This window comes from Quercus suber, unplaced genomic scaffold, assembly GCF_002906115.3.
Source record: "Quercus suber isolate HL8 unplaced genomic scaffold, Cork oak 2.0 scaffold_2, whole genome shotgun sequence".
Classification (NCBI taxonomy): domain Eukaryota; kingdom Viridiplantae; phylum Streptophyta; class Magnoliopsida; order Fagales; family Fagaceae; genus Quercus; species Quercus suber.
The window spans coordinates 1,047,941-1,120,029 of NW_027069469.1; the positions used below are offsets into that span (position 1 = coordinate 1,047,941).

The 72,089-nt window shown below is 36.1% G+C and overlaps 2 protein-coding genes, 2 long non-coding RNA genes and 2 pseudogenes across 7 annotated transcripts; 2 read left to right on the top strand and 4 right to left on the bottom strand.

Annotated features, from left to right (window-relative positions):
- Positions 1-11,899: 11,899 nt before the first annotated feature.
- LOC111993361 (cytochrome P450 85A1-like) lies at positions 11,900-30,911 on the bottom strand (annotated as a pseudogene).
- Positions 30,912-33,369: 2,458 nt separating this feature from the next.
- LOC111993352 (uncharacterized) lies at positions 33,370-41,290 on the bottom strand. The gene is made up of 10 exons (XM_024025194.2): positions 40,867-41,290; positions 39,129-39,363; positions 38,866-38,952; positions 38,593-38,762; positions 37,864-38,003; positions 36,663-36,837; positions 35,956-36,559; positions 34,974-35,086; positions 34,514-34,757; positions 33,370-33,749 (listed from the first exon to the last, which is right to left on the bottom strand). The coding sequence occupies exons 1-10, from the start codon at positions 41,079-41,081 to the stop codon at positions 33,522-33,524; spliced, it is 2,211 nt and encodes a 736-aa protein (XP_023880962.2). The 5' UTR covers positions 41,082-41,290; the 3' UTR covers positions 33,370-33,521.
- A 3,646-nt stretch (positions 41,291-44,936) lies between these two features.
- Positions 44,937-47,539, top strand: LOC111993380 (lipoyl synthase 1, chloroplastic-like; annotated as a pseudogene).
- LOC111993381 (uncharacterized) lies at positions 44,959-50,332 on the bottom strand. Of its 4 annotated transcripts, none has more exons than XR_002880968.2 (3): positions 50,045-50,332; positions 49,565-49,628; positions 44,959-45,482 (listed from the first exon to the last, which is right to left on the bottom strand). It is a non-coding gene; the product is annotated as an uncharacterized LOC111993381 (long non-coding RNA). The 4 variants fall into 4 exon arrangements; XR_010632021.1 differs by lacking the exon at positions 44,959-45,482 and adding an exon at positions 48,894-49,215; XR_010632019.1 differs by lacking the exon at positions 44,959-45,482 and adding an exon at positions 48,894-49,235.
- Positions 50,333-52,847: 2,515 nt separating this feature from the next.
- Positions 52,848-55,912, bottom strand: LOC111993362 (beta-hexosaminidase 2). Its single transcript, XM_024025202.2, has 2 exons — positions 55,067-55,912; positions 52,848-53,985 (listed from the first exon to the last, which is right to left on the bottom strand). Exons 1-2 carry the CDS (start codon positions 55,851-55,853, stop codon positions 53,033-53,035), a joined length of 1,740 nt encoding a protein of 579 aa, XP_023880970.1. The 5' UTR covers positions 55,854-55,912; the 3' UTR covers positions 52,848-53,032.
- Positions 55,913-56,349: 437 nt separating this feature from the next.
- LOC111993354 (uncharacterized) lies at positions 56,350-61,964 on the top strand. Its single transcript, XR_010632058.1, has 3 exons — positions 56,350-56,592; positions 59,785-59,822; positions 61,392-61,964. It is a non-coding gene; the product is annotated as an uncharacterized LOC111993354 (long non-coding RNA).
- The last annotated feature ends 10,125 nt before the right edge of the window (positions 61,965-72,089 follow it).

Genomic DNA, 72,089 nt, shown 5'->3' on the forward strand with positions numbered 1-72,089 from the left:
TGAGAAAAGATAGAGGGGGGGAAACAATCAGAAAAGTCCCAAACACAGTTCAAATATATCAAATATGTTGAACAACAAGAACGTATGCATGGGAATGCATGGACATGTGTCATGTAAAGAGAAAAACATCATGGGCTTAGCCCAATCCAATCCTAGCAGCACACAAACATAAGGCACACATCTAAATGCATGTAAATATCATTATAATGCAAATGAAATGCAATGTATGACATTTTGAAATCATTTAAGTGCAAACCCAACCCAAAATTTGAAGAAAAACTCAACAATTTTGAAAAACCCCAAATTTTTATGAAAAATCCCAAAAACTAGGTTTTCAAACATGAAATGCATGAAAATGAAGGGGAAAAGTGATCTTACCTCGAGATTGAAGCAAGGAATGAGCAAGATCCAAGAGGCATAGAAGATTGAGTGAGAAAAAGGAGTTGGGAAGTTGAAAAGCCTCGGACAGATCGAGTGAGATCGAGAGAATGAGAGAAAAAATGCGATTTGCACTTAAATAGAACCCTCATTTAATCTCGACAGCAGAGGTGTCGAGAGGTATCGAGAAGCTGTCGAGGAAGGTATCGAGGAATTATGCCTTCGACAGATGCAGGTAACAAGAAGTATCGAGGAGCAAGGCCAAAATCAGATACATGAAACTCGATCGATCGACAAGGTATCGAGGAGCTGTCGAGAGGACAGAAGAAATCTCGATCGATCCACAAGGTGTCGAGACAGGTGTCGAGAAAGAAAACTCAAAACACCACAAGTGAATCTCGATCGATCCAACAGGTGTCGAGAATCTATCGAGGGGACAGAAGAAATCTCGATCGATCCATCAGGTGTCGAGTAGGTGTCGAGATTGCGATAAGAAATAGCTTGAGAAGCTCGACAGATAACCAGGTATCGAGGAGGTGTCGAGGTAGGTGTCGAGCCAGCATAACAAGGCAGTTTTTTGAGAAGGGAAAAACACAGACAGAATGCAATCCAACACACATCTCTACCAAAGATTCACTCAACTTTTAAACCTTTCAAAACATCTCTCAACAAGAAATTAAGCACAAAGATCATGCAAAACACACACACATACTAAACAAGTCTAACCAATTTTATATTTCAAAAACAAGTTATGACAGTTTAGTGAGCATACATTAGCACATGTAAAACACTTGTGATGGCCAAATCACATTGTACCCGCACATGTATCAAAAGTAGCAAAGAATATTGCGTGTTATGTGTGAAAAACATCGCAAGATTGCATATGTGTATAGATGTTATGATGATCTGAGATATGAGTAAATAACTTTTAACTCACACACAATCATAACTGTTTGATGGGGACTATCACCTTCAAGGTACATCCTATGACTCCCACATCTCCTAGAAAACACGCTTGCAATCATGTTTAAAGCATTTTTAATCTTTTTGCTTTTTATTTTCTTTGCATATTTTCTTTTATTTTTGCATATCATACATGGGTATATAAAAGAGAGAAAAGAAATATCCAAGATGTTAAGCATAGACATTGCACTTTTGCTATGCCGAAGCATACGGATGTCTTTGACACTGCACTTTTGCTATGCCGAAGCATACAGGTGTCATTACAATGATTGGCGGGCAACAGTGGTGAGATGGTCATTTATGCCTTTCTCTTAGGATTTTCTAGTCCTACCCGTCAAAAAGAGTGATATGAGTGTTAAGTTTTAAGAGATAACCTAATCTTACTCATCACAAACAAGAGCCACAAAGCTCACTTGCTTAGTTGTGCATAGAGATGCTCATCTAAGGTACAAGAGATACAAAGTTTAGAAAACTTTGTTTCATTGGCCATCCAAGGTACACAAGTACCAAAGTACACAAAACACACACTGTTTTTGTATTTTTCTGATTTTTCAATTTTCTTTTTTTAAAAAAAAAAAAATAAACAAAACTGAAAGTAAACACACAAAACATGTTAAACAAAATAATAAAAAACTAGATGCAAATGCATGAGGAAGAGGGACAAGAGACGGAGATCAATCCATGGAGATGACACCAATGTTTTGACGAAGGAATTCAAAACGTTTGCTGTCAAGAGGTTTGGTGAACAAATCAGCCTTTTGATCATCAGTGTGGATAAACTCAAGAGTGAGAGTACCATCTTCGACAAGCTCCCTAATGAAGTGATGTCGAATCTCTATGTGTTTGGTTCGAGAATGTTGAACCGGATTCTTTGAGATATTGATGGCACTGGTATTGTCACAGTAAATAGTGAGATGCTCTTGACAAATACCATAATCATGGAGGAGTTTTTGCATCCAGAGGAGTTGGGTGCAACAGCTACCAGCAGCGATGTACTCAGCTTCTGCAGTGGATAAGGAGATGGAGTTCTGCTTTTTGCTCATCCAAGAGACAAGATTGTTACCCACATAAAAGCAACCCCCCGAGGTACTCTTTCTATCATCAGCATTTCCAGCCCAATCGGCATCAGAGTACCCAGCTAAGACACCATTAGTGTCCTTGCTATACCACACACCGAACTCAGCAGTGGTTTTGACATACTTTATAATTCTTTTTAAAGCAGTCATGTGAGATTCTTTGGGGTTAGCCTGATATCTAGCACACACACCAACACTATAACTAATGTCAGGTCTACTAGCAGTAAGGTAAAGGAGACTACCTATCATGCTTCTATAGAGAGAAGGATCAACACTCTTGCCTAACAAGTCTACGGAGAGTTTAACATTAGGGCTCATAGGGGTTCTAACAGGACTAGCAGAATCCAAACCAAACTTTTTCACAAGATTCTTAGCATATTTAGATTGAGAAAGAAATATACCTGAGTCTTGTTGGCGAATCTGCAATCCTAGGAAGTGAGTCAGCTCTCCAATCATGCTCATCTCGAACTCGGCTTGCATGAGTTTTGAGAAGCCATGAGCCAGTTCATCCTTAGTCGACCCAAAGATGATATCATCAACATAGACTTGAGCAACTATCAACTCCGCATCTTCCCTTTTTATGAAGAGGGTTTGATCAGCCTTCCCTCTTGTGAACCCATGTGATACAAGATATTGTGTGAGTCTATCATACCAGGCTCTAGGAGCTTGCTTCAACCCATAAAGTGCCCTTTTAAGGTACAGCACATGATCCGGAAAGTGTGGATCAATGAATCCTTTTGGTTGAGCCACATAGACATCCTCTTTGAGTAACCCATTCAAAAAGGCAGTCTTTACATCCATCTGATAGAGTTTGAAGTTCAGTTGACATGCTAGAGCAAGAAGAATTCTGATTGACTCCATTCGGGCAACTGGGGCAAATGTCTCATCATAGTCTACTCCTTCCATTTGTGAGTATCCTTGAGCCACAAGTCGAGCTTTGTTGCGAATCACATTTCCTTCTTCATCAGTCTTGTTGCGGAATATCCACTTTGTACCGATGATGTGTTCTCCTTCCGGTCTAGGTACTAGAGTCCAAACATCATTCCTTTGAAACTGGAGTAATTCATCATGCATTGCTTCAACCCAACTTTCATCTTGTAATGCTTCCTCAACTTTCTTAGGTTCAACCTGTGACAAGTAGCAGGAATAAGACACAAAGTTAGCAACACATTTGTCAACTGTACGTTTCCTTAATGTGAGTTCATTCATGTCTCCCACAATGACTTCTGGAGGATGATTTAATTTGATTCTAGATGAAGGTCCCTTCTTTTCTTGAGATTCAGACTCTGGTGAAATGGGTAAGCCTGCAGGGTCTTCCACAATACTGGGAGTACTGGGAGTACTTGGAGAAGCAGGTTCTTGTTCAGTAATGTCTTGAACTTCCCTAGGCTCAGAAGGAAGAATTTCCTTGGGAAGTCCCTCAGTGCCCTTCTCAGTCATTGACTCTGAAGACTCATCAATGACGACATTTACTGTCTCCATTACCTTCATAGTTCTTTTGTTGTACACTCGATAAGCCTTGCTTGTAGAAGAGTAACCAAGAAATATGCCTTCATCACTCCGGGAGTCAAACTTTCCCACATTCTCTCTATCCTTGAGAATGAAGCAGGTACTTCCAAAAATTCTGAAGTACTTCACATTAGGCTTCCTTCCTTTCCACAACTCATAGGGAGTCTTTTTGGTACCGGGTCTGAAATATACCCTATTTACTGTATGACATGCAGTGTTTACAGCTTCTCCCCACAAGTTTCTAGCCACATCTTTGTTATGCAGCATGGCTCTAGCCATCTCTTGAATAACCCTGTTCTTCCTTTCTACCACACCATTCTGCTGAGGGGTAATAGGAGCAGAGAATTCTTGAGATATACCCGATCTTGTGCAGAAGGACTCCATGTATGAGTTCTCGAATTCCTTCCCATGGTCACTCCGAATTCGATCAATCTTCAGGCTCTTTTCATTTTGTAGTCTTGTGCATAAAGCTTCAATGTGCTCAGGAGCATCAGACTTGGATCGTAGTAGAATGACCCAAGTGTATCTGGTGAAGTCGTCTACCACAACCATGATGTATCTCTTACCCCCAAGAGACTCAGTTCTGGTTGGACCCATAAGATCTAAGTGCAACAGCTCCAATGGTCTGGATGTAGCTGTCGTCTGAGTGCCTGGATGCTTAGCTTTTGTCTGTTTTCCAAGCTGACATGGTCCACACACCACATTGCTGATTCTACTAAGCTTTGGTATTCCCAAGACTGACTCATGCTTAGATACAATAGATAGATGCTTGTAACTAGCATGTCCCATTCGTTGATGCCACAGATCTTCATTAGGCAAACGAATGCTGTTACACACAATATCAGCATCAGGAACCAATCCATAGCAGTTGTCCAAAGTGCGAACCCCACTAATGAGTTTCTTTCCAGACTCATCCATGACAAGACACTTTCCTTTTGAGAATAGCACCATGAAGTCTTGATCACATATCTGACTAATGCTCAACAGGTTCACCCTTAGACCTTCTACATAAAGGACATTTGCAATGTCTGGCAGTCCTGGCAGAGATATAATCCCTTTCCCTTTAATTTGTGACTTGCTTCCATCACCAAAGGTAACATTGCCACCTTTCTTAGACTCAAAGATCTTGAAGAGAGATCTGTCTCCAGTCATGTGTCGTGAGCAGCCACTGTCAAGATACCATAGACATGTGTCCATTACCTTGAATGCAGACTTTATCATGAAACATACTTCATGCTTAGATGATAAATCAGAGGGAATGGTTCTTTCTCTCAACTGCCTTTTATGAGCTAGGCCTATGACTTTCACTCTTCTCATACGAACTCCTTTGCACATTTTCATTCTGAGACAGTCTAGTTTCTTCTTAGCAAAACTGAGATCTTTTCCAAAAGTCATCATAAGAGAATTCAAATTACTTTTAGACTTGTATTTTCTGAGACACTCAAGCAAATAGTGATTAGAAAAACAAGATGTATCTGAGAACACAGATCTCATCAAGCAGGTTACAGCCAATGACAACAGGGGTCAATGGATCAACACAGCAAAGATTAAACCCTAATCAGAGTGTGCCTGCTCTGATACCACTTGTTTGGTCACAATCTGAATGACCTCTTGTGATTAACCCTAATTAATTAATTAATTAGCCAAGTTATTAATTAATCAATTTAACATGCAAATACGTGGAAGCACAAACAAATCACCAAATACTAATTATGCAACGGAAAAATAAATGACACGGTGATTTGTTTACGAATGGGGAAAACCCTAACGGCAAAAACCCCACCGGGTGATTTTCAGGTCACCACTCCCGAAACTCCACTATTATCAAATCAAGCAGTTACAAGAAAGGAATCCCACGTGATGAATAGCAGGAAGATACTTGGTCACAAAACCCTACGGTGCAAATACACAGCAACTTCTTTATGGAAGATGAACTAGGTCAAGAACCTTGTCTGTTGAGCACAATTTGCATAAACAGAGATTGCTCAATGATAATACAACTTGTGTCTACCAAAACGGCTCTTAAAATAATCCTTTTATATGTTTAGGGTTAGAAGAAAAGAAAGCCCAAAAACATATTCACGGATCCCAAGAAAATCATATTGGAATTCTGATTTTTTAATTCTCGATAGATAGCAGGTGTCGAGGTAGCTATCGAGAGGTGTCGAGATTTAAAAATCCTGCACTTCAACTTGCTTTTTCTTGGACAAACTTGATGACTTCAACACTTGAGCTTGAAACATTGTTTCTTGAAGTATTAAAAACACCTAGAACTACCCAATTACAAGCAGAGTGCGTTTTGTCAAAGGATTAGCCAATATACATAACTAAGTGACATATGTTCTTAAACAAGTTAAAACATATATGTCCTAACGTTCTCCACATTTATGCGGTCAGAATAGTTGCGGCAATGCATTTAATGTGGTGGTAGCAGCTTTTCCTCTAGATATTTATCCATTCTTATCATCGCCATACATGCCTGAAGCTTATCCTTATCCTTGGAACCGTTAGGAAGATTATTCGAACTTCCCAGGTATCTGCTTGACCGAGACTTTTTATATTCGAGGAGAACAAACTCTTCGGACTATTGACGCTCTCTTCGGACTATATCCTTCATTCAATTCTAGGTGCATTTCTCCCGCCTGGGTTCCTTCTCAATCATTTTCTCCTCTTCGGACACACCCAGTTTTCCAATAGGGCCCTAGGCCCAATACATAATTCTGGGCTTTTACCCCTACAATAGCCCCTCAAAATTTTATTTTTTCCCTCTCATCCGAGGAGAAAAAATAGGATTTTGACTTGTCACAGAAAATAATGGCTAAGAATATGAAAAGTACCTGAATTTACACGTGCAAGTATAGATTTAGGCGCTCCATCATTATTTGCTGACGTTTCGGCATTCACGAAGCGCTATTAATTGCTCCAGGCGGCACTATGTCTTTGGTATCCAACGATGAGCCATCGATCCAACGGACAGTATTTTCCCTCAGAATTTGGGTGGGGTAATTCCCACTCATTTTCTGAACCCCCCCTATATAAAGTCTTGAAGGAAAACGTTTTTCCTTTACTTCACAGTTTCTCAGATTTTCCAGCGAACTCAGACATTCAAACTTCCAAAGCTTTCCAGATCATCAGCATTATTTCCTCACGAATTCGCAAAACTCCTATCAAAGATTTAAAGATCTTCCCCCAACCTAGTTCATGCAAGTTCTAATTCCTTCAAGTCTGTCCTCTTCTCTTCGGCCACCTTTCTCGGCCACCAGATTCTCATCTTTCCTCTATTCTTAGTGTTTCTTTCTTTTTACTCATCTGAAATGGGTAAATTTCAGTACCTGGTCGATAGTCCTGCCTTAATAGAGGCATTTAAGGAAACATACGGCATACCACAGAGAGTAAACCTGAGGTATTGTCCCCCAAAAAAGATATTAACTGACCGAAGAGAACGAGAAGTCGCAATCCCTATGATAGCATTCATAGAAGGAGGAATGACTCTCCCTATGGGTCCAGTTACCCAAAATTATCTACGTAACTATAGACTTTCTCCTGATCAATGCGCACCTAATATGTTTAGGATCCTAGGGGTAATTGACGCTTTGAATCATCATTTAGGACTAGGGCTCACCTGGCTTGACATAGTACACATGTATGAATGTCATAGACAAAAAGGAGCGGGATATTATCTTAAATCCCGATCCAACATCGTTAGGCTCATTTCCTGCCTACCCAAGTCTAATAAGGGGATGAAAGACGACTATTTGATCGTCTCGAGCGCATGGCATGACGGTCTTCATTGCTCAATCCAACCAAGAGAGCCAGGTGGGATATCACAGATTTAGGTTTCCTAACAATAGACTTAGGCTACTCGTCACTTAACATTATTTTTCTTTTCTCCATATCAGCATCTTTGAGTTTCTGATTATTGTTAATTTCGTTGTGGTGTTAACAAATAAAAGGCAAGTTGCTCCTCAGCTCAGCCTGACTAATACTGCCACACTCAACTATCAACTGAAATCAGAGATTTTCGTAAGTGAGGATGGACAACTACAGGCTATCCATCTTATTATTGGTTATACCCCAAAATCGAGCGATTTTCAACCGATCGGCAACGCTATAACACAAGGAGACAATTGGATTCACTGAATAGACGTCTCTCGACGCCATTTTCTAGTATCGTTCGATCTTGCCCCCGTGCCACATCTAAATCCGCAGGGTGCGCCATTGCTCGTCCAACCCGTTCAACAGGTTCCTTTCAAACCAGTAGCAAAAGGCGAAGGTGTTGCTTTCTCGACTTCTTCACTTGAAGAGCAAATTGATAAATTTAAATTCGAAGGAGAGGCTTTGGGAGAGGTTCAACTGATACAAGTTTTGAACGCCAAGGAGAAAATTGATAGGCAGTCTAGTGTCCGCCCTCTTGTTTTGATAACTGCTCTTCCAGAAGACTCTTCGGAAGAAGAAGAAGACATGGCGAGTTTAAGGGATTTGATGAAGGCTAGGAAGCCAACACCTGGGGCTAAAGGGACTGGTCCTTCTTAACCAGTCATCAACCCTCCTCCACCACCTTCCCAGATCCCTTCAAATCTCGGCTTACAACCATTACCAGATCTGAAGAAGAAACGACCTTTGATAAATACTGAAAAAGAGGTGATGCCTCCAAAAGGGCCTAAGAAGCAGAAGGTGGTTAAGGGCCATCATAGTAAAAGAGCCTCGTCTACTGAAAGCTGAGAAGACAATCTCGCTGCTGAGGTGCGTCAAGGGAAACGCACATGGTGCCCCAAATTGGAATTGGACGGTGTTCTCATCCCCTGGGAAACCTCCCTTAGAAATTATTAAGAAGGGAAGGCAGGTCTCATTGCTGAGGCCTTGGAGCAGCCACTTCTCCTTCCAAAGGACATGGAATCTTACAGGCGCTTCAGCCAATACGAGCCCTTCCTATCCCTTAAGAGGGATTTAGCCATGGTAAGTGAACTGATCCGCTTAATTATGATGCTGATCTTTTTTATTTGTCCTTTTTCTTGCTCTATATTGAAATTTTTTGTTATGTAGATTACTCAGCAAGTTTATGTGGCCGAGGAGTGGAACAAGAAGTCCTATATTGAAGCCTAAGCAAAGGCCCATTCTCGATTTGAGGCAGAAAAATCACTAGGTAGTCTAAAGGAGGATTATTCTCTGCTGTCCGAGCAGTTGAAAGAAATAACTAGACAAAGGGACATTCTTAATATAGGCCTTAAAAACACTGAGAAGCAGGTTGAAGACCAACGCAAACAACTACACATGGCCGAAATCAATCTAGCAACAGAGAGAGAGTTGGTCAAAAATCTTCATGTTGAGCTTCTAAAAGCCAAGGAAGCTGCCCACTTGGCCGAGAAAAATGCCCAATTGGCCAAGGAGGCAGTGGAGGCTAAAAGAAAGGAGCATATACGCTTGGGGTGGAGGAGACCCAACTCAAACTCACTGAGGAGTTTGCCACGCTTAGCAGATATTACTGCGATATAACTTAGGGCAAAGCCCTTGATGCCGCTGGGGTCTCTGCAGAGTCAAACTTGAGGCAACTTGGGAGTATATACTACGACCCTGAAATTTGAGAACTCCCAGATCCTAACTCTTCTCCCCCTAAACAACTCCCAGAGGCTTTGGAGTAGTCTTTGATCGGTCAAGTCCCTCCTATCATTCCTGAAGCCCCCTAGGAATCTGGTCAACCTGGAGACCAGGGTAAACAGGCCGAGAGTCCCCAAAACAAAGATAAAGATTTAAAGAAGAAGAAAAACTCCTCTTGAACCTAAAGGTCAAACCACGGATGCTGCTGCCCAGCCTAGCCCAGCCAGACTACTGACCCTTTGGCTCTTCGGACGAAGACTTAGAAGTCTAAGAATTTCAATTTCGTACTTGTATTAGTTAGTTAGTTAGTTAGTTAGTTAGTTTTTTATTTTTTATTTTATTTTCTTTTATGTAAGGCATTGTAATGTACTTTCTTTTTAATCAATGAAATTGTTCTTTTATTTTCTGTCTTCATTGTACATGTTGCAAAATTTACTATTATTGCAAATGACTGACTTGTAGTTAATCTAACATAGCCAAACTTAACAATGATATCATATTAATGATGCAAACAATTTACTCCAATACTGGAAGAAACTGATTGTGTAAGAATTATTAACAAGCACTAAAAGCAATGAATGATATGAAGAACTCGCAGTTTTTCTCGAATATTTACGAAGAATACTACTGAGCACAAACTTTGTATTAAGTGCATGGCCGAAGAGATTTATCATAAGCTAGCATTTATTCAAATAATTTTAAATACTTAGGAGAATCGTAAGAGAGTATTAATTAACCTGAATCATCTAGTCTGAGGACTTCAGGCATGATTGGATTTAAGTTTAAACACTTAGGAGAAATGTAATGGAGTGTTAACTAACCCAAATCATTCGATCCGAGAACTTCAAGCATGATTGGATTTAAATTTAAACACTTAAGAGAACTGTAATGGAGTGTTAACTAACCCAAATCATCTGGTCCGAGGACTTCAGGTATGATTAGATTTAAGTTTAAACACTTAGGAGAACTATAATGGAGTGTTAACTAACCCAAATCATCTGGTCCGAATACTTTAGGCATGATTGGATTTAAGTTTAAACACTTAGGAGAAATGTAATGGAGTGTTAACTAATCCAAATCATTTGGTCTCAGGACTTCAAGCATGATTGGATTTAAGTTTAAACACTTAAGAGGATTTTTCTGCATTCTTTATGATTCTTCCATGGTTTGTAATGTGGGTTTGGTTTTTATTTGATGAGAATGTTGTGGGTCTTATTTCTTTGATAGTTTGGCTTCATATGATGTTGCATTATGATTATTTTGTCTAGTTTGTTATTGGGTATTCTGTGGACTTTTTTTGCATTGTCTTACTAATAATAATCTTTTTGTTGTTGTAGTACATCTTATTAGGGATATAGGTTTGTAGTCTAGTTTGTTATTGATGTATTTTTTTTAAAAAACTTGTGCAGATATGGGATTGGTGGCAAAAAGATAGCTTTTGTGGGACTACTTCAACTCAAATAATTTTCTGTAAAGTTTGGAAGCTAAGACATCATTTGTATATAAATGGTTGTAATTACTTTGTGAACATCTTTATTGCATTTTTAGATTGTATGGATGTTTGTTTTTATGGATTTGGTTAGAAATGAATGGATGTTTGTTTTTATGGAATTGGTTAAAAATGAATAGTTTAATGTAATGGCAAGTAAATGTAAAGAGTCTTAATAAAAATAAAATAAAATTGGTGGCGATAGTTTTCGTTGCCATATCTGACTATAAGCAGAAATTGGTGACGAAATAATTCGTCACCTGATCTATTGAAATATATAATTAAAAAAAAAAAAAAAAACAATCGGTGATGCAAAACTTTGTCACCTAATCTTTTGAAATTAGGAAAAAAAAATACATTTGGTAACGAAATATTCTGTCACTGAAAATAAGGTTTAGTGACGAAAATATTAGGTGACGAAAAACTTTTGTCACCTATCATTTTTTATTGGTGACGAAAAAATTTCATCACCTATCATTTTTTTTATTGGTGACGAAACATTTTCGTCACCAATACATTCAGTGACGGAGCTTAGGTGACGAATGCTATTTCGTCACCATTTCATCACCATATGTATTCGGTGACGAAATAAGGACATATTGTGACAAAAGGTTTCGTCACCATAGCCCACTTTTATTGTAGTGATGGTACGTGCATGGAGTCCAGTCGGTCTAGTAATTTTGATCCTCTCTAATTTGCATTAAGAAAATAGAAAAATGGCCTAAAATTTGAAGCTTTGAGGTCAAAAATAGCAAAACATAGAAAAAAATACTTTGATTCTCATTAGTACCATGCATAATGAAGAAAAAACTTTTTCCATACATTTTTTGGATAAACTGCTCATCTTTATGTTCCTTCTAATATTTCATATGTCCTTACTCTATAAACATTAGTGCTTTGATACCCTAACATGCAGCCCATTTGGTACTTCAACTCTGGGAAATTTTATGATTTCTACTTCCTCAACTTCCTCCCATCTGTAACCAGGATAATTACTTTAGTAAAAGTTTCACATTTTTCCAAAGAAAAAATAATGCCATTAGGTTTATGGTATATAAATTAGTGTCCTAATTATGCAACAAACCTGTATTTAGTAACATAATAGTGAAGGAATGTAGAAACTTTAACCATGCCCAGTTCCTTTCCAGGACACAGCCCGCCTCCAGCTCCAAATAAGAAGCAATAGCTGTGAGACTCCAAGCACTTATCCTGTATTCCATTTCATTAATAATTACTTTTTAAGGATATAGAAATGAAAAATAGAAAAGGCTTCTAGTTTTATAAAATATTTGGCTTAAGTAACCGTGGGGCCCGCGGGCCTGATAGCCTCAGCCCATCGTGTAGTAGGCCCAAGGCCCGCGCCGAGGAAGGATGACCTCCAAGGCTAAATTAGGGAGAGACTCTTTTCTGGATCCACGCCGAGAACCTCTTCGTCCTCGGCATATTAAGGATAATTTTGGGAAGGGACAAGCCCAGAGCAAGCTGTCACCTCCACACTTAATGCATTCACCTAACCCCTCTGGCCACAATAATGGGGATGCAACCCCTTAGCAGGGCGACGTTGATCAGTGTGAACCACTTGAGTGTTGATAAGGCCTCTGATATGACGGACGGTCAGAAGAAAGGCGAATAGATGATCAACAGATGGAAGAACGAGATAGGACAATGAAGACTATATAAAGAGGAGCGATTAAAGTAAAGGGGGGAGAAAAAAAGAAAGAAGAAAAAGGGCTCCTCGGCCATGGGCCGAGGAGCATCCCCCAGTTGTAAATAGTTCTAAGCATTTTCTAATAAAAGAAGAGAGTTCATGCTCACGGAACGCTGGACAGTGCCTAAACCTTCGATCCACTCTCTAAAAATTTATTGTTTGGGCTTGTTGAGTTGAAAACCCGTTCATACTCTGGGTCTAATCCAAATTGAGTCCCCATAATTGGCGTCGTCTGTGAGAAGGATTAGTGCGCTGGCCGCCGGCGCACCAGGCGATTGTTCTAAGTGGTCATTTTACAGTAGGTTGGCGAAGTTAAAAAAAAAAAAAAAAATTTTGCAAGAAAATAGAAGATTTGATAGCGAAAAGAGAAATCTTGATATTATTTCATAAAAAGAAAAGTTACAGATTACAATCAGAGGCTCAGGCAGGCTTCCTTTACAACTATTCCTACCAGCTAGTTCTACAATCAGAGGCCCAAGTGGACCCGCCCTAAAACTATCTAGAGGGAAGTGTCAACCCATGTTTTTATTGGCATCAAGAGAATGGGAGAACTTGACAATAAAAGCAGGGAAGGGGGAGGGCCAGCTTGTTTCAAGGCCACCAACAACTCCTTTCTCGAGGTGGCGGAGCTTGAACAAAGCGAGGAGCAGATGCAGGGGCTCCAGGCCGCCTTCCCCCGTGATGTTCCCTTGATTCTCTCCAATCCTCACGAGCGTTGACCGCTGGAGACGGCAACACTCGAGCACCGCCCATGACATGAATTCGCACGTCTCCTTCGTCGAGGGTGCGCTCTGAGGAGAGACATTAGGTACTTCAATGACATCCCTCCAGGCCACCTTGTATGGCACCATCGGGGTTACGCCTAGATTCTGCCGCGTCAAAAGCCCAGTGGGGGTTGCGGCCACAACGGCTCTTGGCACGAATGTCCTCACACCCGCCCAAAGCTGCCCCATATCTGCCGGCTCCGATCACAATTCCAACGGGGTTATTAAAGGGGCTTGGGGAAATTGAAAGGGTGTGTTCTGTCTGTCTGTGTTGGGAGGTTCATGGAGTATGGATAAACCATCCCCCCGGAAAGCCTTATATAGAGGATGAGGGTTGGTGAGAATTAATTCACGCAGAATTCGAAAAAGGAGTTATCAGCAGGGCTAATAATGAAGCTACCAAATTCCAAGGGGGCCGTAGACCGTTGGACTCGTGTTAATTCACGAGGACATTAATGAAGGCGCGTCTCGCGCACCGAAGCGTTAAGCGCGGAACACGAACGGCCAAAGGACGCTTCATAAATGAAAAAGATGGGGGCTCGAGCTGGAGGTGAGATCAACGCCACGTGTAAAGATCATAATCCGACCCAAGGAGGAATCGTCTCCAGTAAAGCGGTCCGAGGACAAACCCCTACTTGCAGAAAAATAGAAGTGGTAGACAGAACCAAGGCATTGCATGGTCCTCGGACCCAAGCCTATGGTAAAACTATTCACACCATTATACTTGGGTACTAGACAGAACCAAGTTATTGCATGGTCCTCGGACTCAAACCTATGGGGAAACTAGATATTTACAGAAAAATAGAAGTGGTAGACAGAACCAAGGCATTGCATGGTCCTCGGACCCAAGCCTATGGCAAAACTATTCACACCATTATACCTGGGTACTAGATAGAACCAAGGTATTGCATGATCCTCGGACTCAAACCTATGGGGAAACTAGATATTTACAGAAATATAGAAGTGGTAGACAGAACCAAGGTATTGTATAGTCCTCGGACCCAAGCCTATGGCAAAACTATTCACACCATTATACCTGGGTACTAGACAGAACCAAGGTATTGCATGGTCCTCGGACTCAAACCTATGAGGAAACTAGATATTTACAGAAAAATAGAAGTGGTAGACATAACCAAGGCATTGCATGGTCCTCGGACCCAAGCCTATAGCAAAACTATTCACACCATTATATTTGGGTACTAGACAGAACCAAGGTATTGCATGGTCCTCGGACTCAAACCTATGGGGAAACTAGATACTTACAGAAAAATAGAAGTGGTAGACAGAACCAAGGCAATGCATGGTCTTCGGACCCAAGCCTATGGTAAAACTATTCACACCATTATACCTGAGTACTAGACAGAACCAAGGTATTGCATGGTCCTCGGACTCAAACCTATAGGAAAACTAGATATTTACGGAAAAATAGAAGTGGTAGACAGAACTAAGGCATTGCATGGTCCTCGGACCCAAACCTATGGTAAAACTATTCACACCATTATACTTGGGTATTAGACAGAACCAAGGTATTGCATGGTCCTCGGACTCAAACCTATGGGAAAACTAGATATTTACAGAAAAATAGAAGTGGTAGACAGAACCAAGGCATTGCATGGTCCTCGAACCCAAGCCTATGGCAAAACTATTCACACCATTATACCTGGGTACTAGACAGAACCAAGGTATTGCATGGTCCTCGGACTCAAACCTATGGGGAAACTAGATATTTACAAAAAAATAGAAGTGGTAAACAGAACCAAGGCATTGCATGGTCCTAGGACCCAAGCCTATGGCAAAACTATTCACACCATTATACCTGGGTACTAGACAGAACCAATGTATTGCATGGTCCTCGGACTCAAACCTATGGGGAAACTAGATATTTACAGAAAAATAGAATTGGTAGATAGAACCAAGGCATTGCATGGTCCTCGGACCCAAGCCTATGGCAAAACTATTCACACCATTATACCTAGGTACTAGACAGAACCAAGGTATTGCATGGTTCTCGGACTCAAACCTATGGGGAAACTAGATACTTACAGAAAAATAGAAGTGGTAGACAAAACCAAGGCATTGCATGGTCCTTGGACCTAAGCCTATGGTAAAACTATTCACACCATTATACCTAGGTACTAGACAGAACCAAGGTATTGCATGGTCCTTGGACTCAAACCTGTGGAGAAACTAGATATTTACAGAAAAATAGAAGTGGTAGACAGAACCAAGGCATTGCATGGTCCTCGGACCCAAGCCTATGGCAAAACTATTCACACCATTATACCTGGGTACTAAACAGAACCAAGGTATTGCATGGTCCTCGGACTCAAACCTATAGGGAAACTAGATATTTATAGAAAAATAAAAGTGGTAGACAGAACCAAGGCATTGCATGGTCCTCGGACCCAAGCCTATGGCAAAACTATTCACACCATTATACCTGGGTACTAGACAGAACCAAGGTATTACATGGTCCTCGGACTCTAACCTTTGGGGAAACTAGATACTTACAGAAAAATAGAAGTGGTAGACAGAACCAAGGCATTGTATGGTCCTCGGACCCAAGCCTATGGTAAAACTATTCACACCATTATACCTGGGTATTAGACAGAACCAAGGTATTGCATGGTCGTCGGACTCAAACCTATGGGGAAACTAGATATTTACAGAAAAATAGAAGTGGTAGACAGAACCAAGGCATTGCATGGTCCTCGGACCCAAGCCTATGGCAAAACTATTCACACCATTATACCTGGGTACTAGACAGAACCAATGTATTACATGGTCCAAGGACTCGAACCTATGGAGAAAATAACTATCTGTAGAAAAACCAGAGTGTTACTTAGAGTCAAGCTATAATACGATCCTTAGATTTATATTTGAAGGATAACAGGTGATCTCATGAGACTAACTCCAGAATAGGATACAAGTATTGAGTAGAATATTAGAGTAAAGCAAGTAAAAGAAAATATCCATAGTTGGAAGCAAAGTATTGAGTATTCAGTTCAAACAGAAAATATACAGTTTCCTTACAACGCCACCAATGCAAGAAACAAAATGAAATAAAAAAGAAAATAAATAGAATTATCCTATGTCATACACCAGTCTCCCCAACTTAGTAGGCAAATTAATTCGATAAGCAGATCAAAAGGCTTTGGCCAAGGCCTAAGGGCTTTGTCTCGGAGGATCCGCAGGAGGCCTTGCCACGTCTTGTGGCATTTCCTGACCCTCGGTTCTAACTCCCCCCAACGTTCTCTGGGGTTCAACCTCCTCGGGGGGTTGGCCAGCTGAAGACGTAGCCTCGACGGTCTTATTGTGGCTCTCACTAGCTGGTAATGCGGACTCCTCCTCGGGAGCAGTAGGGGCAGTCTCGCGAATTGCAATAGGGTAATATACCCTATCCTCCCTCCTAAGGTTAGATGAGGCATCAACCCCTGCTTGGTTGAGGGGTTCATGCCAGGTCGCAGAACAATAATGCCTGCACACTGCAGGAACTTGAGCCCGAAGGGTGGCTTCCGTCGTAGCCACCCCATCTGCGAAAGCCTCCTCCTCCGCCTGTTCTACAGAGTGCTCAGCATCTATTTTTTCAAATACCGCTTCATCTTTGGCTCTCACAGCCTCGTCCCGGGCATACTCGGCAATACCTTTCTCATGGATTGCCTCGGCCAACTTTTTCTTCAGGTAGGCAATGTCCCCTTTGGCAGTCTGTAGTTGGCCCTCAACGTCTTGCAAGTGATTGGTTTGATCCTCAGCTCGCTTCCTAGCCGCGGCTAAGTCGGAGGCAACAATGTCCCTGACCTTTGTCATCTCCTCCAGATTTTCGGTCGCCTTTTTTAGGTCGGCCTCAGATTTCTTGAGAGTACTGGCAGCTTTCAAGAACTTGTCACGCTCTTGCGCTAAGGCGCTGCTTTTGCCATCAACCTCCTCGTCTAACCTGAAAATAGCCTGGATAGCCTGCCAATAAAAACAAGTAACTCCGTAAAGAGAAGGGAAGGTACAAAGCAACAAAGTTCAAATAAAGTAAATAGGTACCAAGAGACCCACCATGCCTAGATATTTCTTAAGGTTAAGGACAACCTCTGTCCCACTCATATTTCTTAGCTCGGCCATGTCAGTGGGAAGGAGAAGAGACTTCTCCAGGGCATCAGCTACGAGAGCCCCCTCAAGGAGATTCCCGTATCGATGCATCATCCATCAGGGGCTGATCATGAAGCATAGCAGCAGGTAGCCAAGCTTGGGCCTCGGACTGCTGGATGATCTTCCTACCTTTCCGTTGACCACCGAGCTTGAGTTGCTTCGGAGGCCTGCGAAATCCACCCTCCTCGGGCAGGGAATGGGATTTGCTCCTATCCATTGGCTCCTTACCCTTGGAAATTCTCTTCCTTTTTGGGTCATGAGACTCGGTCTGAGGGTCTGATACTATAGGGACAGAGGATGACCTGGTTTGCACAGTTAAAATCTGGGGCAGATATGTTGAGGGTATGGGCTGCGACTCTTCCGGCGCACCCTTCTTGGAGCCGCCTTCAAGCAGGTCAAGAAGATTGGTTTGGGGCTGCCTTTTTAAACCCATCTCGGCCTGAGTACCAACTCTTAGGGACCGGAGGTCGTCTTCAGACAGATGAGGGTCTCCTAGATCACCAGGGGGATCCTCAGACTGATCAGCTAGGTTGAACACATTATATTCGTCCTCAGAAGAGCTCAGTTCAACCACCTCCCCTGCCTTCTTAGATTGTCCTTCCTTGGCCACCGTTACTTGGTGGGATGAGGAGGGACCTGCTAGCGGAATACCTTCAGGTATGTGAGATCCCTCGAAAAATGCAAAACCGTCCTCCACCACGGTAATCTGCGTAAGCCGAGGGTCACGAGCTCTAATTACGTATCTCGGGACTGGGAATGATTTCTTAGCTGGGTCGCATCCGAGAATTTTGTGAGCAGCTCTAACTTGGTTATCAGTTTCGTTCAGGAAAAGTTCTGACCTAAGAACGGTTTCCAAATCCGCTTTGTTGACCAGGTGGAAATGACGTGCGAAGGCGCGCGGATCTGCGAAAAGAAAAGCGAAACTCCTGTGGTTAATCAATCAAAGCAAATATACAGCTATAAAAAAAAAAAAAAAAAAAAAATACTGAAACCTGGATCGTCTCCTACTTCGAATACCCTACCTGGCTCCCCCTCAACTGTTGGGCAGTGAAAACCGTTGTGCCACTCCCCCGACACTATGAGGAAATCTTGAGTCAACCCCTTATTAGAATCAGGAAGACACTGGATGAGTCGGACCCTATCGTCCCTCGTCTTCATATAGTACGTCTTACCCCTTAGGTGATGAAGGTTGTAGCACCAGTTCACATCGTGGTGAGTCAGTCTCAGCCTCATTTTCTCATTCAAGATATCTACACACCCTAATATCCTAAATACATTCACGGCGCACTGGGTAGGAGCTAGACGAAAATGCTTAAGGTAACCGAGAGTCACTGGCCTCATAGGGATTCTCATCCCTCCCTCTACGAAAGCAACTATCAGAATCACGACTTCACCCTCTCTCCTCTTAATGTACTACTCCCCTTCTTCACAGTACCTTAAACTCACATTGTTGGGTATCCCATAGTCAACAATGAATTTGTTCATCATCTCGTTGGACTCAACCAACTTCTTAAACTTACCCATCCCCCAAGAACGACTAAAGGTTCCAGAAGAAGAAAAGGAGTAGAATCAAGGAAAATTTGGGGTCACCGGAAGAAGAAGACTTATAGAAATATGACGATCCTCTTCAGGTAGTGTGCAAGTTGAACCAGATTCAAATTATACGCATCAATGGTCGTAAGCGCGAAAATGAGGAAACCAGGCGGTTCAAACAAGTACTTATACTCCCCCTTAGGCTCCCCAAATGTAACCGTCTACCCATAAAAGCAAGATATCCCCACCGAACAATTACCATCACACTGTTGAAAGTGGGAAACGTGGTGCCACCAAAATTTAATGTGGGCACACATTGAGTCTTGAAACGCCAAAACGTACATCGGGCAGTCGAAAAGTCGCCAACATTAGCGCGGACCGAAGTGGGGCGGTTCATCTAGAGGGCCCGTAGATATCAAAACCCTCCTCCCCGTCCGGGGGAACGTGAAGCAGGGTTTTGAGGGGCTATTGTGGGGCCCGTGGGCCTGATAGCCTCAGCCCATCGTGTAGTAGACCCAAGGCCCGCGCCGAGGAAGGATGACCATCCAAGGCTAAATTAGGGAGAGACTCTTTTCTGGATCCACGCCGAGGACCTCTTCGTCCTCGGCATCCTAAGGATAATTTTAGGAAGGGATAAGCCCAGAGCAAGCTGTCACCTCCACACTTAATGCATTCACCTAACCCCTCTGGCCACATTAATGGGGATGCAACCCCTTAGCAGGGCGACGTTGATCAGTGTGAACCACTTGAGTGTTGATAAGGCCTCTGATATGACAGACGGTCAGAAGAAAGGCGAATGGATGATCAACAGATGGAAGAACGAGATAGGACAATGAAGACTATATAAAGAGGAGCGATTAAAGTAAAGGGGGGGGAAAAGAAAGAAGAAAAAGGGCTCCGCGGCCATGGGCCGAGGAGCATCCCCCAGTTGTAAATAGTTCTAAGCATTTTCTAATAAAAGAAGAGAGTTCATGCTCACGGAACGCCGGACAGTGCCTAAACCTTCGATCCACTCTCTAAAAATTTATTGTTTGGGCTTGTTGGGTTGAAAACCCGTTCATACTCTGGGTCCAATCCAAATTGAGTCCCCACAGTAACTAACCAGCCATCTCCAAGGATTGAATGTAGCTAGAAGGCTCTGGATAGAGGACTGGATCATAGTTGAGCTCCCTTGTGAAAACATATATTCTCCATCCTTTTGGAATGAGGAATCTTGAAAAGGGAAAACCCAATAGAAATGTAACAAATTGACTAAACAACACTTCCCATTATGATTTGAGTGGTACTAAGCACACAACATTCTTCACAATTATCAATATGGTATGTTGTGATTATATTTAAGCAACATTACTTTTACATGTATCAAACAACAACACCATATTTTTATGATGCACTAATCATTGCAGATTATGTCACCATTATAAAAACAACCATAAGGTTGTTGAACATACCATTCAGTTCCACATCTTGTGTTATCTTCCCCAGTAATCCATTAACAATAGTGGCCAAACTTGAGGTTTCAAGGATCACCTCTATCAAGAGAATAAGAAATTTCTTTTTTGGTTAAACATTTAAATATAATAGGCTTTTAAAGGGAGATTTTTTTTTTCCTATTTGAATAAGAAGAGAAGCATGTAACACTATTTGAAAACCAATTTGGAGGAATTTCCAACCTATTATGTGACGATTGATAATACTATTAATGTGTGTTAAATTAAATGACTCTCGTTAAATAAGGTATGTGACTAAAATTAAATATGGATACTCATTTTAATCGTCACATAGTGAGTTGAAGAAATTTTCTTCCAAACTTATTTGGAGGAAAACTTTGATTAAATTCCAATTCTACTTACCGCATGGGTGAAACTCATAGACTTGTAGTCATTTCAGTCAATTGGTTCGTCCGGTTTTTTTCTTTCTCGTATTGCTAACTGTTATTCCTGATTGAGTTAAGCCAAAAAGGAATTATGAACATTATCATGATGAAAAAAAGTTATAAAACATAGAAGCTTAGTAAAACTCTCACTTTAAGTTCTTGAAGGGCTTTGGGGTGATCATGTAGATACTTGATGGCCATCATGGTAGTAACGGAGACAGTTTCATAACCTGAATACAATATTGTAAATATTTGATTAAACACCTGCTCCTCGGTTAGACGATATCTTGACTTCTCATTTCCTATAAGCTCGGCAAACATGTCATTGTGAGTTTTCCTTGAAGCTTTTCTCTCTTCCACAATTTGTCTAAAAATTTTATGGATATTCTTCCTTGTCTGTAAAGGAATAATCTCAACTTTTCATAGGTCAAAATGTTCCAATATGTACATGAAATATAAATATTATGTGACATGATGCAATTAATTCTTCAATTACATACCTGTAAACCCTGATAGTAACTTCTGCCTGGAATGTTGATAGGCAATGAAAGTGCCGCTGTTGCTACCTTATCAAAAGCCTCATAAATTAAATCACATTCAGCGATTATAATCTGTCTGAAGGCTACATAAAAGGCCATCTGCATAGAAAAACATGACAAGTATGAATTGTGCCATCATTTTAATTTTTTGGAAAAAAAAAATATATATATATATATATATTTTTTTTAAACCCTATACATTTGGGGTGTACCAAGTTATATCATATATTCACATAGTTTCAAATGTAACAAATTAAATACAATGCGTGGAAAGATATATAACAAATTAAACCTCAATCTATATATTAAACTCCAAACACACTCAATCCTGTTAAATGAGTTGGGGTTTAAATTGTTATTTTTTAAAATTTCAGGATTTAATTTATTACCTTTCAAACTATAGGATTTAATTTATTACACTCCTAAGATTGTGATTATATACCTCATTGGCTTTTTCCTGAAAGTCAATGGTTTTGCCATCCCAGTTATTCAAAATAATTCTCATGAACTTATCAATATCTGGAAAAAGTTGATCTTTAATTGCTGCAGTACCAACAAGAGATAGCAATGACCCCCTAATGAATTTGGGAGCAGAACCATGCACAGCAGCAATATTGGTCTTCCCCATTACATCTAGCATGGACTGTGGGTAGCCAGGAACAAGTCCCTTTCCTTCATTCATAAGGATATATCTGTTGAGCTCTTGATCCATAGAGATAACGGTAGGACAACCCAGTATGTGGGACTTGAATACACTTCCATACCTGTCAACACAAAAATAAGGATGTGACAAAATGTATTTTTTTCATTTTCCTCACATCTTTATCAACATAAATCTAATTACCTTTTATTTTTATTTTTTCCGTTAAAGATTAATGGACTAATCATGTGAAATATGGGATGTGTACATGATTTCTACCACATCATTAATAATTTGGAATTATTATTATTATTGTTGTTGTTTTTATTATTAGTAGTACTACAGGCTTTTGAATTATCTACATTTTTTTTTTATAAATTGAACAAAAAAGATCAAGTTTTGTGTTGGTTTTCCTATAATCAATAATTTTAAAAAATACATCCAAACGCATATAAAATAAGTAAATAAATAAATAACAAAGAAAATACTAAAACAATCTTTTAAATAAAGCCAAACACCCAAACTCAAAATTTTCAAATTTTTTATTTTGGATCTCAAACAATAAATAGTCAAAGTGACATGCCTAACACAAAAATTATCTTATGAAATGGCTTCATGAAGCCAATCTTTCATTGCATGTGAGACCCACACATTTGTGAGAAGATGAAAGTTGCTCCATAAGATGTCTCCTCTCCAAACAAACCATCATAAGTCATTTTTGTGTATATATATATATATATGTTCATTGAGATTTGAGACAATTAGATAAATAAGAAATTAATAGAGAGAGAGAGAGATAGAGGTCAACTTTCAATTTTGGGGACTAAGTATTAATTTTTTAGATTCAAACTTGGAAATCTTATATGTTTATATGTACTTTTTTATTTTTTTATTTTTTTTTAAATTCAAAGGGGACCATGCCCCCCTTAGTTTCAACTTAATTTTGTCCTTGACCATGAATTAAGGTCCATTTCTTTTGAAACAGTGTGGACCTTAATCTACTATGTGCATTACCGTGGGATTTTCCATGTGGTGTGTTAGGTTCTAAAGATTTAGGAACCTTAATCTACTATGTGCATTACCGTGGGATTTTCCATGTGGTGTGTTAGGTTCTAAAGATTTAGGAATTTATGTATTTAGAACTCTAATGTGTAATGTTGGCAAACAATGATCAAAACAATATGTTTAAGTCTTGTTTAGGCTTACTCAAAGTTGGGTCTTTCATGTAAAGTTGGAATCGAGAAGCTGCAGATGCATTGGTGTATTTCGGCCTAGCTCGATCGATCAAAAGAAAGACTCGATCGATCGAAACTCGGGCAGAATGTTTTTCTGCAGAATATTCCAGCTCAGCCCTAACTCATTAAACGTTTTGGGTTTTCTGTTTTTACCCTAGGTATATAAAGAAAAACCCTAGCCACGTTTTTAGAGTTGCTCATGTTGTATTGTTGCTCATACTTTTCTGTTTTGTGTAAATCTCTTGTGAGATCTAGAGGAGTTTTCCTTTACACAAAGTTTAGGGTTTTCTAGGTAGAGATTACTTCAAAACCTTGATTATCAACTCGGTTGCTATCATTGGAGCTTAAAGAATAATAAGCGTGGGTGCTTGTACCTGATTGGAGAATCCAAGAAAGAAGGAGTCCGTAGATTCGGAGCTTACACGTGGTCGTATCAGTAAGTTCTACTAGTGGGTAGCATTAGAAAGTCAAGCGGGGAGCTTGTAAGTCCTTTTGTATGAATTTCGATTCTTTCATAGTGGATTTAGGTTTACCTTGAGGATAGCTAGGTCAAATCCTCTCCAGGTTTTTTACCGGTTTGGTTTTCCTGGATGATCATATCTTGTGTTATTTTTTATTCCGCTGCTTTATACTTTTGATATGATTGTATGTTTGTGATAACCTAGAACTGCATAATTTGACTAAGTAATAATTTGGCTAATTAACTAGGTTAATCTGGTTGGTTTAAGGGATTTAAAACCGTTCAAGTGGTATCAAAGTGGGTAGTTCTCTTGTTGGAGATTTTTTGATCTCTGAGCTGATCCTTGACCCCTGTTGTCATGGAGCATGGACACTCTTTCGTTGTTCCTCCTCACTTTGATGGGAATAACTATGCTTATTGGAAAGTAAGGATGAGAGCATTCTTGAAATCCATTGATAAGAGAGTTTGGAATTCCGTTGAGTACGGATGGAAGAAGCCCACTACTCCTATGAGTGAGTGGCAAACTTCTCAAAAAAAAGCAAGTGGTTTCAATAGCAAGGCTATAAATGCCATTTTTAATGCTGTTTCCATGGAGGAATTTAAGAGAATTTCTAATGTTGAGGTTGCTCATACTGCTTGGAAAATCCTCCAGACTGTGCATGAAGGCACAAAGGTAGTTAAGATTAACAAGCTGCAACAATTAACTTCTAGATTTGAAAGCATTAGAATGTCTGATGATGAATCTTTTGATGAATTCTATGCTAAATTGAATGATATTGTTAATTTTGCTTTTAATTTGAGTGAAATCTATGATCAACCTAAAATTGTTAAGAAGATTTTTAGATCTTTAACTGAAGATTTTTGACCCAAAATAACTGTCATTACTGAAAGCAAGGATGTGGACTCTATTTCTGTTGATGAGCTTGTAGGATCTCTTCAGTCCTATGAGTCTGACCTACCAAAAACTTCCAAATCCAAATCAATGGCTCTTAAGTCTGTTAATGATGTTGAAGTTGGTGGATTTGATGATGAGCTCTCTACTATAGAGATTGCGTACCTTGCCAAGAACTTTAGAAACTTTCTTAGGAATAACAACAGAAAGGCAAGAGGTACAAACACTGCTGAACCTAAAAACTTTAGGAAAAATGATCTCACTAAGGTTAATAACTTTGAAAAACCTAGAGATAAAGTTGGTCAATCTTCAAACAATTCTTTGGGTGCTCAGTGTTTTGGCTATCAAGGGTATAGTCATGTTAAATCTGAATGTCCTACATTCTTGAGGTCTAAGGGTAAAGCTATGGCTGTAACTCTTAATGATAATGAGGTTTCTAATGATGAGTCTAAATGTAACGAGGATGGAAACTTCATTACTTTCAGCACTACTGTTGTAGTCAATGAAAGTATATCTGTTGAAGAGAACCCTTCTGATGGGAAATTCTCTGAGGATGCAGATCTTCAAGAGGTCTAAAATAAACTTTGCAAAGTTACTGTAAAGGATGCTATGAATGTTGAACTTGGTCTGAAGAAAATTGATTCTCTTGAGCTTGAAAAGAAAAATTTGCTTATTAAATTATTTAATGCTAATGATCTTTTGAATCATATGAAATCTGAGAACATGCTTTTACTTGATAAAGTTAAAACTTTGGAACATGATTTATCTGTTACTAGATCTGCTAGTTTTAAACTTGATCAAATGCTGAATGTTCAAAAGTATCCTTCTGACAAATCTGATTTAGGTTATGTTGAAAGCATCTCTGTGTCTGCACCTACTTCCACGAACTTTGTTCCTTCACCTTCTTCTGAACCTTCCATGAGTGAGGTTGTGAGTAAAATTGTTAAACCCCCTGTGAGTGAGGTTGTCCAACCTATAGAAGTTTCACCCCCTAGGAAGATTAGGGTTGATCTAGGAGAGTCCAAACCTAAAGATTCTACCATTTCTAAGGACAAGGTGCATAGAAAACCTGCTTGGGTTTGTCATTTTTGTGGAAAGTCTGGACATATTCGTCCCAATTGTTACAAGCTACAAGCAGCTAAGAGAGCAAACAAACCAAAAGTGTCTGTGCCTCAAGCACAAGATCCTATGGCACTCATTGGTGAATTGGTAAAGGCTTTGAACCTTTATTCCAATCCTGGAGTTGGAAATCACTCGAATATGAATAAGAACTTCAATGCTTGTAGTGCATCTAAAAAGTTTTGGATGCAAAAGACTCGATCTAATTGAGTCTTTCTGACATGGTCCTTGTGCTTCATTGCTCATTTCTTTGTAACCATTACTCTTTGGTTTTTGTGTTTTTTTGTGTTTTTATTCTAGGACTTGCATTGCATTACATTCATGCATTTCATTCTATGATTTATTTGTTTTCTCTTTTTAAAAAAAAAAAAGGAAAGCAAAATATGTTTGGCACTATTTTTCTTGGACTTTGAAAACAAGGTTGGTCAATTTATTTACACATAACATGTCTTATATATCTTGTTTAGCTTTGATGAACTTATTTATTGCACTTGACTAGTTGAAACTTTATAGTGCATGTTGTGTGGGAAAGATGTTTATGGTGTTTATCACTTTGTCTTGATCTTGAAGTCACATGTTATTTGACTGTCGAACTTGACCCTTTTGAGAAAGGCATAAATAACTATCTCACCACTGTTCACTAGCCAATTATGAACACCTTAGTGTATATCATAAGATTTTGTATTCGAGAAAGTGTAGCACATGCACAAAAAGAACATAAGGTGTAGCCTCGATTAATTGGTTAATGCTTAAAATTGGTGTGTATTATTAGGCTTGATGTCATTTCACATAATTAAAATTGGCGTGTACTATTAGGCTTGATACCAATCCACACAAAAAATAATGAGGCAAAATTCAAGAAACGTACATGATTGCAAACTTATGTTCTAGGAGATGTGGGAGTTATATGATGTAACTCTTTAGGTGATAGTCTCTTTTAAAATTCTGTGTGATGAATTTTGTAGACTCTGTGATTGATTTCTATTCATATATCACCTCACATGTATCTCAAGTTTTTGTTAGTTTGCACACACTACACAAGTTACTCTTTGCTAAACAATGTACATGTAATTGTGTGTGTTTTTGGCCTAACCAACCAAGTTTGAAAATACCTTGAGTATTATGCAAAACATTTTGTTTGCTTGAGAACTTAAAGGGAGAATGGCTAAAACTTTCTTTGGAGAAACTGGGATTAAAAATTTGGGTTTTTGAAAACGCGTTCCATTACATCTCATACTTATGCATTTTGTTTAATGCTTTGAGGAGTTATTTTCAAAAACTGGTTTGAGTTTTTCAAAACTGTAATTTTTCTCAAAATACTGTGAGCCACTGTCTATTTCGATCGATCCAAGCTGTTTTTCGATCGATCGAAAATATTTAAAATTCTTTTAAAAATCTCGGATTGATTCGATCGATCGAATGTAATTTTTGATCAATCGAAAGTCGCGAATTATTTTTTTTAAAACACTCTTCTTAACTGATTCAAACACTTTTTCAAAAAGTTTTTTTCAAACTTTTCTTCTCTTTCTGACTAGGTAAGGCTCTACAGTCAATTTTTTGTCGTTTTCCTCCAAATTTTTTGTAAAGATTCTCTTTCCTCAAGCCGGTAAGTCTCTTTTGCCTTTCCTTTTTGAGTTTATTTACATTTTTCATGCATTTACACTCAAATTTTCGGACCTTTTTCTTTTTGGGATTTTTGTTGATTCAAGCCCAAATTTGTGCAATTGATCAATGGGTTTTTATGGGGACATGATATAAACATGATCTTGCTAGTTTAATTTGATCAATTTTGGGGTTTGTGAAAAATTGAAATTTCTAGGGTTTGTATTAATTCCGATTTGGGGATTCTGTTCAATTAGGTTGAAATTGATAAAATTGGCTTGTTGTTTTAATGTAATTAAGCATTATAATCTGTGTGTTGTGTTATGTAATACTCAATTCATCAATCTGTTTCAAAATTTTCAAGTGGTTTTTCAAATTTTTAGGGTTTTTGTTAGAAACTCTATGATCAAGCCAATTTTGTGCAAATTGAACTTAATTTGAACTTTGCTTACTGTATTAGTACATGCATCACGACATTGTGGTTGTTCATGCATCATATAGATTTTTGTTCTATCTCTTTTTGTGCTAACTTGCAGTCTGCCCTTGGTTTTTGTATTTTTTTTTTTTATTGGTTTTCTCTTTGTATCTCTGTCCTTTCCTTAGCACTATGCCTAGGAAGACTAGGGCTCGTAGGTCTGCCCCCTCACCTATTCCTTCCCTTCCTTCCTTTGACCATGAGAGGTTTCCAAGTGAGAAAAACCAAGAAACTTATGAGAAGCTGAACCTTAAGAGAAAGATTTGGTCTGAGCATTCTGTCATCTTAGCTGAGCTTGATCCTGCCATTAGGGCAAACTTTAAGCGTCGGGACTGGTTACCACTGTTGGATGATTCTGATCCTCCTCCTCCAGCTACCCTAACTAGAGAGTTCTTCTCGAACATCTCTATCTGCGTCTATAATTCCAACACTTTGGTAAAAAGATGGATACAAGGCATAGAGTACTCCATTACTCTTTCGGTAGTGGCTGATGCTCTTGGGGTACCCTTGGTCCAGCACCCAATCTATCCTTATGATGAGTCTCCTGTTTTGAGTGATGTCATGTCTTACATCACTGGGTCCTCTATCCAGTGGGGTTCTGATCCTAGGATCACCTCTGCTGAACTTTCTGAGTTGGACTATATCTTCTTTAGGATAGCGTGTCACTCTATCTGGCCCATTTTTCATCTTCACACCATTCCTCTCGAGCGGTGTGTATTTTTGTACGCTCTTGTCACTAATGCTCCTATCAGTTTTCCTCATTTGTTTCTTCGTTCTTTGAACGAAGTTTATAAGAGTTCATCTTTTTCACATGCTCTTGTTCATCCTATTTTCATTCATAGGATTTTACTTTATCTTGATCTTAATGGTTTCCCTTCCTCTGAACCTGTTCATGTGATTGCTCCTATAGGTGCGTCTTTTTCTTAGGCAGAGGGCTGCTCACCTTCGAGCTGGCTCTAAACACCCTAGGTCTGAGCTTTCTGGTTTCGCACCTCCTCCCTCTTCTTCTACAGGTCCTGCTAGTGAGGCTGTTCCTGATCCTGATGCTGCTGCTGCTATTGATGTTCCTCCTCCTCCATCGGATGACTTTGATATCTATCATACTTTGGAGACTGTCATGACCATTCAGGCGGCTCATGGTCAGATTTTGGTGGACTTGCTTGGCGAGATCCGTGCGTTGCGAGCTGATCTGTCTCATCTTCGTTCACCCTCACCACCTCCTTTTGATGATGGATTGTGATTGCCCTTTGGCATTCCATCACAAAAAGGGGGAGTAGACTTTGTAGAGGAGTTTTGTAGTTAGGGGGAGAGTTTTTTTTTTTTTTTTTTTGCTTTGAGGAGCTAGTGGAGATATTAGATTGTACCTAGGTGCTTCACTTTGTATATCATTTTTTGGGGATATTCATGTTAGGGGAAGTTACATTGTTTTTTGATATACATGATATATACACGATTCTTGTGTCTTTGGATTCACTGTTTATTGTTTTATATTTATGAGATTATTCATTGATATATGTTTCTGTGTGAATCATACAAGAATGTTATACCTGTTTATTTACTATTTTCTGCCACACATGCGTTCATGCATTTGTTGAGTGTTTCAGGAATATACAGGTTGATTCAATTGAGCTGCTGTCTACACTTGCAACTGATGGATAGTAGTTAGAATTGAATTTTAGTTTTTATGAGCATTATTTATGTAAAGAGATTTCTCTTGTAAACTTTGAGCTTTAGTTTGTGTTTTGTCACGAATTACTAAAGGGGGAGTTTGTTAGGTTCTAAAGATTTAGGAATTTATGTATTTAGAACTCTAATGTGTAATGTTGGCAAACCATGATCAAAACAATATGTTTAAGTCTTGTTTAGGCTTGCTCAAAGTTGAGTCTTTCATGTAAAGTTGGAATCGAGAGGCTGCAAATGCATTGATGCATTTCGGCCTGGCTCGATCGATCAAATCTCGGGCAGAATGTTTTTCTGTAGAATATTCCAGCTTAGCCCTAACTCATTAAACGTTTTGGGTTTTTTATTTTTACCCTAGGTATATAAAGAAAAACTCTAGTCACATTTTAGAGTTGCTCCTGTTGTATTGTTACTCATACTTTTCTGTTTTGTGTAAATTTCTTGTGAGATCTAAAGGAGTTTTCCTTTACACAAAACTTAGGGTTTTCTAGGTAGAGATTACTTCAAAACCTTGATGATCAACTCGATTGCTGTCATTGGAGCTTAAAGAATAATAAGCGTGGGTGCTTGTAGCTAATTGGAGAATCCAAGAAAGAATGAGTCCGTGGATTCGGAGTTTACACGTGGTCGTGTCAGTAAGTTCTATAGGTGGGTAGTATTAGAAAGTCAAGCGGGGAGCTTGTAAGTCCTTTTGTATGAACTTCGATTCTTTCATAGTGGATTCAAATTTACCTCGAGGATAGTTAGGTCAAATCCTCCCCAGATTTTTTACCGGTTTGGTTTTCCTGGGTGATCATATCTTGTGTTATTTTTTATTCCGCTGCTTTATACTTTTAATATGATTGTATGTTTATGATAACCTAGAATTGCATAATTTGACTAAGTAATAACTTGGCTAATTAACTAGGTTAATCTGGTTGGTTTAAGGGGTCTAAAACCGTTCATGGTGTAATATTCCACTCGTAATTAATAATAATAATAATAATAATAAGAAATCCATAATAAAAAGCTCACTTTGCACTATGTTTCTTCATGAAATCCGGTCCATATTTGAGAAAATCTACAGTCTCACCAAAAAGTGGCCACCCCATTGTTCCTGGTGGCAAGTGTTTCCTTCTATATTTTTTATGTCACTCCATTTCAACAGAGCAAAGCTGATACGGAAGGCCAAAATTAGCCCCCAAAACACCAAGACTGTCATTTGATGGTATGGTATCAACAATAATCAGGATTTACTTCATCAATGGTGTGTATATTTTGGTCTCTAAACATCCAATACAATCTGAGAGAGAAAAAGAAAATATAGAAGGTTAAATAGGCCAAGCCATGCATGCACCTTTTTTTCGTGTATGAGCTATAGTACTCGACATTCATGCATCCAACTCTAAGAAAACTTTTCTAAATAAAAAAATTAAAACTAATTATGTACCCAAATTAACCTCTAAGCCTTATCTTTCTCAAAAATGTTATATACAATAATTGCATATTTTTTCCCCTTTTATTTATATATATATATATACAACTGAGAGAAAATCCAATTAGGTTTTAAATTAGACTCCAATTGTTGTCTAATTTTGCACCACATGTTCTATTTAAGTTTTTTTTTTTTTTTAATTTTTGTTCTAGGTGAGTTAATGATGTGCAAAAAACAAACAGTCTAATAAAATAAATCATAAAAAACTCAATTAAAAAAAAAAAAGTAAACTCATGTGTATATCTAAAAGAAATTAAAATAAAATAAAAATAGAAGAGAGAGAGTATAATTTTTTTTGTTTTTTGAGAGAGAGTATAATTTGAATCCATATATGTGTGTAATTGTAAAAAATTTTAATTGTATTGTGTATATGCATGGACGGTACACTAATATTTGGTAGTAGAAAGAGATAATATTTCGAATCAAGTCTTTAAATATTGCTTCTTCGTGACTAGTAGGACCAGTATTTTTGGTACCATTGTCAAAACCAATACGTAGGAACCCTACGTATTTTATTGGTTAAAATTCCAAGTGGTATAAATAATGATTAGCATTTTTCAAAATTAATAATGCTATTAAATTTTCTAACATTTGATTTCGAAAGGACATTATATAAGCCTATTATACTTATATATATATATAATGAGGAGTTATAGTTTTACAACAATAACAAAATTTAGCCCCAAAATTTTGAGACCGGCTATAAATTCTTAATAAATTAATTAGGGTCATTAGTTAGAATTGGTCACACACACACATATATTCTATTAGCCAAAGATCTTGTAGATGAATTTGCACCTCTCCATACACAAAGTGCTTGGAGAACTGGGGAGAAATGATTCAAGTTACGGAATTTGCAGCATATTGTAATAATCTCTAAAAATATATATATATATTCCATTATATTCTATATAAAGTCATACTCTTTATTACTTCTTTAATAGACATAATCTTATTTATTATTTCTACTAATGAGGAGTTATAATATAAATATAATAGTAATGCTTCTCAAAAAAATATATATATAATAGTAATAGTTATAAATACATAAATATATAATATATAATAGTTACCAAAACAAATTGAAAATTTTGCTAACACCATTGGTAGAATTGTTCTTCTTCCTCTATCATCTTTGGAGTTTTAGACCTTAGTAGAAGCAACACATGCCACCAACCACATTGGTAAAAGGAAAGTTGGTACCATGCATTAGTAGAATTGAATGTATAGCATGGGCAACATCAAAACTTCCTTATATGGTAGAACAAACTGAATATTTTGTGGATAACTCCAACACTTTATCCTCTCCTTCACTGTAATCCAATTCTTTACGTGAATATTAATAACATAATGCAAATTTGGGTCTTCCAGCAAATAACTTGCATGCTGACATTTGTTTTTTCCTCTGAATTTGGACATGCTGACATAGGTACAATTAAGTATGGTGGATGTCTAAAAATATAAGATTATCCAATAGCCGAGAGTTAGTTTATCTATGTAGTTTATCTAACATCTCCTAATATTTCTTATTTAGAGTTCAAATCTCCTCAACTCATCGTAACTATGGAATTATTGAAAAAAAAAAAAGAAAAAAAAAAAACGACTATCCAATGGCCATGGGATTATTTATGTTATGATGAGCGTTTTTACTGGAAAGCATAAACTATGCTCAGATAAGGAAGATGTTTTTTGATTATTTAACAAATGAAAATTATATAACTTTTCTTTCTATTACCAAAAACAAAACAAGAGGATATAATTCTCTCTCTCGCTCTCTCTCTCTCTCTCTCTCTCTTATTAGTGCAGCGAATGCTAGATTAACGTAGGTTATTCGGTTCTTGCCTAACTCGTTGGCCAGTTTGGAGTTATGGCCTTTACAATTTCATAGTGATACCAAATTATAAACAGAACTACTTTTATTCAGGTAATCAATCACATTTATTTTCTGAAGTGGTACACATTTATTTGAAATGATTAGGGGTAGCATGTTAAACAGAACTACTTTTATTCAGGTAATCAATCACATCTCACTAAAACTCAAACCAATTTATACTAGCAATTCTTATCAAATCTCTTGATTTTTAATCCTCAAATTCAAATTTTACTTTTTACATCATATTGCTAATTCAGATCGTCAGCCTTTGATGGAGTTGAAGGTACTCCCCAAAATGGTAAGGAAAGTGCAGCAGTTATTGCAGATAAGGGGAGAGAGAGAGAGAGAGAGAGAGAGAGAAGAGAGAGTTTCCTATTCACATATAGAAATTGGTACAGGAAGAATTCATCAAACGTGTATCCTAGTTATTTACATTACATGAGTACATAGTGGCAAGGACTGTCATTTGAAAGTGGCGTCGACTTTGCCATTCACAAGCAATTTTCATTTCCTTTTCTTCTTCTCATCAACTTTAATGAGCTGAACCGGAGCCGCTGGTATTCTAATCCACCATTCTTTAACCCGCCTTATCCACTTGTCACTGCTTTCTTTCCTGTATGGCATTTTCCTCGTGAAAGCCTCTAGAAATACTAGTAGAACCAAGTATCTCATTGGCACAAATGCAAATGCTGCAGCAATGAAAATCAGCAGTAGAGCAACCTTTTCTGTGGCCTGAAAACAGACAAAACAATATTTCATCATAAACTGGCAGCAGCTAAAAAATAAATTTTCTATTAAAATTTATATTCAATCAATACAGCTTAAGTGTATTCATTTGTTTACATGACCTGTAAAAATACGAAATTTTCATCTAAACTGCAAAATGTGTGATTAGGAGGCAAATCTAGAAAGGGTACACCAAAATTTTAGTGCTTTCCAACTAGCTTCATTTTCAGCCTTCACCCATTACGTCAAGTAAAGAGAGCATATTTTGCAGTTGGAATTAATTGACTGGATAAATATTTAAGTGCAACATCAAGATCGTGTTTCATACCGGATAAACTTACAATCTCTTTCCAATGGATAATCAAGATTTGACTTTCTACCTAATGACAAGCCTGTAGTGTGACAAGCTTATGACTTGCAGAGCACTCTTAAAGTAGAAGTTTCTAGAGCAACTTCTAGTGTCAAAAGGCATGCGTGCTGTACAACATATGTTAGAAACTGCAAGTGATTCCAGTAACACTCATAACAAGAGAACTCTTGTATAATCATCACTTATGCACATGCCCAAGATGTATGTATGTATGTATGTATGATTCAGTGAAGGAAGAAAAGCAGAATGAATGAATACAAAGTAGGTTAAATCAGATGCAAAACCTTCCTCTTTATCCACAGGTAAATTCCATGCCCAATAAAAGCATTTGCTGAATGCTCAGTATTCAATTTCACTTTTTTTTCTCATAGGAAACAAAGCTTGGCCAGGGAATATATACCTGTGGAAGTATGGCAAATAAGAGAGCTCTTATCTTCAGGAGAATAATATTCCCTGCTTGAATTAATGCTTCAACTTGAGTGATGGCATCTTGCAATGTCAGCAGCTGCTCTACAGCATTTCGTGCAGGGGGAGCCGTTACTCTAAAGGCTTCTAACGGCCTCCCTTTGTTAAAATGCCTGCACCAGAGCATGAGAATTGCAACGAACACAAAAAAGGCTGGCAATATATACCTGATCCACCCCCTGCATTTGTATTTAAACATTTTGTCACATTGCTTTGTTTGTCAAAGTTATTGCTTAAGCTTTTAAATGTCAAACCAGGAAGCCAAGATAATAAATTTACACCATATTAGAAAATTGACAGCACTTTTGGTGCAATGACAGTGTGCTCAGCCCACAAAAGAAAAGATATCAACAAGGAAAGCCAAGTATGAAAAGCTCCAGTCAAGGTCAAGTTACCTTATAATAATGTAGCCAATCATCACCAGAAAAACCATTGATTTATAAGGGTCTTCCCATGAGGCCAAAATTTGAAAGCGGCTAACTAGTTCTATAACGGGATACAGTAGTTCCTACAAACAGAAACAATCATCTGAATGATAAAAACAAAAAACAAAAACAAAAACTAAAAAATGGAACTTCCATCATATAAGCTCTACAGACATTGTGACTCTAAAAGGAACCACAGCTATCAATGAAAATAGAACCCCATTTAGCATGCAATTTTTGCAAGCGTGTGTGGGTGTCTACACCATAAAGTTTCTGCAAACTGCAATCCATTGGAACTTATATGATCAAAAGAAACAAAGAAAGATAGAAACGAACAAACAAACATGCAATGCTCAGTGCCCATGCTGTGCATTTAGTAACTTAATACACATAAAGAGTACTTTCTCAACCTATTGCACAGGATTAGACGGTTTGGATTGCTTGATTCAATAAAATTGATCAAGGGCTTATTGCCTATGCAAGGTCTAATTGATCAATAAGGATCTGAGCGAGAACAAAGGCAAGGAAAAAGTTCCCCTGATTTTCTCCACTATGGAAAGCGAAGTAAACCCAATTTTTGAGATTACAAAATATACACCAGCTCTTCTAAAGCACTGGAAATCTAAGAAGCATGGACACAGACACAGGTATGGATACGACACAGCAACATGAGCAATTTCTGAAAAATTATAACATGAAACAGCCGTTACGATACTGCTATGACACAGGTACAGCACCCTAAATAAATTGTCCGTGCTTCCTAGGCTCCTAGCTGGAAATATGAGGAAGGAATAAAAAAAGCACAAAGAATGGTTTTGTTTCTTAAGAAACATTTAACAATTGTAAGCTCTTTGTTCCCGGTATTTTTTCCATGCTTCATAATTTTTGAAAACAAAACAGAGATAAAAGTATTTTTGATGGGGAAAGCAAATTTGGTATAATCATAATTAACCTTCATTACTGCAACATTTGTATCAATTCCTTCCACCTTCACTTGGTCCACAGTTGCCTGAGCAGCTTCAGCCATCCCCGTGTCAAATAATGACTGTTTCACTGCCAATTCCAAGGGATTTGTCTCCCCAACACAGATATCTCCAATAATTACTGCTTGTCCATCTAGATTTGCTTCTTTTTCTAATACAAATCCAAGTTGACTAAGTGCCAGAAGTGAAACTGGGGACAACGTTGGCTGCTGTTTTGTTGGGGATAGTGTCGACTGCCTTTTTGCATTTGCAATTCCAGCACCATCGTTCAGAAGTGCCAAGCGACTTGACAAAGTTTCCAAAATCTTATCTCCCCCTGGAAGACTTTCAGCTAGGTTAAACGCAAGTAAGGTTTTGTAATGGGATGATGAGAAGCGGAAAGCTTCTCTAACTGCACGATAACGGAATATGCCTAGAATAGCCTTTGCAAGTATTTCTGATTTCTGAATTTCTTTAAGGTTATTTTTTCTTATAAACCTCTGTGCATACAGGATCTCAAGACATATATCCAACCAATAGTCACGTCGAGAACTGCCTCTAAATTCAGGAAACTCCAAATATACAGGCTCCTCTCTGTAACAGAATTATTAAAAGAACCAAAAAAAAAAAAAAACTGATGTTGAGAGTAAGGTCATGATTTATATAAATAAATAAGTTGTGCATTCAAGTAACATACATAGATGTCGACTTGTACATCACAGCTTTATCAAAAAGACGAGCACCCAGTGGTCCAGTCAATTCAGGTTTTATCACCTGCTTCATGTCTGTTGCCAGATCATATCTAACAGCTTTATCATATAAGCCAACTCCCGACTCAAAGTACAAAGCATAATTGGTCAGTGTCAATCGCCCTACACAGATAGAATTTCAATTGATAATGCTGTCCAGATAAAAGAATATAAAATGGAAAAAATCATTGAAAGACATGACCAGTCTTCCAAATAAGTTCATGACTTGGATTAGTTAGCGACTACAAAGTTACAGAAACATAATACAAGCTTTAAACTTACCAAAACAAATAAATACTTGAGATAATTGGACAAAGCCATCCTATTTTTTTATGGCTAAGAGCTGGCTTAAAGAAGACACAAAGAACCATAAATATTTGGTGGACAACCTGGCCATATAATGTTATGACAACATCACCTAGTACTGAATGTATTGATATATTAGGCACATGATCTCATTTGTGCTGATACACCTGCCATATAGGTGCCACATGGGCACTGCGAAGACATCTCTGCTGCATCATGCTGTGATTTCTTCTGATTTCTAAAGACGCTTTCTTGTATAAACCAGCATACATAGGCTATGGCCAATTTTCTTCTTTCTAAATAAAATATCGGAAAGAAAAAAGAACATAGAAAAAAGATTTTAATTGCTGTCCGAGAAGAATGCGAGGGGCTAAAACCAAAAGATATGTTCCATGACAATGATGGCTTAGCACATTTGGTGAGGCTCCTATTAGTGAGACCTTTGTGCTGCCCCTAGCTTAAGCCCTGTGAAGAGAGATGAGAGTCAGGCACATGTTGCTCTAAGAGAGGTCAATGCATTGAATGTGTTCACATCCCATTAGCAACCACAGTCATGTGTCTTGACCATCATACATGTCCGGTTGCCTATTAATGCACCCACTAACATAAGCTAAGGATTGGGCTCTCCTCCACACATACACATTCACAAGCAGGGAGTGCATCTCTCCTCTCTCCTAAATCATTGACATCATCTGTTGGTCCCTTACGGTAGACACAAGAGCCCTCAATCATGCGTGCAGGATCCAATCTAGCTCTAAGACACATATTTTCAAATCAACAGTAGAAAGCTATGATGATTAAAACTCAAGAATTTGTTCCACTTTCAGGAATTCAATGACTCACCAGGCCACGCAGAGATTCCAATGTGTTGCAAAACTGGTTGAGTAGGAACTGTACCATCAACATCAATGACAATCTCTCCTTCAGAAAGCTGAAGATTTACAATTGCAGGGGCCAATGCATTTTTTGCGGCCTTAATAATTCTGCAGGAGAATAATGATACATGTATAAACATTCAAGTAGCATACTGTTAAGTCAAAAATATTAAGAGAAACAAAAAGACAGAATTATTTATATATTTATTTCTCTTGAAAGAGTCTCCTTCAAATGAAACAAATCATCCTGTGGATGATCCTTCAAATCCATTTATTTTTTGATCATTTGAACATGGTATATATCTGTTTACATGCTATCAAATCGTCTGACAGTTTATAATTTTTGTATCATTTATGAATTTCGCATCTTTTTTCCCCTTCTTTTGGGCAGAAAACAATTTCAACTTAAATTAAATAGAGTTTCCACATCTATCAAAGTTTCTTCATTCTTCTCCTATTACTCACCATGTGGAATTATAGATAGAATCAACAATATACTAGAGTAATGTGGATTGAAAGAAAAAAAAATTATAAACCAGTAGTGATAAATAGAAAACTGTCACAGAGATGAGTGTGAGGAAATATATTAGCCAAATCATTCACTATATCTCCATACAAAGTGAGTTGGAGAACAGTTCCACAAACATACAGAACCTATAGTCACATGATTAATAGCACTCAAGAAGAAGAATCATACTTGTCAAGGCTTCGAATGTACTTTTCATATACAAGAAAATGAAGTCGATAGCCTGAAGAACTTGTCAGTGCATCAAAAAGATTGTGGACTGTTATTATATCAGCAACAGCAGAACAAACAGGAGCTATTCGTGCAAAAGCCTCTCGCCCAACAGTTTTCTTGTCATCAACCTAATGGAGAGTACAAAAGATAAATGTGGATACCCATGCACCTGATATTATTACAATACGCTACTTGCAGACAGAGCAATAAGGAGATTGATGATGAAAGAACCTGAACTGCCAAAGTCGTAGAACTTGAAGAAAATAGTGACCACCCATCCTCTTCCTCTATTTCCTGGTTACTACTTGAAGGACTTTCCTACAGTTGAATAGTATGAGTTTAAGAGTTTAAGCAATGTCTTCAAGCCCTTAAAAGCGGCAAAAGTTAACTTTAATCTTCAAATTTCTAAGATAAATTTTGAAAAAGGGGTCCTTTAATAAATAATTCAACACATCTTACAAAAATCAATGGAAAACAACTATAAGCTGTCTCACTTTATCTAGTGTTTCACTCTCAACACTGGGAGCTTCCCATGCAAGCATCATGTCATACGTCAATTGACGAAAATCCTTGCCACTCAAAAAATTTGCACTTGTACTCAACTGATGAAGTGCTTGATATGAGCAGAATTCTAAAAAATTCCTTGCATAAGTCAGACGTTCCTTGACACTCTCTGGTAGCTCTGTGTCGAATCGATGCTGTAGTTCTTCAGTGGGGACTTGAAGGACCCTGCAACAAAGTTAAATGTGTTTTTTAACAAGATATAGTTATAGTGATTCTTGAGAATTTCATTACTTATAAAACAATAATAATATTTTCAACACATCCAAAACTTTCTTTAAGGCATGTTAAGACATTTATAGAAAAGAGAAAAATTAAAACAAAATGCTTTCCATTTTTGCTGGAAAGAAACTTCGCAGGAAAGAGGGTACCTATGTAGTTTCATTTTATATCAATCAACACTTGAAGCTAACCAGAACGATATGGTTAACATATCAAACATATGAAGAAAACTGAATTCTGAACAGAGCATCTCTAAAATCAGAGAATATATGTTGGATGTACAAAGCTCTAACTGGGAGAATAAATTGGTAGCCAAGAACACCCTTTATCTAGTTGGTTTTATAAACGTATAGCCTGAATTCAAGAACGAGTCAAATTGAATCTGTGGCTTTTATAAATCTGAACTTGGTAGTAAAACAGCATTTGCTAGATGAATCATATATCCTGGCAATTTGTACATAATGGGCATACTTATACAGAACACCATATGTAAGTCATCTACATCAGAGAACCACCAAACCCAAAAGCTTAAAATGCTAGAAATTGGATTCTGAGGAGTAAAAAACAATGATCTCAACGACATTCAAAGCCTAATAAAGAGTAGGCTAACAATGTATATCAAGCACAAGTCAAAGAAAAAATCAGTTGTTCCTCTGAAATTACACAAAGATTTCAACCCTGGTTCTTGACTAATGTGTGTATGCAACTCCAATGTGGTTACATAATTCAGGTTAGACCACACTCCATATTTGTGAAATATGCACCATTTAATTACTTTATATTGAACAGATTCTTTCCCCTTTTTTATATATTAATAACCGAATCCAAGGTTGGATTTACCCTCCATGTTTACAAAACGTCAAGGTGATTAGCTATTAATAGTTATTCCATGCATAAAATTTTTACTTTTTTTTCAAAATTTTCAACTGTCAACAGCGGAACATTTTCAAAAACGTTAATCCAACAAAAAAATTACCAGGCTAAAATATCATTTCTGTCCCAAAAGTTTGCATGAATATAGCTTTTCGACCCTAAACTTTTTATTAAAAAAAAATTCATTTTTCGTCAAAACTTATTACAATAGTTTAAAGAGGGAAAAAAAAAATGAACTTTTTTTAAATTGAAAATTGATAAGCTTAACATTTTCATTACTTTAGGGACGAAAAAAATAAACTTTTTTAAAGTTTAGGTACGAAAAATAATATTTTAGGTAAGTTATTAAGTGGCAGTGCAATGTTAAGAAAACAAAACAGAAACTGTAACTTCAACTTAGCTATGTAGGCAAAATGGAAATGTAAGAACCCTAATCCTAGATTGAAGGTATAACTGAAAAGTGATCTAAATTACTACCAAAACAAAAGTTGAAACAAATTGAAAAACTGCACAAAGATGATCATATATATATGAATTGAGAGAGAGAGAGAGAGAGAGAGAGAGAGAGGTGGTTACGTGGAACAGCGACAAACGACGGAGTTGGCGAGAGGAGAGAGTTGAGGAATGGGTTTAGGGGAAAGGGCAATGGCATTGGCATTGGCATTGGATTTGGATTTGTTGCGATTCAAAAGTGAAAGCGATTTCATTTTCATTTTGAACACCCCTGGAGATGGAGGAACCTCCTCTTTCTTCTTCTCCACCACCACCAATTTCTTCACTTCCTCCTCCATTTCTCTCTCTTATTCTTTTCTTTTCACTTTCAATTCAATCCATCCCCGCCAAAGCCAAAATGCCTTTTTCTCTCTCTGAGTGTTACGTGAAAGATGGGACATTCCTTTCTTTCTCTCCGAGAAACAGATGGGGCCCGGCCGGGTAGTCCAGAAGATTCAGCCCACCCTCGATTGAATTTTATCATTTTATGTAAGATGTAACCCGCTCACTGTAAAGAGTAACCGCATCAGATAATTTATAATCTTGCAAAATACAAAAAAAAGTAGTGTATTTTACATATTTTGAAAAAAAAAAACACAGTTAGTGTAAAATTATGTATAAATATACAAGTGTTATAGTAAATGTGCATATATACTTGTAGCTCGTGCATTTAATATTTTAGTTTTTTTTTGTAGTGTTGGGTTTGTAAAAGGGAGGAGTAGTGAGTGATGAAATAATAAAAAATTATAAAAGAAAGAATATTTTATTGAATAGATCTATAGAATAGATAGACGGATGTGGGTGTTTTATAAAAATAGGTGTGTAAAATAGAAAAAATAGTTTTTTTTGTGCAAAATAGACTGAGAGTTTGCATGAACTGATGCAGTTGCTCTAAAACAAGTAAAGTAATGCTTCGTACATAACAAATTTAACAACATTTTAGTTGAGTTGATAAGTGTTTTATTGGTTTTTATTCTAACAATCTAGTAATGATTACTTCTTTTTTTTACCTATCGTTAACAATCTACCGTATCGGCAGATGTCAAATTATTTGTGTCTCTACCCTCTAGACTTTTTCATGAAACTGAACTAGTTAACAAATCTAGTAAAATTCGAACTTAAATCCTTTGTTTTAGAATAATAAATTTTACCAATTATGATAACGGAGCTCAATTATATTGGATCAAGTGTCTGATTTGCCACATGAGATGAGAATATGACACATTTTACTTGTTCGATCACTTATTATTTACAAAGGAGAACAAAGATCCGTAAGTCTTTGCCCACATTTGAAGATCTCTATCCAGATCAAGGGGTGTATTTTTAGAACTCCATTCTCCCCCAGTTATCGTGACTCTACGTATTTACTCCTTGTTGTCACCGTGTCATACCAATTAAACTAATTGGATCTGATCACTCATCAAAGGGTATCGGCCAATCAAACACCAGAGCATCAACAGTCAGCACTGGGTTAGTCATTTTTGAACCTGAATTCAACCAATGGACACCCCCTTATACTTGAGATTTTTTTAATTAAATTCAACCATACAGCCTTGAAAACTATATTAACCAATAAACCGTAGGAAATTGCAGTGGAAAAAGTTTCACAACTATTAAAGAGAGGTAAAGGAAAATTACATTACAAATTTACACTCAACGAAATAATAATACCAACAATTACATAACAAACATAAAAAGAAAACCTAAATTAAATTACATTACAGTAACAGAATGTGTATTCTTTGAAGATTTGTATACTTTGAATCTGCAAAATTGAGTACATTCATTGAAAAATTGTATACATTGAATGTATAGAATTGTGTAAATTTTTTGAATAATTTTGTACATTAGATATATAAAATTTTGTAAATTTTTTGAAAATTTGTATACGTTGAATGTATAGAATTTAGTATATTCATCGAAAATTTGAGTATGTCTAATGTAAAAAATTATGTACATTTTTTGGGAAATTATGAATGTTAGATATTGTACGTTACACGAGCCAAAGTACGTGTGAGTGCTAACATGGCCTACATGTGGGCTAGCTATGAGGAAAGGAAGGAGAATATTAGCTAAGGGAGAGCATCTTTGGCTTATGCCAACACCGTGACCATCTTGTGGAAGGGTGAAAAATGCACCTAGCATGAAGACTCAACACTAATGTAAAAGCAAGATAGCGACCCCCCTATAGATAGATGCTATAGAATGGCCTTTATTGGCTGAGCTTGTGCTAAACCACTGCTGAGGACAAGTACATCATTCTTGGCCTTCTTGATGTCCATTTCCTTGTCTATCCCCACATTGTAGTAAAACCGCCCTCCCATTCCCTACCCTAACATTGGCATGTCATTTCTCTCCTCCAATCATAATATAGTACAATAGCTGTATTAGAGTTTGAAACGGAGGAATCATGGCTTGACACTTGTCCTTATGTACTTAACAACATTTCTCATACTATAATAGGAACATGTTGTTGAAAAATTAGGGCAAAAAACTAGAAAGATAGAGAGAAAGAAGCAAAAGTTTGGGTAGGAAAGTGAGGTAAAAAGAGAGGCTTTTTTTGGGAAGAATGTCACCATTGCAGGAAAACCTTAGCTTTCACATAATAGAGAGCTCTAAGAGTGTGGGACATTTTATTTCGCTCACCCGTGGTTTTTCATCCCTTCCAAAGGGTTTTCCACATACTTTCCGTGCCTTCTTTACTTTAATTCCTTGTAACGCTTTTACATTTCTTTAGACATTAAAGTGTTGACGTTCCCATTTTTATTGTCCTTGAGCTTTTTCACTTAAATGTACTGTTAGATCCATAGCTCATTTTTCCTTTAAAAGTTTGTTAGTCTAATTTGCACATACAGATATACAAAATTGTGTATATTTATTGAAAATTTTTATATGTTGAATCTATAGTATAGTGTACATTATTTGAAAATTTGTGTACATTAAGTGTACATAATTGTCATCATAATTGAAAATTTGTGTACATTAAATCTATAGAATTGTGTGCAATGTACATTCTTTAAAAAATTTTGTACATTAAGTGTACAGAATTGTGTACATTTTTTATCAGTCGTGTAAGTTGAATGTACAAAATTCTACAGATTCTTAAAAAAATTGTGTATATTAGATATTTAGAATTATGTATAATTTTACTTTCAAAAAAAAGAATTATGTATAATGTTTGAAAAATCATGTATGATAATATATATAGAGTTGTGTATATTTTTTTAAAAAAATTGTGAACGTGAGATATATAGAAGAGTTATGTTAACGAGTGTCCTTAGAAAAGTTTTGACACCACTTTTATGAGAAATGAAAAAACTATCAAAATATTATTTTTTTTCTTTTTCCATAAAAACTTTCTTTAAATGAATTATTAACCAATGTCCTAAGAACATTAGCTAGCATTTCTCTATATAAAATAGTGTACATTATTCAGAAAAATGAGTACGTGTGTGAAATTGTTGAAAAATTGTGTACATTGAGGGTTTTGATTTTGTATATTAGATATAATTTGCAAAGAAAAATGTTCATTCAAAAAAAAAAAATTGTATAATTTGAATTTACCAAATTACCTATATACTTTAAAAAATTGTGTACATTAGAGTTTTTTTTTTGGATAAGGTGTACATTAGAGTTAAAGGAGAGATAATTGCACATAAATTGAACTTACAGAGATCCAAAACAAAGCCAAAAAAATGAACAAATAGCAAAAAATGAAAAGAAACAATTCAAGGATCTGGCAAGGAGATATCGATCCTGCGTAACAATGAGCCCAGGAATGAGAAGAGCAAGATTGTCGCTTTTGGGGCTGACTTTGATGACCGATGCCTACATTCTTTAATCTCGTTTTGGACATAAGGTTTTTCTACTTCCTTAAAAGGCTGTTTTCATTTTTGTGTAGTGTTTTGGTTTGCCTAAATAAAAATCAAAGAAAAGTGTTTTGGTTTGGAGTAGAAATACAGTTGAAACTACCAAACCCACCAACAAAAACAGGCATACGGAGAAACCAAAGGCCCCCCAACTGCCACTTCTCTCCTTTCTCATATTAACACCAAACTTAGAATTATTTTTTACACACAAAACACAAACACTCTCTCTTTCTCTCGTGAAATCCCAGATTCGTCATCGTAATCAAATCACACACACTCAAAACAATGATTCAACAATCATTTTATAAAACTTCTCTAATCCCAAAAACCCCATTTCCAAAACCCCCACATTCCAAATATATCAGAACCAGAATTCATTGTGAGTCCCTGAATTCTCCATCATCAACAACAACAACAACAGCAGCAAAAACACAATCTTTATCGAACCCAACAAATGGGCCATACCCAGGAGGAATGGGGCCCAACACAGGGAGAGACCCAAATGTGAAAAAGCCAGAGTGGTTGAGACAGGGAGCCCCTCAGGGTGAGAGGTTCAATGAGGTCAAGGACTCACTCTCACGCTTGAAGCTCAACACGGTTTGTGAGGAAGCTCAATGTCCTAACATTGGAGAGTGTTGGAATGGTGGTGGAGATGGTGTTGCAACTGCAACTATTATGGTCCTTGGGGATACTTGTACTCGTGGATGTAGATTTTGTGTAGATTTTGTGCTGTCAAAACTGGTAGAAACCCTGCTCCTCCTGATCCTTTGGAGCCACAGCATACTGCTGAGGCTATTGCAAGTTGGGGGTAAATCGCAAAAACTTCGCCTTCTGTTAGAATAGCAGTTAAATGATTTAGTGCCCATTTTGCATTGCAATATAGAGTTCTAACTGAAAAGTTGTTTAGTGTTTTAAGCGTTTGACAAATTACAATGGAATAGTGTTTTACAGCTTTGAATTTATAAAGCATGAACACTGAATAGCTCCAAAAGTTTGGCAATTTCTGTTAAGAGGTTTTTAAGGTACTTGAAGCACTTTACACACCCTGAATTTACAGTTTTATAATAGCTTAAATGTTTAGAAAAAATATTAAAGCAAGGGAGTCTGGTCCTTTCCTCCCTGTTTTCGTATTACCTCCAATTTAAAAAAGTTAAAAATCTTTATGTGTTGGGCCTTACTTATTAACAGGAAGTATGGTTACACACGAGTGGATTGGGGAGTGCTAGAATTATAATTAGATGATTGGATTTATAATTATCTAATGGTTTAAGGTTTTGGGATAAGTGGTAATTTATCACTTTTTAAGTGGAGTCATAGAACCATTAACTGCATGTGTAACTTGTAGAAAATAGAAATGAAAAACCAAATATTAGAAAAGCATGCATAATCACCTTGGATTTGTGGATGTGATCCCATGAATTATCGACAATTGTATTTCTTTTTCCTTTCGAAAGACATGCATTACCATTCATAATTGATTTTTAATACTACTTAGCCTGTGTGCTTAGAACACATGTTAGCCGGACCCTTTATTTGATTTAATGTGCTGTACTTAGATGGACCATAAAATCCATACTATTACTAGCATTGAGTTGTTGTTAGTTGTTTGATTAAGAAATGGAATATGTTTCTTAATTACTAATGACCATTTCTATGACAGTGAGCGAGTAACACTTGTTGAGCACATTCTTATCTATGATTTATAGTGAGGTACAGTGAGCAAGACACATTTAGGGAGTTGCTTGCAAAGTGACATGGGGCTATCTAAGTCTTCTTCAAAGTTAAAAACACTTTGCATTTTCATCATTTGTTATGATATTAATAGCTACACTATAAACACAATGTTGCAAGCTGCAATTTAGGAAGATTTACTATATTTTTTCTTTTTTCAAACCTCAAAATGTATTTTAAGGTCCCTGAATATGGTTTTTCCTAAATGACATCATATAAGTGGGTGCTTTTTTTTTTTTTTTAATGTGTTTTGCTATCCTTGAATATATTGTACGTGATATTTTAGAGCTTGGAACAATGAGGATTTGGCATTCATATTTGCTAGACTATTGTAACTTCGTTCTTGTTCATTTATAGCTCCTTAATCAATGGCTATGATTGTCCTCTTATTCATTTTGAGGAAGTGTAAAATTAAGAATTCTGTCAGCATTCAACATCTGATATGTTTGGAGAGCTTATTTATCTTAATTTTTGCAGCCCATTATACATATTCAGAACAAGGATTTGATAATGATGATGCTTGCCACTTTTATTTTGTTCTATAAGACTTTGGAATTGGTAGCTTAATATTTGCAAAATATTGGAACTTCCAATAACCTTGAACGTTTATGAGACTTTGTTGAGTTAATGTCTTTGCAGGTGCACTGGTTAATTATGATGCGTACTTAGGCTGTACACATATCATGTGCATCTTTTCGATATATGCTTATCTATCATAGAAGTTTAAAAATTCTACTTTCATAATTTGAAATTCTGTGTTTAATATTGACAGTGTGGACTATATTGTTCTAACGAGTGTAGATCGTGATGATCTACCTGATGGTGGAAGTGGGCATTTTGCTCAAACCGTCAAAGCTATGAAGGTGATGATCTCAATGTGCTCTCCAATTATTGGTTTTGTTATTCAAATTACCACAAAAGGGGTTGGAATGAGAATAGAGGTTTGATTGGATACCATATGACTCTTTTGCAGCAACTCAAGCCTGAGATTATGGTTGAGTGTTTAACTTCTGATTTTCGGGGGGATTTGAAGGCTGTAGATGCTCTGGTACACTCAGGATTGGATGTGTTTGCCCACTCAGGATTGGATGTGTTTGCCCACAACATTGAGACTGAAACGGCTCCAGAGAATTGTCAGAGATCCTAGGGCTGGGTGAGTTGCAGTACTTTTCATCTTTCTGCTTAAGTTTGCTGTATGGTTATTCATTATCTGTTACTCATTTGTTGGTAGAAGTTATTATAAAAGCATACTTCACTATTATTATTAGCCATGAATAGATGTGGTAGGAGTTAGATATAACATGGGATCAAGATTTGTCAAAATTTTGTCCTCAATTGATATCAACTTTCAAGTGGCTGTCCAAGTATTGACTCCAGACAATGCGTTCTTCAAGTGATCCACCTCTTGCTATGTTGGATTCTTTCTGTCCTGATCTTTTAGGTTTATAGCTGCAAACATTAAATTTTAAAAGAATGCTTTTTGATATTCTGCAAAGAAATGCAAATATCAACCAACACATGATGCTCAGATTCAGTAGTTCATTTAGAAGACAATACCTAATTAGAGGTGAGATAAGTTTATATCTCGATTTCCAGTTTTGGTAGTAAACAAGCTCAGAGTTTGTGTACAGGGGAGGGGACTTTGGAGCTTTTGATTGTAAGTTTTTGGCCTCCTCTCTTTTGCAAAAGAATTCATACATATATATAAGAGTTTGGATGAAAATCAGTTAGTTACAACACTGTAATTGCATGGGCAACTATGAACTTAGAAAATGTGGCCAAAAGCCGTGTGGCCACATTCAATCTTATCATGAGCTGTTAATGTAATCTTACATGTCAACAATTAAGTAGCTGAACCATATTTCAAGTAGCTGTCAGTCAAATTATGCTTTTTTGGTCCATATTTTGCCGACAAAAATTTGGGTTTTTATGATTTGGTTTTTGTAATTTAGAGATTTGAGTTCCCCTTAAACTTCTTGCAGGAAAATTTGCCCCTGGCTGTTACACTCTCGCAGTCTTAGAGGCTCTTCCCGAGGAGGGTGCTGCACCGGAGTCTGACGTGGCTGTCTGCGCCTCAGTGCCTAGCCTGAGTTTTTTTTTTTTTTGACGGATTCGCACCGACTCGGCTTGAATTTGCGCCAAACCGGGCAGATTTGGCCAGAATCAAGCCGTATCGGCCGAATTGGGTCATATTGGCTGGCAACCAAAACGGCCGAAACAGGCCAAATTCGGCCTTGAATCATGCCGGAATAGTCAAAATCGGCTTTAAATGAGACCCAAACATCCTAAATCTATCATTCCTCAATTTTATTCTAAATATTTGTTGCTTCTTTTATGTTTTCTTTTTTTTTTTTTGTGTTTTGTTTTGTGTTTCTTGCCTTCTTTCTTTGTTTTGTGAATCAAGACATAGTAATGTATTTTTTAAGAATATTTTAATAGTAAAAATACATAAAAAATATAAATAAAAATATATTTAATAATTTTTTAATCGCCGCACCCGCCACACCCACACTCTACTTTTTCAAAAATTGCCGAGTCCTGCGCCCACACTCGAATCCAAAAATGCACCCCGTGCTTCATAAGTAATTACACGCACATGCTGGGATTCAAATTCCAAACTAAGCAAAAGAGGGGGAGAGAGAACTAAAGTATCATTTTATATGTGAATTAATAACAAGCATTTTGAAGGTTCTACTGAAACAATGCTGACTTTTATTCATATAGTAATATATATTTGAGATCATTGCATTGTAAGTTCCAGTGTCTGGCACACAACCTTTCTCCTTCATGTGCTCAAAAATCTCAACGGCATCATCAATCTGACCAGCCCTCCCTAAACCCTCAATAAGGTAACTGAAAGTCAAACAATCAGGACTAAACCCATCCACTAACATTGCTTTTAATACACTCTCAGTTTCACTAACTCTACCCAATTTTAACCACCCATCCACCTTAAAGTGGCTTCCGTTAATTGTTAGATTGATAAAAAAAGATAGGAAAATTGTAGAGAGTGATCCAACCTGCCCAATGTTCCAACTTATATGCTTCTATTTCCTTCTAATCAACTACATCTTAATCCGAATTAGCAAGGTTTAAAATCTTTGTAAAGAATCAAAATAGCAAGCCAAATATACAACTATATAAAATCAATATTTCAAGGATTCCAGTCTTTAAGTACTTACAAGTGAGCGACTTCTGTTGTCTTCTTCTTCCCAAACACATAGCTCACCAGAACATCCTCCATTCCTACATCACAGCAATTAAGATTAAAGAAATTAACCTTCAAGTTTAAAGCAATTAAGCTTCATTTTACGAAAAGTTATCAAATTTACAACAAAAGCCCAAATTTTTCTATGTTTAGTTTTCTTGAAGCAAAAATTGAATTTTTAGCATAAAACCCAAATGGCCAACCACTACTTATACTCTGTTTTGTTAGGTAGGACAAAGAAAATGAAAATAGAGTAATTTTTATTATATGGGACACTTCAAAAATTAACGATTCCACTTAATTAGACTCCAAAAACTTCATTGCCTATTTTAAATTCTTCTTCACTACCATTAAATTATCTTATACATAACAATTCTCAAAAAAAAAAAAAAAATCTTATGCATAACAAACACACACACAAATATATAGGAAGTGAAAGAGGGAAAAGGGGTACCAGAAAGAGGGAGACCTTCACTCCATGAGAGTTGGGACTTGGGACAGCTTCACACACGAGAAAGAGGGAGGAAGTTTTCTTGTTGAAGAGCGAGATGGGTCTTCTTCGTCGGCGTCGGAATCGGACGAGCTTGAAGCTTCGCCGGAGCTTTGGAAGCAACAGTGATGGCAAAGAGAGAGGCTTGGCCTTGTGTGGACTGGTATCGGGTTGCTGTGACAATGGATTGAAGGAGAGGCAGCTGCGCAGGGGAGAGAGAGAAAAAAAAAAATTTTGAGTTTATGTTTTATGAAACAGTGGGCGGGCTGAATCCTGAAACAGTGGGAGGGTGTGAAATTTTTTAAGGGCAAAATAGTCTTTTTGTCATTTGATGAGGTGTCAAATATTTAAGCCATTGATTAAATCTACAGCTAAAAATAGAGCTATTGCCACCGTGCAATACCTGGATCCTTGTGACTTTGCTTTTCGTTATTAGTGATTGACTTTTATTTTGCCGAAGCTGAAAAGAAACATTGAATGGTAGTATAATTTAAGATCTACTTTGTTTATCAGTCAATTTACCCCTTCTTTGACGTGTAATCTCTAATATTTGTGGAAACCCTGCCGTCCAATTTATATTTATATATCTATACTTATTTTTATATTTATATATCTAAAAATTAAAATATAATATTTATTATTGTTATGTTTATGTTGAAGTGCATTAACTATTACATCATGTACTTATTTTCAATATTTTCTGTTTTATTTTTCTCTTCACTTTACCTTTTAATCCTCCTACTAATCTATACTTTAACATTACAATTTACTAAAAAATTGTTACGTTTGGTTTGTGTTTTCAAACAACTATTTTTAGTTTTTAAACTGCATTTCATACATTTTAACATACTTTTTCACCCACACGTATTTTTACAAATATTTTTAAACAACAATTTTCAGTTTTTAAACATATGTACCAAACGGGCACTTATTATCTCTTCTATTCAATCTTTTATTTTATACATCTCTTCCATTCAATATTTTGCTCACCCAAAAAAAAGTGAATACTATCTCTTTATTTTTATTTTTTTGTCTTTCTTTTAGGTGGTTTTTAAGCTATCATTTCTCCTGAAAAGACTCATAAAAGTTTGTATAGCTAACCAAATTATCCAAAATTTATAGTAAACTAGATTGATGTAATATCCCAAAAAGCATATTTCTTAAGGTTGTCATTTCAAAAATCCAGTCACCAAAACCTTCGATTATTATCTAAAGATAATATTAGACATACCCACGATCTACTACAAAACTTTGTCCCAAGCCAAGCTTTAATTAGACTTCATTTACCTCACCAACCACATTTATATTTCTGAATTATATCAAAGCTTAAGGTTATTAGATTGACAAACTGCTATTTAGGATTTGTTATAAAAATGTTGTAGACATATCATTTCTCTATTAGATTCAACAAATTTTGAAAGGGGCTTTGTATGGGTGTGTGGTAGCATAAGTAGTTCTCTCTCCTCTCCTTCAACATGAATGAAATTTTTTGGGGAGTTGGGGGATTTAAAATTTTTGAAGTGTTAAATCTAAAATTAAAGGTGCTAAATCTTATTTCAAACCCAAAGATTTCAATTGTCTAACAAAAAATTCAAAGGATTTCAAGTTTTTAAATCTTTGATGAATTTGGCCCAAATACAAATAATTGACATTTAAACTATTTAATCAGAGTATTTAGTTTTAGAAACTCAAATCCAAATCAAAAGGCCCCAATCTTGCTACCCAAAGAATGAGTAAATTAATATAATTTGAATTTTGGAAGAGAAATTTCGGGAAGCAGTTATTTTTGCCCTTAAAAGAATACTTTTTGAAGTGGCTTTGGAATTAATCGACACTTATAAACTTTCGTCCACTTAAATTCTGTCGTTTCTTTTTATTTCTGCTTGGAGGAAAAAACAAAAACAAGAAGGTCACTAGACAAATGTTGCTTTGTTATATTCTTTCACCCCCAATCTTGCTACCCAAAGAATGAGTAAATTAATATAATTTGAATTTTGGAAGAGAAATTTCGGGAAGCAGTTATTTTTGCCCTTAAAAGAATACTTTTTGAAGTGGCTTTGGAATTAATCGACACTTATAAACTTTCGTCCACTTAAATTCTGTCGTTTCTTTTTATTTCTGCTTGGAGGAAAAAACAAAAACAAGAAGGTCACTAGACAAATGTTGCTTTGTTATATTCTTTCACATGTTTATTCTTGGTTCCGAGTTAAATAAGCAATATGCAAAACAAATTCCTACGGCAAGTCCATGTTCTTCTTTCCACGCAACAAATATATTACTAGCAAACCTATATATCTCATAAACAATTGCAAATAAATAATGATGATTTAATAGTCAGATATGACCACAAGAAATTGATGTTATATATATTGCAGCTGGAGTCCTTGTTTCACTGCTCAGTTCTTTCTCTGTTTTCTGCACTGCAGAAAGTATTTTGTTAACATCAAACAAGAAATTAATCATCCAATCACAGTGACAAACTAGAATACAAGATTACCTGTTCTAGTGTATTATAGCTCCACCAACGAATGTATCATAGCCAAAACACCACTTCCTTGTCATTCTTTTCCTCTATAGCTTCAACATAATCTTAATTCATTCGCATAACACCCTCTCAAGCTAGTGCTAGCCAAGAGAAAGATTTAACGTAGAGTAAAAATTGTAAAAGAAATATCGATAAATAAGTTCCATAACTATTTTAATAGAAGTTTAGATTGACCCAAGTTTAGGAGGCTCGCTGCTTAAAACTGCGTTGCACACAGTAGAGTGATTTAAAACAAAGAGGAGTTGAACCATTTGTCACATAAGTTGAAGGTTTGATACATTTTGAAAATTAAATACAATTGCCACTCATCTTCCTCAACTAATGCATTAACAAGAAAGTAAGACAAAAAATCAAATCAATGACTGTTATTAGTACTATTATTTTTCAAGCATATAAGAAGGAAATACTTAAGGAGGAGACTGAACTGTGTTGCACATGCCAGGGTGCCTAATGCACCAAATTCGCTGAATGGGTTTAGCTCCAATACCTCTTTGCGCCATTCTATATCTCCATTCGTTCAACCTATCAGTTGCCTCAGCATACCTTTTCTTACCTGCCTCATCACGATTCCCAGACCACAGTGTCTCTGCCATTGCTGAAGCTCGTGGCCATATTCTTGCATCTAAAACTACAGGGTCTGCTTGCTCAGAACACAATGCCACCTCCCCACCTAACACTAGATTGGCCTCCTCCTTGCTCAACCCATATGTTATATCATAGTCGTATATGGTTTGCCATGTCTTGCGAGGTGCACACCATGATCCTCCATTTCCAGAGGTACCACTTGTTTGATTACCACACTGGCTGTCATTCCCTACAAAGCCACCGTGCCCACAGTCTAGATAATAGAAATCCGCAGATGATACAATAGCCCGGTATCCAGAAGAAACAATCTTTTTGGTGTTATTATGGCCATTGTTCCATGTTTGCAAGATGGTATGCTCTGGAGGAAGAGCTGTGGTTGGTACCTTGATATTAGCATCCAATATAACATCTTCCCAGTAGACCACTGTTCGGTTGAGGGATACAATATAAGGAAATGTAGAGTTGACAAAGATCTCGAGTAGCTGACTGAGAGTTCCACCATTTGAGAGGAAGGACTGAATGGCCGGATCGGCTTTCCAACAACCAGGGATGATCTCATCAGTTCCAGCATGGTAGAATGGTTCTGGGAATAGGGTGGCTACATCGTTAATAACTCGTTTCAGGACTTGGTAAGTCTTGGGGTTTAAGGGGTTCAATTGGCCTGTTCCAGGTTCAGAGGCAGGACGGTCTTCCCGCTTGCTTCCGGCTGGCCACCAGGACATGTTTGCACATGTTATAATGTCGGGGTAGGATTCTGCCCATGATCCCGTATGGGCTGCAAGTAAAAAAAAAAAAAATTTTAAACTCCTTCCATTTCACCACAACAATTACTAAAGTTTAATTAAGTACAAACCTATTGTATGGAAAAAGGAATGGACTGAAATTTACTTGATATCATTGTATGCATTATGATTCTAGATTAAATGGTTCAATCATTTGAATCATCTTGTGTTTTATGTCTTTCAAAAAGCCTCACCCAATCCCACTGTCAAAAGTAGTATTAGCTTGTGTATATTCACCATATTGTAATATAAGAATTATCAAGGTTTCTCCAATTATATTTGAGTTTGATTTTGAAATTATATCTAGCACATATTCAAAGTCAAATATATAAAATGTCTAATAAGTTTTGGCAAACAATGAAAAAATAATGAAAGCATCTAATAGGAAGCTGTATGCTTGATAATCCAATATCCTGTGTAAACTAGCTTGGGCTTCTTCCATTTATCATATTTGATGCCAAAGGCAAGAATCACCATGGACAGGTTAAGGCAGAGGAAAGCATCATTCAATTAAATGGAAGGTGAGGGCTTGGGTTGATTTAGTGGGAATTTTTGCAGTAATGCAAAATAAAATTCTATGCAGTCAGTGGGGGATGTTTTCTTAAGACGAATAAATGTCACTGTAGAAGAGGCTGAAGAGCTTAGGGTGTGATTTCTGTCATGTTTTGTTGAATAATTAGATGGTAATGGTAGTTATGGTTAGTTTTATCTGTATTGTTTGTCATTGTGAAAGATCTGTTTGTACCCCTGGCAAGGAGTGTTTGCAGCTTTGAATAGCTGCTTGTTCTTGCTACTATGTTATGTTTTTGTATGTTGAACAAAGGGCACTTGTTCATCAGTGTCAGACTATGTGCCTTACCGATCCATCCAACGACCAATTGGTGAAAGAAGCCTATTGGTATTGGAGCGAATCGTGAAATCCCTCACAATCCCTCCCTCACAATGTGACAATTTTGTGTACTAGACACGACCTTTATAACTAGCAATACAATCCCAGAAATTTTGTACTAAAAAGAGAAAAAGAGTAGGATATCAAACAAAAGAGTAAAGGCAAACGAGAAAAGTTTTACTGACCGGGTGTGTCAATCTCTGGAACCACTCTAACCCCATGCTCCAAGCCAAACTGCACAATTCTGTTAACATCATAAGGAGTGTAAAGCATGTCAGGACCATATGACCCCTTAGCTGCCAAATCAGGCTCAGATGGCACCAAAAGTGGGAAAGAGTGTGAGTCAGTGACGCGCCAATGAAACACATTCATCTTATTCCCACTCATAGCCCCAATAGTCCTCAATATATCCTCAACTGGGTAGTAATTCCTAGCAGTATCCAACACAACCCCTCTGTGTCCAAAAAGTGGTGCATCCCATATGTACAACCCCACAGCCACGCGTAAAGGGTCACCCCAAACAAGCTGAGAAAAAGTCTCAAGGCCTCTCATGGCGCCCCACACAGTCTCTGCAGACAAATTGGCAGGACCCCATGTGGGAATAGTGAGTGTATAGGACTCATTCACGTTGTGGTGAAGTGGGGCTGTGAGGTCTGAGACAAAGACCAAAAGGGTCTGTAAAGGAGGGGTGGAGGTTGTGAAGTTTAGTATGGGAGGGACTAATGGAATGTGGTGCTCTGTTTGGATAAGATTGAGGTAGCGTTTGATGGCGGAGGAGAGGTGTATATGTGTTTGGTTGGGAGCTGAAATGGTGAAGGTGGAAGAGAGAAGAGTGGCTTGTGGTTGTGGCCATGAAAAAGTTCGTGGCTTTGGCCATACTTGGATTGAGGATTCAACTGCTGAGATTGGGAAAAACAAAACAGAGAGTCCTATAGAGATTATGAGAATGGAATTGAAGAAGTGAAGAGACATGTTACGTCGGTTAAAGTTAGAAATTTTGAGCAAATTACGAGGGATTGAAGCCCTGTGATGAATTACTCCCGATTTTGTATGCAGATATGGACGGTGTGTCAGGCTGACAAGGGTGGTGTCTGTAAACTCCAGTTGTTTTATTATATATTCCTGTAAACCCAAAAAATAAAAATAAAAAAACTCAAACCATATTCGTGGGTTTGTTCCACGTGTAGTGTGGGGATCACAACTGCGCGTGTGGTGTCCTCGGTCTTTTTAGATGGTACTTGTGTTATGTCCCTTTGGTTGTTAAGTTGGTTTTTTTGATCTTTTCTTGAAACTCGGTGGTTTTTGATTTTGTTTGGTCGTGTAATTGGAGTTCTGCATTTGTTCTACTAGCGAGGAATGTCACGTAACGCCCTTGCAAAGACAAAAACAAACAAAAAGGTTATGCGTCGTTATAAAAAAAAAAAGGTTATGCGTCGTTCAAAAAAAAAAAAAGGTTATGCGTCATCCGCGGGGCCCACGGGCTAAACGACGCGTTTGGCTGAATAAAACATAACAATCAGGACCAGATCGGCTCACATACAGTTGATGGAGGCTGAGGAGTTTGGAGAGATGATGGAGCACGTCGACGAGTTCAATTTCGCTCTCGTGGCCTTAGGAAACTCCAGCCCGTACGGATCAGAAGGGCTAGCTTGTTGTCCTTGTTCTCCATTTGCGCCACTGTACAGCAGAGACTCCTCTTGCGGACTCAAGGGTATGTTCATTTCGAGGTTTTCTGTAATGGGTTTTCTTTAATTTTTCAATTTTGAATCTGTGTAATGGGTTTTCAGTTAAATTTTTTTTTTTTTTCGATTTGGGGGTTGTAAATGTGGATGTGATTTTTTGAATTTGAGTGTGGGGTTTTGCTGATTTTAAATTTTGGGGTTAGAGAGTTTGTTGGGTTCTTGAATTTGAAGTTTGGGGTGCGTGCATTTTTGGGTAATTCTTGATGGAGTGAGTTTACCGTGAATCTTGTAATGGGTTTTGAATTAAATGTGAATTTTTGATATTATTTATATTGTTGGGGTATGGAATTTCCATGTGGGGTTTTGGTAATTTAAAATTTTGGGGTTAGGGAGTTTGTTGGGTTCTTGAATTCGAATCATGGGATGTGTGCGTTTTTGGGCAATGATGGAGCAAAGAGGGATTATCTGCTCGGTATTGCTCTTACATGTCCTTCCCTCAAATCCTTTGTGTCATTCTTTTATTTTCCTCCCTGAAATCCTCTCCAGTCTCCACTCCCAAGAGAGGCAGCCCATGTCAGCTCTTTCTCTGTCTCTGGATACACAGTTTTAAAAGAAGAATTTTTATTCATTACATGAGTTTGTTTATACTTATTCTTTAATCTTAGTTTCATGGGGGTTTCATGTTCTTCATATGGTAGATAATCAATTTTGTAAGGATTTCATTTCTTTGAATAGGTTTGAATTTTGAATAGAGTGGGAGTTTTACCTATCATTTTTTTTTGGGTGAAATCGGAAGAATGGAATATTGTTAGTGGTTGTGATGAAAATACACATGATATATTATAATACTTCCTCTCAATAAATTATAACTGAAAATTTAAAAGAGCAATGAAATCCAAGAAAGAATTTGCAATGCATGAGGACTAATCTTTAGGTTCAGAATCTTAGTTTCAATTTTTCTTTGTTGAAATTTGGAGTTCAAGTAAGGTTCATATACAGCCACCTTAAGCATTATATGACTTACATCACAATGCTTGTATTCGCTTCATTGTTAACTTCATTAGAATAAATATTGAATATTGGAATAGGAGATTTCAAACTTGGAATTATATATCAACAATTTGTAAGCAAGCAGCTAATATTATAACAGAGCATTGGAGACAAACTCAAGCTTGGGTTTTTGAGTTTCTTGGCCATTTGTTCATCGAAGATTAAGTTCCTGTCTCTCATAGAGTTTATTGGTGCTCATAATCTTAGACATTGTTCTTTGAGTGGAGTGTAATTGTATGTTATTATTACCAAGAGATCAAGTATGTGTCATTGGAGTGTAATTGTATGTTATTATTAGTTTATTGTTGGAGACTAATGCATAAGATTGTTATTTATATTGGCAATCCGTTTACACTTTAGAAAGTATTAGAATTGGAAGTTACTAGGTGTTTCTTCTATGATTTAAATCAAACTGGTGGTACCTAATAGGTTCTAAGCCTTGAACTTAGTTCACAGTGTGTATCAAAGTTCTATTATTTATGAGTTCGCTATATTTATCTTGATCTTGATGTTTTTGCCCTTTTAAGATATGTTTATCTCACTTAGATTTAGCTTCTTTATAATGGGTTCATCTCTTTTGTTTTTGTTTTTTGTTTTTGTTTTTTTTCTTTTTGGAGAGAGTGGTAAGAACATGTGGATTATTAACTTCTTTCTATTTGGTATGTTTTAGTTCCTTACATAGTCATGTATATATATATATATTTCATTCTGAATTGAAAGTTGAATGTGCTAAGAATATTACGACCCTCACCTATAGAAGAATGAGAAGGTTATGATGATACAGAAGAGTTGAATTTTGGGATGGTTTGGTTGCGTTTTGATAGGGACATTGGCCAAAGTTCAAGGTTTTGGTGGTTTGAGAGAAGGAATTGGGTTTTGTATTTCTGATTGTAGCTTGCTTTGTTGGTTGGTGTAGGAAAATTTGTATTTATTTATTTATTTATTTTTGTTTAATTTTTTCATTTGTTTATTCATTAGTATTTTGGAATAAAAATTTTAAATTTAAATGTAGAAGTGTAAGTTTGATTGATAACTAATGGTTCAATCATATAATGTTGCACGCACAAGAACTGCATAAAATGTTTTGCATTTTGGTGAATCTTAGATGGGTTTAGGGAACTATAAAGGATTACAATATATAACTAATTGTGTGATTTGCTTATATTTAGATCTAAGTTATATTGGTAGAATATAATCCTCTAATAGATCAAGCACGTGCCTATTGTTGGAGATCAAGCATGTGTTATTTCTACTAACTATAATAGCTCTATCTACAGTATTTTGGTTTATTCAAGTTTTGGTGAGTAAAACGGTGCGTTTGGGTGAGGTTTTAGTGGGAGACCAAACAAAGACAAAACTGAGAGAGAAATAAAATATCTTTTGGCTCAGGGAGTGGGGTACGTACTGTTTGAAGAAGAGAGAGGCCAGCAGAGAGAGAGGGGATTGGTGAGAAAATACAGAAAGAGTGATCTCACTCTTTTCTTCGGACAAATCTGAGAGATGGAGATTGGGGTGGGTTTGGTGTTTTTACTCAAATCACACTTAAGGTATTTTTTTTCTCTCTAAAAAATTTATCTTTCTCTATGGTTTGCTTCTTTTCTTCTTTCCATTCTTTTTTGGTTTCATTTCTTAAAATTTTAACAACTGAATTTTCGGATGAAGAAGATGTAGCGGTTGTTGTTTTTTGTTTTTGGTGTATTGTATTGGGGGCATGATTTCTGAATAAAGGTCTCTCTGCCTATGGTTGTATACATATAGAAAGAGTACTGTATCAACATAGGAAGATCTGACTGCAAATGATGAGACCCATAAATGTTTTTTTTTTCTGGTTTTGTTTTTTTCTATTGTTATTGTGAATTTCTAGGAGTCTTCAGAGGTTATGAAGTTCAATTGTTCAATTCTGATTTGGATTTTCAAGATATTTTTTTTTTAAGAAATACAATTTTGCCAAGTGATCAATTTTTATGCTTTGTATCACTTGCTGGTTCATTCTTGATCTTTGTATGATTCATTTTTTCTTTTTTTTTCTTTTTTCTTAATGGATTTGTAGAAACTTTAATTCTTGATGTGTGTAACATACTCAAGTGCCTAGCTCTGAACAGTTATTGGTTTTTTTCTTTGTTTTTGAGGCCTTGGTAGAATTCTAATGGTATTTGGAACTTTGAATGCAGTTAGAAGAACATTCATGGATGCAGACGGATTGAGATGGGTACTTACACTTTATTCTTTCCTCCTTTAGTTCTATTAACTAAATCTTACAATACATTAATTTTAAAAAAGTTTGAATTAATATTTAACAAATTTACGAATTTTAGTATTCTATATCTCTCTAAATTTTTCTTTGGTTTATTCATTTCGCAAATCACCGGTGAGTCTTTTACATGAAACAAATACTTTTTATTTTGTCTTTTTAACTAGAAAGCCTCTAATTGTTTCAGGACCTACACTGTGCTTTATACTATTATTTTTTTTGCTGATTTCTCTATTTTACAGTTGCCTTCATGTCTTCTCTTGTACTTTTAGCTTGGGATCTGTGATATGTTTGGTTCTACTGTCTTGTAGGGCTGTTAATTTGTATATAGCTTTGTTTTGTTCAGTGCAAATTTACTGATTTATCAAAAAGCAATCACCTACATTTTTATTTATTTTAATTTTGGAGGATGCTGTCATCTGTGCTCTAACATTGGATGTGTGAAAAAATTATTTTTTTTATATATAATATGGAGCATATTAAGTGATGGGAACATAGTAGATTAGTTACCTAAATCTATAATTCCCTTATCCTAATCAATTTTATTCATTTTACCCCTAAAACACTATCATACAATTGGATGGCTAAAGCTTATTTGCATGGGGAATTTTTAGACTACACCTTGAACAATTTAAAACAGAGTTTGAAATGTTAATGAAATTGGTAGTTCTTGTATGTACTGATACTTATAGATTAGTGATTGCATTCTTCTTTCATACCCTCCTTAAATTTTTGTACTGCTTTCATTCTTTTCTTTGGTATGACAGCCAGTTAAAGGACCTCAATATAATGGGAGTTTAAGCCTGCAGAATTTAAAAATCTTTCTCATTTGTGAGAACTATAAGAAAAGCATGCATGTTTTCTAGCATTATAGAAGTCGATTAACCTAATCATGTCATCATTTTTTTGCTGAATTTTTCTTAGAGATTATTGATTTTGGAGAATTGTTAGTGAGTAGTCCATGCAAGGTCTGTTGCTTGAGTCTAGGGAAATTGTCTGATATGTGACTTGTGTGTGATAGTTTTCCACTGTTTGTGTAGACCCTGTAAATAGCTTTTTGGAACTATTACCGTGTACTGTTAGTGTTAATTGTATAGCTGTTCCAAGTAGCTTGATGTTGGTTTTATTGGCTTGAGTTGGATTGTGGCTTAATTTGTTGATTTGATTTTTGAAAAATGAAAAATTCTATTTAAATAACCAAACTAGCTGTAGTGCTGTGTTTTTGTACTTGGGTCCTAGATATAATGTTTATTTTTTGTTTTCTTGACCAAAGGTTTTGTTGTGAATTATTGATATGTGGATTGTAATAGTTTTAGGATGCATTAAGAAAGAGTTTGGTGGACTTGTTAACTAAGAGGGGTAAAAAGAACAGCCTTTAATTGAGTTCATGTTTTAGTGTTTTAAATCATTGGTTTTTACCTTTTTTTTAAAATCTGATATTGCCCTCATGTTGGACTTTCGGTTGGTTAAGTTTTTGTTATACCATCATAAAACCAACTATGATTATGATTGTTGTGTTCATTTCAGGTGGCATGACAATATCACTTGTTAAGATAAGAGATAAGAGATTTATGGTGGGACAAGTTTTCTGCTGAACTTCAAGATCAAACATTCAATATTAATCCCTTTAAGAAGAGAAGATTGGATCAACTTTAGCGTGCAAGGACAACCTGGAGAGAACTATAGTGCTTTGCTGTTATGGTGCTACTGCAACAATAGAAAAGGAGATATTCATTGTAGCTCTTAGAAAAGCTCTTGGGGAAGTTTTTTTTATAACTTTTGAAGTTTTTGGAGAGTGATTAATGATTAGGTTATACTTTTACATTGTATAGCTCTAAAAAGATAACTTGATTATATAGATAAATCGGTATCTTATAGTTATATGTAATTATTCTAATCATGTAGAAAAATTTGTTAAGATTAAGAAATTAGTATTATCTATGCATTTTTTTAGTACAAAACCTTGTGGTTTTGTGTTATCTAATGAAAAATATAATTTTTTAAGTAAAACAAAGGAGCGGCACGTGCCTTGCACGTGCAGCCCTAACTAGTTTATATTTAAGTGACCGCAACTTGAAGTTGTTGTTAATGCCATTTTTATATTTGGATCCATCAATTTCTTATATTTTCGTATGGACTAAATCCATTAATTTTTTTAATGGGATTTGTGAAGGAACGTGGCATGAAAGCAAAGAGTATGACCTATTTGACCTTAGCTATGGGCCCAAGAGGTGGATTTGTCTAGTGGGCTTGAAACTCTTGAAGAAGCCATGTGTCCATATGAAAATTTGAATAATTTGTTGTATTTACCAAAAATAGAAGTATAATTTTCTGTATGTCCCTAAAATTTCAGCCTAATCATCTCAAGCTATGAAAAGCTATTTAACAACATTTAATGCTAAATAACGAGAATTCTCAAATTTAGCATGTTTTTCAGTGATCATTTCCCCTAAAAAAGCTCGGAAAAGCTTATATTAGCTAATCAAATTATCTAAATTTGATAGCAAATTAGACTTCAATAAAAAAATAAATAAATAAATAAAAATAAAAAATAAAAAGAGAGCAAATTAGATTGATGTAATATTCAAAAAAAGCCCGCTGCTCATGGTTGCCATTTCAAGAATCCAGCAACCAAAATTTCAATTATTATCTAAAGATAATATTAAACATACCTCTAACCTACTACAAAACCATGCCTTTAACAGTAAATTATTGTGTACTCCCAGAATATTATAAATGCGTACTTCATTCTCTCACATGAATGGTGGGTCCTACTAATTAAATTCATAGTAGGACTTACCATTCATGTGAGAAAAAGGACTACACATTTATGGTACTCCGAAATACCTAATAATTTTCCGTCCTTAGCAAGCTTTATAGCCTTTATTTAGACTTCATTTACCTCACCAAACACATTCATATTTCTTAATTATGCCAAAGCTTGTGACTATTAGATTCAGAAATTTTTAAAAGGGGTCCAATGTGTGTGGACTAAAGCAGAGTATTAAAAGGCCCAAATACAAATCTTTAGATTTAGGAACTTAAATCGAAATCAAAGGGCCCAAATCTTGCTATATAGTTTGAATTTTGGAAGACAAATTTTGGGAAGCAGTTTTTTTTTTTTTTTTTTTTTTAATAGCTGGCTTTGGAATTAATTGACATTTATAAACTCACCCACTTCAATTCTTTTTGTTCTTTTTGTTTCTTTTTATTTCCTCTTGGAAGAAAAAAAGAAAAAGAAAAACAAAGAAAGTCACTTGACAAATGTTGCATTGTCATATTCTTTCACATATTTATTCTTGGTTCCGAGTTAAATAAGCGATTTGCAAAACAAGTTCCTACAGCAAGAGAATGTTCTTTCCACGCAACAAATGTATTACTAGCAAACCTATATCTCATAAACAATCTCTATTTATAAAGGCAAATAAATAATGATGATTTTATAAGCTCTTTCCAATAATATCTAATGAAAAGCTGTTACCACCGCATTGAATGCATCCCAGCTAACTCTCTGACCGCATTAATGAAGAAATAATCCTCGAACAGTGATTTTTAGCCTTATAGCTATTACCCAAAGACTTTAGGGATGGGCTGATAGGACAAGAACCAGCTCTAATAATCTGACTAGCACGTGGAGGGTGGAGATGAAAGAGGAAGGTAGTATAAAATGGAGAATGGACCATGGAAGTAGGGATCAGAACTTTGTAAGAGAAAGCATTGTCGCAATCTCAACCATTCTTGTAACCCTACTCATTCAATATACAATAGAATAGAGCTCCTCGAATTGTGCCAAGGACATATTTTCTTATACAAACTTACATTTGTGTTGTCTAATTGTCTGGGAACCTTGTTCTAACTGTTGTCCCATTTGTTAAAGCCTAGTTCTTCAATCCACTCTCTACAAATTTATTGCTTTAGGCTTATTGGGCTTGAATCCAATCACCTCTTGGGCCCAAGATTCAAATCCAGTCCTTACAAAAACAATGTCCAACAAAAAGGGAAAAAAAATAAATAACTTTACTAACACAAAATCCAGAATGTAAAAAATAATAATTGAAGGATATTTGCATTTTTAGTAGGTATGAAACATGTCTATTTATATGATTCAATATATCATGCAGTTTTAAATTTAAAAGCACATATATATACTATGATCAAATCAATACACTATTCTTAGTGTCTTTCTATTTTTTCTATAAAATAACTAAAGATTACCTTTTTTTTACAAGGAAAGTTATTGAAATTTTTTTTAATATATCGATAGTTGAGGGTGAGTGATCTGGATCTGAATGTCTCTATTATAAATTGAGATGTCAACCAGTTAAATTAAATCTTATTGAAATATTGAAAAAAAAACTAATAATGAGTTACATCATATCGTGCGGATATTAATCATAGAGGTAAGTCATGCAGATGGAAAGTTAGGAACCATGCATATTGGTGCTTCTTCCTTAATATTTTCTATTGGGATTATGCTCTTTTTTCTTCTTAATGTTCTTAATGTAAAGAACATGAAGAAAATCTCACAAATTTATATATGTATTTATCGAGTTGAAAGAGGAATAGGATTTCTATCCTATCCCAACTGGTACTTAATAATAAGAATATTGGTGTTGCCGGTTAGAGTTCTAAATCCCAAGGTATATAGGTCTTTTTGGTGCGTGGGAACCTTGTGTTAATCACATATATAAAGACAACCCAAAAAATTAATTAAAAACAAGTTATTAGTTTAACATATTTACTTTAACTCAACAAATTTGTGTCATGCAGTTTTTTTTTTTTTTTTGTTTTGTTATGGAATTAATATTATTTATAATTAATTTATAACTAAATTTTTTAATATATATATATATTATATATAGTTAATAATCAATCTCAAGTTATTATCAATTAAAACCCAACAATTGAACTGAATTTTTCTAGATTATTATTATCAAATATAACTAATAAATAAAAAAGTATATGATAATCACTAACTTAATTTAATTGCACAAGAAAATACTATCAATTTAAAAAACAATAAAAAAAAGCTATTATATGGCAACTAAAGAGACAATTCATATGTAGTCTAGAACTCTAGTCACATGACTTTTTTATGAGCCATGTGACTTGTTTAAATAATACACATTTATAATTTTATATAAACCTCATGTAATGGGTTGGAAAAGATGGTTTCAAATATGTTTAAAACCAAATTTTGTCTCTTTTGACTTTTGGTAATCACTCAAAAGTTAACAATCTACATTTAAAGCTACTAGTCCTCTATAGTATGGTTGTCAAAATCCTGATCTGGATCCTACAATCCTACGATTTTACGATCCCACCTGCTCAAAACAATCCGGATCTTTCAAGGATCTTTGCGATCGTTTAGGATCAATAGGATCGTAAGATTCTGACAATCCCAAACAACCTTGATTTCTTGTAATCTTTTTTAACTTGACAGAAGATTTAGTTAGACCCAAATGAAAAATAAAATCCCAACAAACCAAGTGTTTCCACTCTAATGTAGAGAGAGTGTCAGTTGGACCTAAATAAAAAAATATTCTAATAGGGTGTTACGTTTTGAGGTTTTTGGTTTCTTTAAATGATGTTTATAATTGGATGTAGTGATGTACTGTAATTATATCAATGAATGAATAATTTATGTGATTATTTAACATACCAATATGTATTTTTTGTTTTTTTCTTAAATAATGTAGGATCTTACGATCCACGATTCGATTTTACGATTTACGATCCCACCTACCTCTTATGATTTTACGTAGGATCCCGATTTTGACAACCTTGCTCTATAGTACTACACTTCTTTTTCTTTTTCTCTTGGGTCTAATCGAAGAATCATTCTTGATGCATACCAAATTCTATAACTTGTTGATTTATACAACTGTGAATGATGAATATTTTCTGCCTATTTGAACTCAGCACTTTTTATTAACCACTCACAATTACACATGCCAACAACTTATAAAACTGGATGTAAGAATGGTTGTGTCCACAATATTGTTTGCTTAAACTATAAACATATCACAATTAGAAAATAACGCTAAGAGTTGGGTTTTTATTTTTACCTTTTTTCATTTTACATATAGAGTAAAAAATTAATATATTTAACGCGTGACTATAAATATGACAAACAAAAAAAAGCTATCAAATTTAATTTGCGTTTTTGTTCATAACTGTTTCTTTTGCTTTCCAAATCTCCTAAGGATGCCTTTGTTTTTCAATGTATAACATGAATTCTAATATAAATATTTTTTTGGATATATATGAATTCAAATACTTACGTAAATAGAAATTAACACAAATTATAAATAGTGTATTTTTTTTTTTCGGAAAACAATAATACTTATTAGAACATACAATTACAAATTAAAAATAAATACACTTATAATTTTCATAGCATATAAATATATAGTAAAGATGTGGCAACCGAATCATGCTGCAAGCAATTTGACATGTACTTACCAATTACCATGGCCACATTTTAAGTGTCGGGTAAGGTTGGGAATGGATGGGCTAGTTTTTTGGGTCGGAAGAGAAGGCTATAAGCTTGGCCCAGGAGAAATAAGATGATTTATGAATGGATACTTCTATTGGGCCCAACTAAACTCAAATCCAAATCAATGAACCCAATCTTTTCTATTCAGTGTAAAATTACTATGTGTAATTTACTTTGAGTTTGCATTTTGGAAGATAAATTTTGGAAAGCTTTTTTTTTTTTTTTTTTTTTCCCAATAAAGAATCCTTTTTGAGGTGACTTTGGAATTAATTAACATTTATAAATTATAGGATAAAGTTTAGCTATAAAATTAGTTGTAGCCTTAAGTTACAATCTTATTTAATTTCTTTTTATTGGAGGTGAATTTTGACAAATCTACGGTTGTATTACATCTTCTTCTTATATCTTTCATGCTTGCAAAATTTCTTAAAAATTAAAAATCAATAGCTAAATTGTTTAAATTGCAAGTTTTGTAATTCAAAATTATGTGCAAAATAAAAGCTTATAGATCATATATTAAGTAATATTTGATTGACACAAAATTTGACATATATATTAAAAGCGTAAAGAGCATGCAATTCATCGAATAGATTTTCAAAATATATAGTTGTAGGGACATGATTCGCAGCCCAAGCCCAAGACATTTGGGATATTGGCCCAGTGAGCTTAGTACAATAAATTCGTAGAGAGTGGGTCGTAAAACTAGGCCCTAATGAATTTGGCAATGGTTAGTATGGATTTAAAAGATGATCAAGCAAAAACGAGGAAAATAGAGCTGAATGGATTCACTGTCTAAGGAGATATTTTTCATACAAATCAATAACAGATGGGTACAAGTACAACTTTGATTGCTACAATATTCTTTCTCTATTTTTCCGATCTCTTCCTCATGGAGGGTCTCTTACATTATATAGCTCTCTTTGGATCATCTTGATCCTACACTTGTTGATTGTTTGAGCCCTTACTTAAGTACCTGTCCCATTAGACACCCTTTTTGGCTTTCTGTGAGTTGTGGTAGCTAAGGTAGTACTATTCAGGGGGTCTTTTCTACATAAATATGGCAAAAAAAGCAGCTGCAGTGCATTCAATGCGGTGGTAGTAGCTTTCTCTTAGATATTTCTGGGTTCCCCTCCTTTTCGTATGTTCAAGATGCACGTCCCTATCCATGGAGCCTCTTGGAAGGTCACCTTGATTGTCGGAATACATATTTGAGCTGTACTTGTCGTATCTGAGGAGTTATTCCTCCTCGGATGACCTTCCCATTTGTATCGTGCTCAGTGAATTCTGAGTTTGAACCATTCATTATCCTTTGTTTCTCTTCGGACTACTCATGCTCTCGGCCAAGGCCCAAGGCCCAAAATATGATTTGGGCTCTTAACCCTACAATAGTAATAATTACTTTATTCAGTAAGGTTATAGGTTTAGGCTACAACCAATTTTGTAGCTAAACTTTGTTCTAAACTATATTACTGCCAAAGCTATATCTCATAATTAAACAATCTCTTTATAGAAACAGTAAATAAATAATCTTTTTTTTTTTTTGGATTCATGCTTAATTAAAAGAAAAAATTAAATCTCATGATTTTCTGAACGAAATCAATAGAATTTTTTTCTTGAGAAAAGAAATCTATAAAAATTTATTGCTAAAAATATGAAATTACAAAGTATATATTGGCATAGACCAAGAAAGCATTACAAATTTCTAGTTGAAGAATCATGATCTAATAAGCTCTTATCTAACTTTAAACATAATAAAAAGCATGTTTGCTAAAATCTTCAGAGTTCAGACGTTCTCATTGGGAACATTACATAATATAGAATGCAGCATCATGAAAAATCTAAAAGAAAGGAGATCTAAAGGGTGTCCCTTTTCTTCTTCTTTTGCGATTTGATTGATGAAATTCATCACTCCTATTACTTGTCAAATAAGGCACTTCACAAGAAGGATCTACTCTTGGTATCACAAGAAATTCATCACTCCAATTGCTTTTCAAACATGGCACTTCATAGTAAGGATCTACTCTTGATATCACCGTATCTTTCACCTATAATCAAATTATTGTTCTAGTGAGAAACCTATATTCAAACATATCAAATAAAACACTAACAAATAGTGTACTTAAAAAAAAAAGTTTAAAAAAAAAAAAATTCTTACTTTGCATGCAATTGAACAGAACTTGAATGAAGCCCTTTGTTTATCTGTATAAAAATTAGATATATCCAATAGTTCATATCCACATACTTGACACTTGTAAGGTGCATTAGCCCCAAGGTTGTCAAAATCGGAATTCTACGTAGGATCATGAGAGGTAGGTGAGATCGTGGATCATAGGATCGGATCGTGGATCATAAGATCCTACATATTTTCATATTTAAAGAAAAAAAAAGAACATTGATAATGACTTTGTATATTAAATAATCACGTAAATTGTGAATTTATCCATAAAAAAACAAAGATTTGCGTTATATGATGTAATTTGCATGTCATACATCGCTATGTCTATACTAACGAAACAAATATATTTAAGTTTTGACCCAATGTATCTAAAAAGTTCAATAAATGTTTAATTAGCAACTAAATACCAAAATATTTATCAACAATATGGAAATATGTTTCAAGTTCTAAGTTCCAAGTTCCAAGTTTAAAATCCAGAATAAGTTATCAAATGAAAACTAGCTAACTAAAATATGAAATCCAAAAGCAAGATTAATATTAAGGTGAAGTGAATATATAATTATTCTCATTATAGGGTTTTTATGACCATCGTCCTAATCATCATCATCCATTTCATCATCTATGCAGACATTGTAAATTTGTATACTAGAACTGCAAAAAGAGATCAAAATACAACTTCATATTTAACTATTCAAGTTATACTACTCAGTAACAATTACAGAGCATACTTAAAAAAAATCAACCAATCAATATACAAATACAAGCATACAAATAAAATTATATATAAGAAAAACATTTTAGTAATATTATAATACAAATTATTATTGTGGGGGAAAAAGGGGTCAGGCCCAAGTTAATGGGCCGAATGCCCACGAGAGGACTGTTTCACATCCGAAAAGAGGGATGCGGAGAAGACAAGGCCCAGACTGGAGTGGAATCCTCTTGGTGAAGGATCATCGCTGTCCGAGGAGGATATCTCCAGTCCGAGGAGTACATCTCCTGTCCGAGGAAGATGTTTTGCTCTGATGTGATATCGGATACTAATTGAGTAGGGGAAAAGCCTGAGTGACTGTCCGAGGACTCCACCTGATCAAGATAAGCTCAAAGCATATTCAGGAACGATAAGGATGGGGAAATATCTGAGGGAAAGGCTGCTGCCACCATATTCAATGCATTGCAACAGCTTTTCTGGCCGCATTTATGTGGAGAAGACCTCTGAACAGTGCATCCTAACCTACCGCCACTCACCCAGGGATGAAAAAAAGCTGCCTGACGTGACAAGTACTTGAGCAATTTCATGGATGGGGAGCACGTGGACGATGGAGATGAGGGTATAAGAGTGACTATAAAATGGAGGGGAGCACCTGTCAACAAAAAAAAGGAGAAAAAGAGGAAGAAAAAGAAGAGAGTGTTAAAAGCTATGAATGTATACAAACTGATGAATACACAGTTGAAATGGTGAAGATCCATTGTTATTAATCCCTTGCCAATTCTAGTTCTTTGACCCATACTCTACAAATTCATTGTCTTTGGGTTTACATAAAGAAATTGAACCCTACAATTATATTGATCAAACAAATTTAACAACATTATAGATTAAAATGTAGCAAAGCCAATATAAATTCTTCATTTAGAAATGATGAAGCATTCATTCATTTTGATTACAAGTGTACTAAAAATTAGAAAACATTTGCTTAGGTTAACATAATTTTATAAAAATAAAAAATAAAAAGCCATGCCATCACAACATAGAAAATAAAAACCCTTAAAACTTCATCAAAACCAAAAATTTATCCCTTAAGAAAAAAAAACCAAAAACTGATGTTTTGATAGGATCGGTAGAATCGGTAGGATCCCATACGATCCTACGATCTTACACGATCCTACCATTTTTACGATCCTAGTGCGATTCTAAACGTTTTGATGATGTGAGATCGTAAAATCGTGCGATGCTACGATTCAGATCGTGATTTTGACAACCATGATTAGCCTGATATTCATTTGTTTTATTTCTTGTTTGAAGAAAAACTATTTTTTTGTGGTTAACCGTGTAATGGTGTATATTAGAGATATCTAGCAATCCACTTATATTGCTTATACTTCGAATTGCATTATGATGTGAAGCTTTGCGAACCTATAAAAAATAATAATATTTAGATTTATGACTACAACAATATGATATTATATATTTATATATTAAGAAAGTAACCATCATTATTGACACCAAAAAAAAAAAAAAACTTGGAGAACTTTGTGTTGGTGACCTTCAGCATCGTGCTTATTTTTGCAGCCTTCACAAAATATTTTGTTCTTTTCGCAGTTTCTGCAGAAGAAATTACAGAACGTATCTTTAAGACCGTGTTTGTCACAAGAACAAGGCTCATAGAATTTAGAATTTAAGAAAGACGTTAGCCATGGTGGTGTAAACTTGGAATCCATACATTGATGCTTTTGCATTGAAACTATTAACTCAGACTCTCGATTTTCTAATGCTAAAATAAAACACCTTAACAAAATAATCTCTCTAGGTTATTGTTTTTGTTAATGAAATAATTGTTCCCTCAGCCTAACTTGTATTTTACACTACATTTGTTATTTCGAGTTCGAAGAGGAATACTAGACTGAGAATCAGTAGGAATAAGATAGAAATAAATCCTATTCCGACTAGGGCTCTAATTATGAAAGATTGAAAGGATTTTGGCTTATTGGTGCGCAGGGACGGAGCCAGAGCTGAAGGTTTGTGTTTGGGGGGGGGGGGGGGGGGGGGGGGGGTTTGGANCCGTACGGTTTTTTAAAGAATTAACTTATACGTGGCAGAATTTTAACTGGTCATTTTTCCGACCGCAACTCTTTAAAGCTTCTAATATTATGGTATTAGATTAGATTTATATGTAGAATTAGATGAGATGGGTTCAAGTTACATCTGGTGTAACTCCATAAGAGTTACAACTTTTTTAAACCTTAGATTTCTAAAAGATCAAACGGTTAAAAGAAAACACTATTGTTCATCATTATATCATTAATTACTTACCAAATTAATAGCATCCTCATTATCTCTTTCCTTATTAATTGCTAATTGTGTTTTTTTTCCTCTCTCTTTAGTCCTTATTAAGTCCTTTCACTGTAATCGTTTTTTTTTTTCTTCTCCTGCAATTCATCCACGTCAACCCAACAAAAGATGAAGTAAAAAACAAAATTGCTCGAGAATATTTTTTCTCCTTTGCATGCTGCTGCCTCCTCCTTCTCTAAGCTATCTATCTTCGCTCTAAGCCACGGCACCAATTCTCTACCACGTGCACATGTAGGAGGGTCAAGCCAAACAAAGTATCCACAAGTATCATCTTGCAAACAAAAAAGAGATTAAACATAATTAATACTTAAATAATAGAGAGACAGAGAGATATTATTTTCAGATTCAATTAGTTTGGACACAACAAATTCTACAAATTGTTAAATTTGTATATTATGATTAGTGCTAATAAAAATAACATTATGTTATTCTAGTAACAACTTGACATGTAGATCGTTATGAAAAAAAATCATAGAAAAT

Coding starts and splice junctions, on each gene's coding strand:
- LOC111993362 (XM_024025202.2), bottom strand. CDS start 55,853: ATGTCTCTTCACTTCTTCAATTCCATTCTCATAATCTCTATAGGACTC. Junction 53,986..55,066: donor TCCAGAGATTGACACACCCG/GTCAGTAAAACT, acceptor TTTTACTTGCAG/CCCATACGGGATCATGGGCA.
- LOC111993352 (XM_024025194.2), bottom strand. CDS start 41,081: ATGGAGGAGGAAGTGAAGAAATTGGTGGTGGTGGAGAAGAAGAAAGAG. Junction 38,004..38,592: donor TACATTCGAAGCCTTGACAA/GTATGATTCTTC, acceptor ATTCTCCTGCAG/AATTATTAAGGCCGCAAAAA. Junction 33,750..34,513: donor TATTTGCCATACTTCCACAG/GTATATATTCCC, acceptor GTCTGTTTTCAG/GCCACAGAAAAGGTTGCTCT.